This window comes from Lygodium microphyllum, chromosome 1 (genome assembly GCF_053477565.2).
Source record: "Lygodium microphyllum isolate KBCC chromosome 1, Lygodium_microphyllum_v1.1.10, whole genome shotgun sequence".
NCBI classification, from domain to species: Eukaryota; Viridiplantae; Streptophyta; class Polypodiopsida; order Schizaeales; family Lygodiaceae; genus Lygodium; species Lygodium microphyllum.
Genome location: NC_141135.1, coordinates 110,413,511 through 110,485,599, shown reverse-complemented (window position 1 = coordinate 110,485,599; position 72,089 = coordinate 110,413,511). Strand labels below are relative to the sequence as shown.

The following is a 72,089-nucleotide window of genomic DNA, read 5'->3' as shown; positions in this document are numbered from 1 at the left end:
GAGGGATATTAAGCGTCAGTTTAACAGCCCCCTATACCCTACCCTAAAATGGTTCGGGTGAGCGGATGAGTAGAACCATCCAGGAGTGTGTACGCAATATGCTTAGCCATGCAGGAGTACCACTGAGCTTTTGGGCTGAGGCAGTTAATATAGCTGTGCATGTCTTCAATAGATCACCTTCCAATGGCTTGGATTTCTAGGTTGCAGAGGAGGTATGGGCTGGGAAACCTCCATCTTAAGCGCATCTACGTATCTTTGGATGTGAGGCATTCTATCATGTGCCCAAGGACAAGCGAACTAAGTTGGATCCTAAGAGTGTCAAATGCATTTTCCTTGGCTATGGAGATGTAGGAAAGATGGGTTACTGCCTCTGGGATTCACAGGCGTGGAAAGTCATCTGTAACCATGATGTAGTCTTCCATGAAGACAATATGCATAGACAGCCTGAGAAAGTGGTAGAGATACGTATGGTTATATTCCAAGAGGAGCCACGTGCTCCTGCACAGCCAATTGGATAGCTTGCAGTAGTAGTTGGTACACATGGCGAGGGTGTTGGACAGGCAACAGAGCCTGTCTACTAGAGATAGACCTCCACCTGATAGATTTGAGCCCTCGATGCATTATGTCTTGGTTACAGATGTAGGAGAGTCTCTCACCTATGATGAGGCTATGAGCAGGGGTGACAGTCACTCTTGGGAGAGGGCTATGCAATCTGAGATATGGACTCCCTACATAAGAGTATGACTTGGGATTTGGTTTCCTTGCCTACTAGCAAGAAGACTTTGCCACATGCAAATGGGTGTACAAGCTGAAAAGTACCCATAGACACTCAAAGCCGGCTTATATAAGGCAAGACTTGTTGCTAAGGGTTTTAAACAGGAGCATGGATTTGACTTTGATGAGTCTTTTCTCTGATGGTCAAGATGACCACCCTACGCTTGGTTTTGGCCTTAGTTGCGCAGCTTAACTTGGACATGTATCAGATGGACGTCAAGATTGCATTCTTGCATGGGGATTTGCATGATAAGATTTAAATGGAACAGCCTAAGGGCTTTGTAGAACCTGGCAAGGAGCACCTAGTGTGTAAGTTGAAGAAAAGTCTTTATGGCTTGAAGCACGTGCCTAGGAAATAATATCATAAATTTGATGCCTTTATGCAGTCACAAGGCTACAACAGGAGTGCTATGGATCCATGTCTTTATGCGAAGAAAGCTCGTGATGGCTCGTTGCTTATTTTGGTACTTTATGTGGATGATATGCTGATAGCAAGGAAAGCTCATGATGAGTTGGATGTTCTTAAATCTCAGATGAGGAAGAGCTTTTAGATGAGGGATTTGGGACAGGTCTCTCCACATTCTTGGTATGCGCATTAAGCGCGATAGGCATCAAGGACTACTCTACGTCTCATAGAGGGAGTACATTCATAAAGTCCTTAAGTGTTTACGCATGCAGGACGTGAAGCTTATTATGTGAAGGTTTCACAAGCTGATTGTCTGCAAACATATGAGTAGAGGGCTAAAATGGCAAAGATCCCTTATGCATCAACCACGAGCAGTTTGATGTATGCCATGATAGCCACTCGTCTAGATATTGCCTTTACAGTTGAAGTTGTGGCACACTATATGGCTACGTCGTGAAGGGTATCATGAGATACCTGAAAGGCACAGCAGATATGTGTATTTACTATGGTAGCCAGGATACTGAAGTTGTGGGGTACACAGACTCCGACTATGCAGGAGATGTAGATAGTAGGAAGTCCACTTATGGCTATGTATTCACCTATGCTAGAGCTGGTGTCCCTTGGATGTCCAAGGTTCAAAAGTATATGGCTCTCTCTACCACTGAGGCTGAGTATGTTGCAACCACTGACGCTTGGAGGCCATATAGTTGGGCCATTTGGTTCTTGACCTTGGGATTGATTTTGTACCTATGCTGCATTCATATTCTATGAGTGCTATTCAGCTAGCCAAGAATTGGGTCTTCCATGCGAAGACGAAACACATTGAGGTGAGGTATCATTTCATACGTGGGGTCGTAGAGGACAAGTCTGTTGACCTCGTCAAGATCTCCATTGACAAAAATCCTGCATATGTGCTCATGAAAAGCCTGACTACTGAGCGCTTTGCCTTCCTCAGGAGATTGATGGACGTTGGATGAGATGACATTTTTCCTCATCCTGTTGTACATGTGGATATTGTACTATCTTTTCTTTTTTGTTTCACTCCTCATTGGGGAAGATTTACCTTTAAGTGGGAGGTTGTTAGGGGTAAAGGTGCCTCTGCCTAGTCTACTAATGCACACTCCAGGTGGCAGGCACCCGTCACCATCACTTTATTCTTTATTCTTTTAGTGACAGTTTGGTGACAATTTGAATAAAGGAAGGCCCGGTCACACATTGTGATTGTTGGAGTTCCCATTTGGTCTCTCTCTCTTTCTTGCTCTCGATCTCCCACCATAGCTCTTCCAAGTAAGCTTTGATCCTTCTCACCCTTTAGTTTTATTACGAAAAGTATTCTTTCGACAATTCCATCTCAAGGTCTTTTATATACCGAGAATTAGTATTTGTGATTATCCATCAAAGGTTTCGTTAGATCAATACAAATCATAAATATTAAGTCTTTTAGGGACGCAGTACCTTCCTTGTACTCTCCTTGGCACATCTCGTACAAACCCAAATTACCCCTTGAAATTTGTAATTAAGAATTTCTTTGAAATATTATATGCAGTGTTGCCAATTCATGGGATGATGGCCTACTAGCTACCTTTATTACTAAAATATAGTACTTGGGGATGCATGACGAGTACTTGGTTGATGGTATTTGCAGCTTTGTTTGTAATGCTAGTACTTGTCATTTCGTTTGTAGTGATTGTGTCTGTATGTTATTGGTAACTCATACCTCCGCGACCTTCATACATTTCTTCTTTGGGGCCATGATCTTTAATCGTGAGATTGTAAAGGGGGTTTTGGCAAGGGAGCTTGGGGTTATCGCAATTGGATTGATGGGAATTTGATTGATAGGGGATGGCGATCACTAGGAATTTAGAAAAATCGAGAAGAGTCTTGGTGCCATGAGGAAGTGGGGTAGAAGGGATAGAGGAATCGATTCCAAGAGCCTTCAAAGTATCCTTCTTGTCTTCATGAGGAGAATTTCCATCCTTGTGCTTCTCTTGCCCTACTCTTGAGGAGAGCCTCTCCTCTCATGCTCGGGCTCTCTTTCAATGGCTCCTCATGCCTCATATTTGTAACTAAATTGAAGAAGAAGGGTTGTGGCCAAGAATAGGAGCTCCTTGTGGGGGTATCATGGCAAATCAGCAATCTTTAGGGTCTAGAGGCTGCCAGAGATGCCATGATTGATTCGCCTAGCTCTCGAATGATCTTGCTTCAATCTAAGCCTCTCGTCGAGTTGAGAAGAGGGGGAGATTGCTGGAGTTCTCTATTGTGATTGAGGAGGATAATTCAAGCTTTTTCTCGTGGATTGAGGATCTCCAAATTTGGCAGAAATCATGTGCATCATGTGCCTTTTTTTGGGGGGGGGGGAGGGGCAGCGGCCTGCTTGTTGTCATTTTCCTCTTAATCTTCTTCTTTTTTATAAAGCTTTTAGCTTTAAAGCTTAAGCTTTTAAACTTGCCTTGCTTTGCTAAGTTTTAAATGGGTTTGGTCAATTATGACTTATGGCCTATGAGTTGCATTCGTGTGGTGACTTCCGTGAAGGATGGCTACAATCCCTCAATCAACCTAGGAAAGTGTCGGATTACGAACTTTGGACTATTTTGCTCAAGACTTCCTCTATTTAATGGTCTAGAATTCTTCGAATCTAATTGTGAGAAGTTGAGAAGATTGAAAATAAAGTTGGAATATCGCAATAGTTCACTTGTTCCATCCTTAGATGTGCCCACCTCCACCTCCACTTCCACCACCACCACCCTCTCTCTCTCTTTTTACATATAAGTAACTCATTCTCTTCGTCTCTCTCTCTCTCTCTCTCTCTCTCTCTCTTTCTCTCCTTTGGCACAGCACACATATTCTCCTCTCTCTCTCTCTCTCTCTCTCTCTCTCTCTCTCTCTCTCCATTCCCTCTCTCTCTCTTTGAAAAAGCCTCATTCACTTCTCTCTCTCTCTCTCTCTCTCTCTCTCTCTCTCTCTCTCTCTCTCTCTCTCTCTCTCTCTCTAATTACCCCACCTATCTCACCATCATCACCACCTCTCATTCTCTCTCTAATTACTCCACCTATCTCACCATCATCACCACCTCTCATTCTCTCTCTCTCTCTCTCTCTCTCTCTCTCTCTCTCTCTCTCTCTCTCTCTCTCTCTCTCAACTTGTTATGAAAATTATTTATTTAAAACTTATTTGCCTATGTACAATTTAACTAAAAAGCCACATTTTGATTATAATTTCAACTTTATAAAGCTTTTTAAAATCTTTGATAATGTCTTTATTTTTTCAAATACACAATGCAAAGACAATAGCCATTCTATGTTATGTTAATTGTTAGTTTTCTATGTTAAGAGATAAAAATTTCCCAAAAGACAAGACTTATTTTTGTTCATAATGTCCAAATATTTCAATATAGTTCATTCACAAGTCTCAACCTACTATGTCTCACATTAAAACATATCATAAATACACACATAATATAATATTCTTAGCCGGTAATTATATATTATCCCTACTCTCTCATCAAACATTATTTTAAACCTTTTCTCTCTCCTCTTCTCTCTCATAAAAAAAGTTGTTTATCTCTTTGAGACACACACACACACACACACACACACACAAAGAGTTGCAAGAGATAAACATAGTGAGAAATGAAGATAAGGGCCATGCACAAACATACACACATATATACATAGAGAAAGAGGCACATAAACATATGCACTACTTAATTTATTGATTAGTTAATAAATAAATTAGTTATAATTTTTAGTTAATTACTATATATATATATATATATATATATAAAGAGAGAGAGAAGGGGTTGTTGGCAACCCCTAATTGGTCACAAATATAGAGGAGATTGTTTTGATAGGTACTAAAACAATGGATGCCATTGATAAATTGGTTGAGTTTAATGCTTGCTTTACATCCCGATTCGCCCAATGGATAACACTTCAAATGGTAGAAAAAGAGAACAAGGAAAAGCCTTAGGCTACCATAGATTATGAGACATCCCTTCAAAGCAATTAGACATTGATGCATAGCAAGGTATTATTGGAAGAAGATGCATACTTAATAGCCAATTTGAAGTGGAAAACCTTCCCAATGTGACAAATAACATTTGGGAAGCATTCATACCACAAATCCTTGAGGGCAAAAGAGTCAAGTACCACTAAGCAGATTTCAATAATCATTTGGTAGAAGCTTTTCAAATAATAGGGACGAAAAATGGTGGATATTTTGATCAACAAAATAGCGAGTACTTTAATGAAAGGGAGCTAGAGACAAAATAGTGGGCAATATTCGTCACCATTGTTGTGTGGAATGGAAAGTAGGACAAAAAAATGTTGGCTTGATTGAAGTGACCACATTGCATTGACCATCATACATGATTAGATGTGCTTTACACTCGCTTTGCATAAAGCACTACTTGAAAATGCTTCTAAAGTGTTTCGAGGATATATGTCTTTCGGGTGAAAGGGAGTGATGGATAGAAGGTTGGACTCGAGAGCTATGGTGGGAGAGCAAGAGTAAGAAAGGGAGAGACTAGAAATGGGAACTCCAACAATCACAATGTGTGACCGGGCCTTCCTTTATTCAAACTATCACTAAAAGAATAAAGAATAAAGTGATGGTGACGGGCGCCCGCCACCTACAGTGTGTAGTGGCGGTGATTATCAGTGTAGTAATACACGGGCAGCTAGGTAGAGGCACCTTTACCCCCAACAACATCCCACTTAAAGGTGAATCTGCCCTAGTGAGGAGTGAAAAGAAAAAGAAAAAAGACAGTACAACATGTACACATGTACAACAGGATGAGGAAAGACGTCATCTCATCCCACGCCCATCAACCTCCTGAGGAAGTCAAAGCGCTCTGTAGAGAGGCTTTTCGTGAGCAGATCTGCAGGATTCTGGTCAGTCGAGATCTTGACAAGATCAACAGACTTGTCCTCAACAACCCCATGTATGAAGTGATACCTCACCTCAATGTGTTTCGTCTTCGCATGGAAGACCGGATTCTTAGCTAACTAAATAGCACTCATAGAATCCGAATGCAGTGTAGGGATAGCATCAATACTAAGGTCAGCAACTAAATGACCCAACCAAATGGCCTCTTTGTAAGCCTTAGTGATTGCAACATACTTGGCCTCTGTAGTAGAAAGGGCTGTGCATTTCTGCACCCTGGACATCCAAGAAACAGCACCTCCAGCATAGGTGAATACATAGCCGGAAGTGGACTTCCTACTATTTGCATGTCTTGCATAATCAGAGTCAGTGTACCCCACGACTCCTGTTTCCTGGCTGCCATAGCATATGCACATATCTGCAGTGCCCTTCAGGTACCTCATGATACCCTTCGTGGCATCCCAATGCTTCTTGCTAGGTGTAGCCATATAGTGTGCCACAACACCAACTGTAAAGGCAATATCTGGACGAGTGGCTATCATGGCATACATAAGATTGCCCACTGCGGATGCATAGGGAACCTTGGCCATCTCGGCCCTCTGCTCATTTGTCTGCGGACAATCAGCCTGTGATACCTTCACATAAGAAGGCAATGGACAGCCAATAGACTATACGTCCTGCATGCGGAAGCGCTCAAGGACTTTATGAATGTACTCTCTCTATGACAAGTAGACAAGTCCCTGATGCCTGTCACGTCTAATGCGCATACCAAGTATGTGAGCACCCTGTCCCAGATCTTTCATCTCAAAGCTCTTCTTGAGCTGAGCCTTAAGAGCATCTAGCTCATCATGAGCTTTCCCTGCTACTAGCAGCATATCATCCACATAGAGTACCAAAATCAATAAAGAACCATCACGAGCTTTCTTTGTGTAAAGGCACGGATCCATAGCACTCCGGCTATAGCCCTGTGACTGCATAAAGGCATCAAACTTATGATACCACTCCCTAGGTTCCTGTTTCAATCCATAAAGACTTTTCTTCAATTTGCACACTAGGTGTTGCCTGCCAGGTTCTGCAAAGCCCTTAGGCTGCTCTATATAAATCTCATCATGCAAGTCCCCATGTAAGAAAGCCATCTTGACATCCATCTGGTATAAATCCAAGTCAAGCTGAGCAACCAAAGCCAAGACTAAGCGTAGGGTTGTCATCTTAACCACAGGAGAAAAGATCTCATCAAAGTCCACACCATGCTCCTGCTTAAAACCCTTTGCTACCAATCTAGCCTTGTATGCCAGCTTGGGGTGTCTAGGGGTACTTTTTAGCTTGTACACCCACTTGCATGGCAAAGCCTTCGTGCCCGTAGGCAAGGAAACCAAATCCCAAGTGTCATTCTTATACAGGGAGTCTATCTCAAACTGCATAGCCCTCTCCCAGGAGTGAGTGTCACCCCTACGCATAGCCTCATCATAGGTGAAAGGCTCTCCTGCATCTGTAACCAAGACATAATGCATCGAGGGCTGAAATCTATCAGGTGGACGTCTGTCTCTAGTAGAGCTCAAGCCAAGGCAAGACAGAGTGCCAATGACATAAGTCCAACACAATACATCAATAGTACATCCCGAACATGTAGGCAGTAGAGCATCCGTATGTAGAATCCATAAGCATATAAGACATCAAGTACATCCCAAGATACAACTCTGGCAAGCCAATAAATAGCTCAAGTAAGCTCCGAGAATCCAAGGTCAAGCCAAGACCAAGCTACAGTAGCAATAGGCTCCAAACAATGTAACTAGCATGTAGTAATGGCATAGGCGAAGCATGTCAAGACCGGTCAGACATAAGCAACATACATGCCACAAGTACATCCAAGACGGAGCATCCAAATGCTTTGCAAAGCGAGCTCAAGCTCAACCAATGATCCTGAATCAAAACCAAGCTCTATGTCGAGCCCCAAGTGTCAATACATCACCATATATGTCCGAAACATAGCCCGAAAAGCATAGGCATAAGTATACATGAGTAAAATGACTTCAGCCCAACTGTGTATAGCAGTGATTTACTGTTTAAAACTGAGAATTTCAGCACTAAAATCAGCTCCAAATGGTTGCCAAACAATAGGCATACATTCCCCTAACATCTGGGCATCAAACGGGACCAACCAGGCATCAAATGACAATGCCAAACAAGCTGTAGCATCAAATGTCGTTGTAACACTATCATAAACTGCCTGTGGACTGTTATGACAATCCCAAAACAGTGTTAAATTAGTCCAAATGCTATGCCAACACATCAACCATCAAAACCAAGCATCAAAGCATGTTTATATGCCCGAAATGGAGCCTTTCCAAGTGCCAATGGAGGGGGAGAGTTGCTATTGTGACTATCAATGCTGAAGACACATATGGGAGGGCTTCGTGATTCCACCAATTGTAAATGCTGGTCCTGGGGCTGTAGAAAATGGTGGCCAAGCTTCGGAGGGGTCCGGTTAAAGCCAAGGAAGGCCTCAAACAAGCTCCAGCAAGTCTTATTCAAAGGCAAGTGAGATATGAAGCAAGGGAGCTTTAATGGTGGCTGCCCCAATCTTGTTTACAGCTTGTGAGACATGAGAACTGAAGTAAACCCCTGAAAAAAATGATCAAATACCTCTGATGTAATGCCCTAAAGGTGTCCAACAATGCCGGGAAGGTGCTCGGGAAGCCAGGGAGTGACAGGAGCTCAAAGGAGTCGGATATGGCTGCCAGGAAGGAGACCCAATGCAAGTAGGGAGTCGATGGGATGCTGAGAATGCCACGAACCAAGCTCAAGAGTCGAAAAGCAAAGCTCTAATACCAGTTGAAAGGGAGTGATGGATCGAAGATTGGAGTCGAGAGCTATGGCGGGAGAGCAAGAGCAAGAAGGGGAGAGACTAGAAATGGGAACTCCAACAGTCACAATGTGTGACCGGGCCTTCCTTTATTCAAACTGTCACTAAAAGAATAAAGAATAAAGTGACGATGACGGGTGCCCGCCACCTGCAATGTGCAGTGGCAGTGACTATCAGTATAGTAATACACGGGCGGCTAGGTAGAGGTGCCTTTACCCCAAACATCGGGGACTTACATACTATTGGCAATGTGATGTACAATTCTTTTAAGGAGGCTTGCATTGCAAAAATGCATATTAGAGAGCAATGATGAGTGTGCTCCATGCTTATAATAAGTTGTCCCTGTGCAAATTGGTGCTTAGCTCCCTACTTTGTTTACTATAATTTTGGTCTTTTGTGAGTATGCTCAACCTAGTCAACATTGGGAAATGTTTATTATACCAATGGTAGAGGATATATTTTATAAATTACAACTAGAACACGTGAATATATATTCTACAGTTCTACAATAGGAGGCACTTAATAGGCCCTTATTACATCTTCAAGATCTTTTACACTAGCATGGATGAAGATTGTCTAGCTTTGATGGTTTTCTAGAACCGCATTAACAACTACATACTAATTCTCTTCTATAAGATGAATATGCATGTGATACACTAGAGTAACATAAAGTATATGTTTCTATGGAGGCAATGTTGAAAGACAGACAAAGAATTGCATATTACAGTTGTGGATTCCCTTAGTGTAAACGCTAGGGATATATTCTTTCAGGGTGGGTCTAGAAAGATACTTCCTTAAATTATAAGTTTCTACTTGTTAAGTTGCACAATGATCTATAGCATTAGCAATAACATAATCTAGCATTGCTACCTTGCTTTTACCAAGTGGTCATACAACTCAATCAAGGTTTAATATTCTTGTTTAAAGTGACATTGCTTAATTATTGAGATAATTGAGCCTGATTTTGTGGAATGAGGCTCCCATGACACATTGATATGTGTTTAAATCAATTGACATAACTTTGAAGGATATTATAAGTCATGATAATCCATTTGGTTGAAATGTCACTTTACATGGAGGTGATCTAAACAAATTTCACCATTCACAATGAAGGACTTCCATGAGGATATTGTTAATGCGACACTATGCCACTCTCATTTGTGGTAGTATGTTAGGGTGTTAAGGTTATTTGGGAATATACAAATGTTAATGGTTGGTGATACGATGGATAATGGGTTCATTATTTGGATTCAACGGATAGGGATGGAGTGGGCATTATAAAAAATTGCAATAAGTTACATAATCCATCTAGGATGGTGTTAAGAAGACATTTATTGAAACCTTTGTCAATATGTGTACAATGAAGTATTCATTGTGAGTGCTACGAAGGTGGCTGCTTTGAATCATCATGCATTACAATTGATGCTTAGAGAGGTAATTTAGTACTACAGTGTGGATTCGGTTGTAGAGATGGATGATCAGTCATTTTGGTACTCTATAGAGTACTTAGATATGCCAGATCTTGGAGGTGGATTTCTTTCTCATCTATTATTATTAAATATGAATGCACCTATTCTTCTCCTTAGAAACTTAAATCTAGGAAAGGTTCGTGTAATGGTATGTGGTTGATATGCAAGTCTTTCAACAAAAAGTAATAAATGTTAAGGTGTAATGGTATGTGGCTAATATGTAAGGCTTTCAACAGAAAAGTGATAGCTACTGATATAATAATAGGAAGGGATGGAGTAGCCCAGGAGTTGCAAGGTTTGGTCATCCATGATATTGAAATTGTAGTCCACTGCCACCAATCAAGAGAGCCAAAGGCCATGCAATGGATGGCATTGAGGAGGGAGGACGAGATAGACACAAAAGGCCAATGGAAATAGCCTCAATTGCTAGCACTTTTGCTCTCCCCTCCCCCCTCTCTCTTTGCGGAGAAGTAAAGCCTTGAAATGTAGATAATGTTAAGCACCTATCAATAAATGCCTTGCCTAGATTAGTGCCAAGAAAAAGAAAAAAGAGAGAGGAGAGCTATTCTCACTTTAATGTGTGGAGAGAGAGAGAGAGAGAGAGAGAGAGAGAGAGAGAGAGAGAGAGAGAGAGAGAGAGAGAGAGAGAGAGAGAGAGAGAGGATCTAAATGAGCTGGCTGAAAAGAAAAAGAGAAGAGAAAGCTTAGAAAGCATTGTATGGATGCCATGTAGGTTTGGTTTTAGGTTTGTAAAATGTCATCATATGTGTGTGTGTGTGTGTGTGTGTGTGTGTGTGTGTGTGTTAATGCTATATTATCTTGGTTGCAAGTTTGAAAAGCCTCGAACATCTAGAGGGCTTCTTAAACCTATCCTTTTTCCAAACCTTCGTTTTTTAATTAAACCCTCTCCCTCTCCCTTTCCCTCCCTCTCTCTCTCTCTCTCTCTCTCTCTCTCTCTCTCTCTCTCTCTCTCTCTCTCTCTCTTCCCTCTCCATTTCTTAATTAAATCAAACTTTTCACAAATCTCTTCCTCCCCCTTTTTAAATCAAAAGTTTATTAGTCCCTCCCTCCCTCTTTTGGTTAAAATAAACCTTTTAAACTTTCCTCCTTTTTTCTATTTTTAAATTAAATATTGTTAAATAATTTAATTTATTTATTTTCACATACTTTGAGAGAGAAAAAATATAAATTTTAAGAGAGAAAATAAAAAAAAATGCAAGAGAAAGAGAGAGAGAGAGAATATGAACATGAAGAGAGAATTATAGAGAGAGAAAATATAAAATTTAAAAGAGTGAGAGAAAAGAAAAACATTTAAAGATAAAAGAAGAGAGAGAATAATAAAAAAGAAAGAGAGAGAGAGAGAGAATAACTAAAATAAAAGGTAGACAAAGAAGGGGGAAGGGAGAGAGAGAAGAAGATGAAAAAGAGAGAATTTGAGAGGAAAGATAAATTTTAAGAGAGAGAATTAAAAAAGAAAAAAGACAAGAGAGAGAAGGATATAGGGAGGAGAGAGGGGGGAGAAGAAAAGGGGGAAAGAGAAGAAAAGACAAAGAAAGAAAGAAAAAGAAGAGAGAATAGAAGAGAGAGAGAGAGAATTATATAGAGAGGAAATGTAAAATTAGAGAGAGAGAGAGAGAGAGAGAGAGAGAGAGAGAGAGAGAGAGAGAGAGAGAGAGAGAGAGAGAGAGAGAGTTTGTGTGTGTGTGTGTGAAGAGAATAAGAAAAAAAGGGAAAAAGAGGAGAGGAAGAGAGAAGGAAAAGGGAGAAGAGAAGGGGAAAGAAGAGAGAGAGAGAGAGAGAGAAGAGAAGAAGAAAAAAAGGGAAAAAGAGGAGAGGGAGAGAGAAGGAAAAGGGAGGAGAGGAGGAAGAAGAAAAGAGAGAGAAAGAGAGAGAGAGGAGAGAGGGGGGAAGAAAAGGGGGGAGAGAAGAAGAATAAAAATAATAAGAAGAGAGAATATGAACATAGAGATAAATAAAATTTAAAAGTGAGAATGAAGAGAGAGAAGAAGAAGAAGAAAAAAAGGAAAGAAGAGGAGACGGAGATAGAAGGAAAAAAGAGGAGAGAGGAAGGAGAGAAAAAGGGGGGGAGAGACGAAAAGTGAGGAGAGAAGAAAATGAGAGTGTGTGTGTGTGCGTGAGAGAGAGGAAGAAGAATAAGAAGAAGAGAGTGAGAGAGAGAATTATAGACAAGAAATATAAAATTTCTAAAATATTTGTTCTCGTAATTCACTCTTCGGGAATGAGTTTATTAGAGAATACCTATTTCACCCTCCAACAATGGAGTTGGATTGATATTTAATATTTGCAATAAATATGTTCATGATTTGTTTTGCACATAGCAGTTCACTAACTTGTAAATATTTGTGGATTTAGTAGTTCACTAACATGTAATGAAGTAATATTAAGCTATATATTTACGGAGATTGTGATGCAATTGCTTGTAAGGGTTTATTGTAAAAGAGAGGGAGAGAGAAAAGGAAAAAAAAAGAGAGAACAAAGAGAGATAGAGAGAGAGAAGAATAAAAAGAGAGAGAGAGAGAGAGAGAGAGAGAGAGAGAGAGAGAGAGAGAGTATAAACTAAAATAAAAGGCATACAAAGAGGGGGGAAGGGAGAGAGAGAGAGAGAGTATAAACTAAAATAAAAGGCATACAAAGAGGAGAGAGAGAGAGAGAGAGAGAGAGAGAGAGTGAGAGAGAGAGAGAGAGAGGATAAAAAAAAGAAAATAGAGAAGGCTGCTTGAATCTACCACTTTTTCAAACCTCCCTTTTTAAATTAAAGCACACACTCTCTCACCTTTAATCACTCCCTTTCTTTTCCCTTTGTTTTTTAATTAAACTCCTCTCTCTCTCTCTCTCTCTCTTTCAAATAAATTAAACTTTTTGATTTAAACTTCCCTCCTTATTTTTCTCCTCTCTTTTAAATTTAAACTTTTCTACTTTTTATTTATATATTTTAATTAAATATTTTTAAGAGTTTTTAAAATTAAAATTATTTTGATATAGTTTTTTACATACTTTGAAAGAGAGAGAGAGAGAGAGAGAGAGAGAGAGAGAGAGAGAGAGAGAGGAAGGGAGAGAAGAAGAGGGGAAAAATAGAGAGAGAATTATAGAGGAAGGATAAAATTTAAGAGAGAGAAAAAAGAAAAAAAGAGGAGAGAGAGAGCAAAGAAAAAGAGATGACAAAGGGGGGAAAGAGAGAGAGAGAGAGAGAGAGAGAGAGAGAGAGAGAGAGAGAGAGAGAAAATAAACTAAAATAAAAGGTAGAATAAGGGGAGAAAAAGGGAGAATGAAGAAGAGAGAGAGAGAGAGAAGGAAGAATAGAGAGAGGAAAGTTAAAATTTAAAAGAGAGTAAAAAAAGATGAGAGAGAGAGAAGAAAAAGAGAGGAGAGAGGGGAGAAGAAAAGGAGAGAGACCAAAATAAGAAGAAGAGAAAGAACATGAACATAAAGAGAATTATACAAAAAGAAAAAATAAGATTTAAAAGAGAGAGAGAGAGAGAGAGAGAAAAGAAAAGAAATTTAAAGAGAGAATGAAAAGAGAGCGAAGAAAAGGGAGAGAGAAAGAAAAGAGAAGAGAAAGGAGGGGTGAAGAAAAGGGGAGAGAGAGAGAGAGAGAGAGAGAGTGAGAGAAGAATAGAGAGAATTATAGAGAGGAAATATAACATTTAAAAGAGAGGGAGAGAGAGAAGAAGAAAATTTAAAGAGATTGAAAAGAGAGAGAGAAGAAGAAAAAAAAAGTGAAAAAAGAGAAGGAAAGGAGAGGAGAGAGGGGGGACAAAAGAAAAGGAAAGAGAGAGAAAAAGGAAGAAATAGATGAGAGAAAATAAACTAAAATGAAAAGCAGAGAGAGAGAGAGAGAGAGAGAGAGAGAGAGAGAGAGAGAGAATACAAATTTGACATGGGATGGATTGACACCATATAAACACATAGAGTTAGTGATGTGTTATAGATATAAATAGGTGAAAAATACTTAGCCAAAAAGTTTAAATTTGAAGGGTGTTTTGGGAAATTTTCGTGGAAAGATTAAGCCGGAACAGAGGTGATCATCCAGGTCGTGGAACAGTCGTCAGTCTACCAATCCTCGCTGGAAAGTCTGAGCTATGGCTGCCTGGAGGCTCTTCATTCACAGACGTCATGCAGCACAACAGCTCGCCTTTCTCCTTCAAGGTCCTCCCTCACAACCATTTCGGCACGTCTTTTTTGTTATCGTCTAATTGAACTGGTTAACTTTACATTTCAATCTTGTTGCATCGTGCTTCGGAAAGGTTCATCGCACCTCAGAGAGATGATGGCGGTGGGGGCCCCTGCTCATATGCCTGTGAAAATGCATGCATCATATGCTGATTCTGCACCATACCGGTATGTCATCCTATTGAAGTTGATACTATCATGTTATTGCATGTGCTAAGGGTTTTTAGATTCAATCTCTATTGTTTCTAGATGCGTGACAAGTTCGTGCCAAGTACCGAAAACCGAAAACCAAGGAGCAGGTGCAATGTTGTCTTTATCTTCCTTAATGACCCGAGTGCATCCGTAATTTGAGCAGCCTTCTTCCTGATATATGTTGCATATCTGTAGGAAAAGACTTGCTTCATTTACCACCTTTTATGCACTTACCTAAGTCACTGTTCCTCATCTATCAAGTCATATATGTAGGAGAAGACTTACTGTATACAAAACACAAGCATTATGTACACTTCCGATGCACACATTGCACGATAGGAATACATGTTCATGGCTTACATGGATGACACGTCTATCCTCATAAATAAGCAATCACACACTAACTGCTCAGTGCACAAGAAATCACACATCGTGTGCACATGCCCCACTCATCTTTGCATATGTATATGTTAATGTACTTGTACAGTGGTGGAAAACCCCAAGTGGATATAATATTTACAAACTTTATGACAGGAATAGAGAAAAGTGCAATCTAGTCTCATATTTGGAGACCGCGAGTTGAGAAAATGCTTACAGCATCAAGGATTGCATTTGTAAATCATCTTACAAGAATGTGAAAATAATCATTCCCTTCAATATGTGAGAACTTCTGTAGTGGAGGGTAGATGAGGCGAGAGCTAGAGGGCATCTGATGTGATTAGCACCTTAATAAGAAGTTCACATTACATTCAATTAAAAGAAACTTGAGAAGTTTTAGTAGGACAAACGTCCCAAAAAGTTCCATATAAAGGGATCAAACTGTGAAGATATGCTAGGGTTTGCAGAGAAATTATTAAGAGTGTGTGAACATAACTAACACAATGAACTCAGACAAGAATGCAAACCTTAAAGAGAGGGAGAAGAAGTATTGATGAATGAATGAATGCTGAAATGAGATGAATGAAGAAGGTATAGATGTGGGTTCTCAAAGAGCGGAGCTGTCCAACTACCATTGGCTCTCATGGGAGTAGGCTGTGGGAGAGTGCCAGAGAGTCATCCTTTGTGTATGAATCCCGAGGGCAGCAAAACCACCAATGAAGTTGTTGATGCAGAGGACTAGAGACGAGGGTGAAGAATGTGGTAGGTGAGGGCTAGTCAGTGCAGAAGATGATGTCAAGGAGCAGCTGGCAGGAAAAACACAGCTAGTTGGAGAGTGTCTGATATTAGACAATTGCTGCAGATGATGTAGACAAAGCTGGACAGCAGCCTAGAATCAAAACACATGTTCTAGATGCTGATGAATGGCTGGCGACAGCTGTAGAAGGCGATGGAGAAGGCTGAGAATTGAAATGCTGCAGGTAGGAGACATCCAAAGGGTAGGGTGGCAATAGTAATATGTGGCAGCAGCACTGGCAGCAGTAGGCTGAGCTGGGTGGTAGCAATGGTAGGCTGGATGTCACATTGGACAGCTGGGCAGCTGTCTCCTATTGGTGAGGAAAAAGGGTGGCAGCATTGTGCAGCAGCTTTTGTGGTTGGAGAAGTGTGATGATGATCAAGATGATGACCTTCAAGACTTACACAAGAATTGCAAAGAGGGATGAAAGTGGTGGTGTGCACATTGTGTCCCTATCTATAGAACATACTAGAGCAAGAAAAGTCTTACGTGTTGCAAAAAAAAAAAGCAGTAGTGCCTTTTTGGGTAACCCCACTCTTAGGCCCAAAAAAGGTAATTGAAGAGAGTGAAGGGATAGGCTAGCCTTGGCCCAAAAGGTCTGATCCTTAAGAGACCAAGGCGGCCAAGTGTCTAGCTCTGGACTAGCAAAGGACCTATTGGGATTGTAGAGGCGGTGGATGTCTTTTTTTGATTTACGCAAGAGGTCATTCCAATGAAATTAAGGCATTAGATCAAAGGCGTCACAATGGATTACCTATTGGCTTGCAATGATTGCAAAGGCAATGAATACTCTTGTGGGACTTGGGTTAAAAACAAAGAAAAGGGTTTGTTTGACTTGGCCAAATAGTTCATATACATAGCCACAATCAAGGGTGCTGATAAAGAGCTATGAAAAAAAAGGGTGAGATGAGTGTAATTGCCACATCATATGTGAGAGTTGCTTGTAATTCTAGGTGAGCAACGAGCGTGTTAAGCTAAAAAAGGTGCATTTTACATCAAATCTTAATTAGCCCATGATGCTAGCTGTGCAACTCGTGACCTGCTGACAACATGATGTGAAGTGGCAGCCGAACTATGTGTGGGCTGCCACTCTTCTATTCATCTACCTATTATCCCTTTGATTATCACCCTTTTGCTCGTCTGCTTAATGATTGCTCATTGCAGTGATTGGTCGCTTAGCATTGTAATCTACCACAATTGTGTAGTGTCATATGTGAATTCGTGTCTAGTTCTGCACAGCTTTATCTTGTGTTGACTTTGCATATGCCACGTGCCTTGCATGTTGACTCCTTAGGCCTTGAGCTGTTCGCCCTTTTTCTAGACCTGTTTACCTTGGCATCATCTTTCCGAGTCCCCTTGGCAACATCTTCTTGAGCTTCTACCTCTTGTATTGGTGTCAGGGTAGGCGATTTGATGGTTGGTCATGGTGGTGTGAGGTTGAGGCCAAAAGGCCAACATCAAGTAGGGGATCAAGACACTAGAAACATACCTTTTGTGGGTTATGAAAGAACAGGTGGGATAAACAAAGTAAGAGTACATTTTTTGAGAGAGCTTGGCCATTAGGTACTCTTTTGTGAGAATCTCAGCCAAGAGAAGAAGTAATTTCTTCAACAAAGGATTACAGAGTAGGATGCAATTTCATCACAAAAGGAGAGGATCACAACTAGTGGTAGTAGATTCACATTCATTTAGCACGGCCTTGGCAATGTTGTTGTATTTAGTAGGCTAAGTTCAGCTAGGCTATTATCCTTTGCAGCTTCTACCGCTAGCAACCTAGGTGATGGCTATCTTTTAGGTGGAGAATTTCTCATCAAGATGGACCATGAGAGTTCGAGACGTTTTCTTAAGTAACCAAATATTTTTGAAAAGCATATTCGATGGGCTAATTATTTAGCTCAATTTAGCTTTTAAATACTGCATATTCTTGGGAAACCAAAACAAGGTAGTTGATGCCTTGTCAAGAAGACCTCAGATTCATACAGTGTTCATGATTCATCATATAGATTTCACTAGTATGAGGGATATGTATGCTTTTGATAAAGATTTTAAAATCATATAGGAGAGTTTACAACTTCGTAAAAGGGTAAATTCTTGTATTATCAAAAATGGATTTTTTAAAATGAAGAATAAGTTATGTGTTACTAAAGATTTCAGGCCTAAAGTAATGGAAGAATGTCATGTGGCTGCTTACATGGCTCAGCATGATATTTTGGCCACAACCAAGGTAACTTAAAATATATTTCTTTTGGCCTTTGACGAGACATTGAAAAATTTATCAAAGAATGTCTTGTGTGCCAAAAGATTAAGTTTGATTGCCAAAAGCTTGCAGGGCTTTTGCAACCATTACCAATTTTGAGTCAACCTTGGGAAAGCATTGCTATGTATTTTATTTTTGGCTTACTAAAATCAGCAAATAATAATGATGGCATATGGACTATTATTGATAAGTTTAGTAAATATGCTTATTTCATTCCAATCCAGGAGATTATTAAGTCTCAACACATAGTTAGAATATTTATACAACAAATCTTTAAGTATCATGGATTATCACAATCCATCGTGGATGATAGAGATTCACAAATTACTAGTTTCTTTTGGTGAGCTCTTTTTGAAAATTTAGGTACAAGGTTTACTTGTTTTTTCTTCCTATCATCCTCAAACATACGGTGAAAGTGAGATAGCCAATCTCACAATATTGAATATGTTGAAGTGCTATTGCCATGAAGCCAACCAACAATGGAAAAAGTATTTATCTTTGGTAGAATATGCCTATAATAACACAATTCACACTTTAAAGGCAAAGTAACATTTGAGATCATATATGAAAAACCACTCTTATTTTCAAAACAAAGGAGATATTTCATGTTGATGAGTTTGTGCGTGATATGGTTACAACTTTTGCCCAAGTTAGATGAGCTATCCAAAGATCTTAAGAAAAACAAAAGGAAGCAACAGATAAGTATGGAAGGCACTTGATTTTACAAAAGAAGATTGGGTGTGGCTGAAATTTAACAAAGCTCGTTTAGGAAGCTCCAATAAGCCTTTATTCCAAGTCACTAAGCTTGCAACAAGAAATTATGAGTTATTTCAAGTTACTGAAAAAATTAATGATATTTGTTACAGGTTACAACTTTCAGAGCATTGAAGAATTCACAAAGATTTTTATATCCATCTTTTAAAGCCTTATGAAGGACCTTCACCATTTCACGAATGGTTCCAATTATGTCAATGTTTGGAGGCTTTAAAAATTAGAAGAGCAGTACATAATCGAGAAATATTTTTTTATATGATTAGAAAATAAGAAAGAAATATTTTTAGAAAATTTTCTTTGAAATGTAAAAATTTCTCTCATTTAGATTCTAAATTGATGCCATAAGAGTATTTTAAAGACTATGTAGAGCTACTTATAGCTCATGAAGAAGCTATAGGATCAGAAATACTTCAAGCAACGTCTTAAGAATAAGATAGATTTCAAGAGAGAGGGATGTAACAAACCTTTTGTATATTAATTGTTACGAAGACATATTGTGTTGAATGATTCCAAATTAATTTGATGCTCTTGTAGTTTAAAAGGTGATTTGTATTATTTGAGTATTTCAAAATATAATCAAATGTTTATCTTTCTATTTAAGAGGGATCAACGGTTAGAATACCCTATAATTATACTTGGGTCGTCATTGGCGAGATATCCAAGAGAAATTAAAAGTCTAGTTGAGCAGTGAGACTGATCAGAAAGCCAGTTGACTAAGACTTTTACACTCAGATAGTCATATTGACTAGAAGCTTATACAAAGAGTGGTTTCAAAAAGTGAAACCAGATGCTCATGATTAAAGAAACAAACCATGAATCGGTTAACCCCTATATAATGAAGCTCTTCAGAAGCTAAATTTGGCGAGTTTTAAAATTTAGGAGGTTACTATTTTTGGAAGTTGTTCGAATGGAAATTTTGTTTGTGTCAAAGGCTTTGGAACTTTGCAAGAAACAATTTTGTCTTTAGCAGTTATATCAAATTCTTAACCATTTGAGAGATTTTTAGAGTAGAAGGTTTGGAAGCTTCTTTCTCTAGAAAAGTGACATGTGGCATCTAGAATATAACATGTGTCATTTTGAAGAGACAATCATTTTCAGCAAACACTTGTCATTTGTAGCTTCTGCTTTCCACTTTTGAGTACCCAAGCCTCACAGCTATATATTGAAAGTCTCTCTCTTTATTTGGAATAAGCTCTCATGCTGAAATTTCAGCCACATGCTTTCTACTCTCCTATCTATCTCTCATCCAAGGAGCACTTTCTACTTAGCTTGATCTAATCCAATCACTAAAGAAGAAAATTAGCTTGTTGCTTAGAGTTTGCAGAAGTTAGGGTTTCAAAATTGTAATATTCAGAATTGTAGCTAATCAACTCTTTTGTATATGGTTCAGGCACTTGGTTTTGTTTCAATAAATTCATGTAAAGGGGGAGGGACCGGTTCCCACTTTTCTCTCTCTCTCTCTCTCTCTCTCTCTCTCTCTCTCCTAATTTTCATGGTGATTGATCGAGTTGATTAAGTTCAAAGCATTGTCATTCTCACGTTATTTCCTGTGCTTACATGGCCTTCAAGCCATACACTCAAGTGTACCTAGGATATTCATCAATAAATGTGATAAAATCAAGATAATGCCCAAGAGCATGGATTCGCATGGGACCACATATATCACTATATATAAGCTTAATTTTCGAATAGCATGCACTGCACTATTCTTTCAAAGGCAAATTGATGCATTTTTCCACGAGTGTAACCCTCACAAGTATGGAAATGCAGAGTATCCCAAGTAGTTAAATCCTAGAGATTCTTCGCCACAAGGAGTTTTCAAATCATGAAACTCTAGTAGAGTAATTTGTACCATCCAATTTGTCTTCCCCGTTGAGGATGCCAAGAACAACATTGTTATTCTTTGCCATTGCGGGATAAAAATTAAATGAAAGGTGTAAACAAAACTTCCAACATGGAAGAGGTGTAAAGCGAACAAAATTGTCTTTGGGAGGCTGTAAACAAAGCTTCCAACGTAGAAGAGATGTAAAATGAACAAAGTTCTCTTTGGGATCCTAGTGCAAACAAGTACACTTGTTGTATCAAAACTATCAAGTGCTGAATCACAGTTGCATAGCCAAACAATGGTTATCAAAGCCTTGATTTCGGTGCCCAAAAGCTGATTATCAATGTTGGTGATGAATCTCAAGATTTCGGCACAAATTGGAGTCTATGTCAATGAAAGCCTCAAATTTCTTTTCAATGAAATTGTGCAATGTTGGTGATTTTGTTGAAGATGCACACAAAGTATCTTGAATTGGGCAAAAGCCCCAAATTTTGAGTCTTGAGATGCATATGGAGAGCCTGAATATGTTGGACGGTCTGAGATGGGCTGAGAGTAATGGGCAGGTTTGGATGACACTTGGACAAGTGGCTGAGTGGTGGGGTGGCGTTGGAGAGCACCCTGGAAATTGGTGAATTTGGTAGGCAATGTTGGAGAAGCAGGCTCCATAAGCAAGCTGCAAAACAGGCAGGGTAGGCTGCACAAGTGCTGGTGGTGCACAAGATAGGCATTGCAGGATAGCAAAGTGGGTGCTGTAGGAGGTGGTGTTGTAGGAGGCGGCATTGTTGGGTTAGACACAAAGCACAATAGATGAGTGGCAGCTCTTCAAAGGCGGTGCAGGTGTAGTGAGGCATAGGACAGTTGTTGGCGGTGGCTTGTAGAGTAGTTGGCAGTACCAATTGAGCTGGCAGCACATGCAGAAAAGACATGCATACATGTTCTAGCTGGTAGCTCCTCTTCCTTGACTAAGAACTTTAGGTGAGTGGCACTAGCTGAGTGGTGACGAGACAGTACTCGCAACACATGACCATGAGCAAGAGTGGGCAATAGTTCATTGCAAGTATTGGAATGAGTGAATGAAAGTACAATAGGTCTAAAGTAAGTTAGACCTATACCTAACTCAACTAGAGTTAAACTGACTCTAGAGATAGTGACACAACTTCTATGTTGTGTCCACATGACATGCTTAAACATTGGGCACTACCCAGAATTGGCAAATCGAACGAGTGGAAGGCTGTACAATTTCATCTTTAAGAACAATTTTGAAACATTTATGTTACCTCTAAATGTAGCAAGACTATCGCATACCTCTTTTGTTGTTTTGGTAAGGTCAGGATGATGGAGTAGATTGTCGAAGAGGCCGAGCTTGACAATGGCTAGTGTGCTCTTGTTCTTTTCAGGCTAATCTTGATGAAGCTAGGGATTCTCTTGAACATTTTCCGATTCTTCAATGGATAGGACCTTCCACATGGCTTTCCGCACGAGGATGAGCTGAATCTTTGTCTTCCATATTGAGAACCCAACACCAGAAAACTTCTTGATGGTCATGCCATATCTCGACATGCTGATGGTGGATGCCATTTTGGTAATGCAACCAAGTGGTAATGTTGCACATACATGCACACACGCACACACACACACAAGCACAAAGAGAGAGAGAGAGAGAGAGAGAGAGAGAGAGAGAGAGAGAGAGAGAGAGAGAGAGAGAGAGAGAGAGTTCATGGCTCCATGGGCAAAGCTGGTTTTACAGCTGGTGTGCTCGCTACTGAGATGATGTTGGGGTAGACCTGTCAGAGGCACTTCACAACTGTTCCAACAGTCTGCAGTAGTTTGCGGAGGTGGCATCCAATGTTGGTGGCCAGGAGGAGTAGGATGCATTCATGCAGGTGGCAGCAGCCAGCTAGTGGTGCTGGTGGGCATGGACAGTAGGCAGAGGCAGCAGTGTGACTGGCTGAGGCAGTGTAGGCTGTGGCATTGATCAGCTGGATAGTGCACAGGATAGCTGTTACCCACCCACATATGCATGGACACATGATGTACGCATGGGCACACATGCAAACACCACACACATGAAATCATAAATTGATTATTTGTTGGATTTGATCATATGATTCAATCATATGTATTTAGATATGAGAGAGAGAGAGAGAGAGAGAGCACAGAGCATGAGTTCCCTTTGCATGCCAGGTCTACAGTTACTAGTAGGTGCTGCCCTGCAGCTTCGGTGCTTGCATGCCATCCCTGTAGGGACGCCCTTCAGCCTCGTGCTCGTGTCTTGCTGCTCTTACCAGTTTTGACGTTCATGTAGACTGTCTCAACAGCTTGCCCCTCTGTTTCTGTAGGCTGCAAGGAACCACCCTGCCTGTATTGGCAGCCGTCGCAGTGTGCAGCTTGTTCCTCTACTGCTGTGCTTGGTGTGTATAGGGGCTAGGCAACACAAGAAAGAGAATAGAGGGAGAATGAGTTGCCAACAACTCTTTTTCTTTGATGACGGTCTTGAAGATTGATGACATGGATTAGATTGCTGAAGCCTTGGGTCCAAACATAGATGTGGAAGAAGATGTAGCAGAAGAAAACATGATGCCTTGCACTGATGAGAGAGATCCACTCCCCCCCCCGCCCAACGTTTAGTTCTTTGTCAAGTGTAGTTGCTGCTCCTAGTAGGCTTCTGACGCGAGTGATTCTTTGCCTTACTCATATGCTCGTACACAAGTGAATCCTAGGTGTTGTGAAATACTGATTGAGAATGTTGATTGAGTAAGCTAAGTTTGGCCTAGTATGAATTAACCAAAGATGTTTCCCTACAACAGACCTATAGATATGTGCATCGAAGGGCTGATCTTGGGTATCCTTCGATAAGTTGACAGTAGGATCAAGAGGCATGGTCATTGGCTGTGTCTGATCTGTAGTGAACTGTTCCACAAGCTGAAGTATGTACTTTTGCTATGACACAAAAATACAATCCCCAAAACGAACTACCTCCATCCCCAAGAAGTAAGATGACAAAACGAGGTTTGTTATCTCAAATGTAACACTAAGCTTTGCCTTGATTTTTGCTATGGCAGTAGAATTTGAGCCTGTGAGGAGTAAGTCATCAACATACAGTAAGATGCAGCTGACTCCCCTCTGCAATAGATCGAACATATAAGTTCGGGTCACAAGGGGTAGAATGGTATTCTTGAGTCTGTAAGAACTCATTCATCCCATGGAACCAAGATTGTGGTGCTTGCTTCAGTCCATAAAGAGCTTTCTGCAAGTGAAATACCTTATTCCTCGGGTTCGTAGAAGGAAATCCTAGTGGCTATGCCACATAGACTTTCTCCTCTAGATAACCATTCAGGAAGGCGCTCGACATCCATCTGATGCATTAGCCAACCGTGGTGAGCGGCTAGCACGAGTAATAACCAAAAAGATGTCAACCGTGTAGTAGGTGCGAAGGTCTCTTCATAATCAATACCATGCTTAAACCTTTGCACGACAAGGCAAGCCTTGTACCTATCTAAAGTCCCATCAACCTTTAGCTTGGTCCTAAAAATCCACTTCGTCCTGATGACTTTATTGTGGCTTAGACGAATTACCAATGTCCAAGTCTCATTTCGGTCAATACTCTCTAACTTCTTCTCCAGGGCCTCTCGCCATTGAGGAGGTGAAGAGTCTCCTGCCATGTATTCGTCTTAGAATGCGCTATGTAATTAGCTGTAAACAATGATGCAAATGATGCTTGAGGTGTAAGGCAGGTAGATCGTCTAGGTTCCTCCGAAGTAAAATCCGATGATAAGATCCCTGAATCCTACATGGGTTGCTGGTACTAGTGAGGTAACTGGTCTCACGGAGGGGGCGTGGGAGTTGAAGAATCCGTATGTAGATCAGGAGCAAGTAGTAGACAAGGCTTAGTAGACACGATCTCCAATGATGTGGAAGGAGGAATCTGATCGGAATCTGGTGTAGAGTACTTCATGATATCCCTCTCGTCAAAGATGATGCCTCTCCTAACAATCACCTTGTTCGTCGAGGATCAAACAAACAGTAAGCTTTCGCTTCAAAGGAATATCCAACAAAGATAAGGAGATCAGCTCAAGAAGTGAGTTTTCCTATTTTATCATTAGGCGCGTGTTTGTATGCATGATACTCGAAGACTCTGAAGTGGGATATAACAGGCTGAGAGCCAATGAATACCTTGTACGGGGTCTTCTGATGAAGAGTTGTAGTTGGGTACCGGTCGCGAGTACCGGTTGAGGATATACACTGCAGTGTTAGCAGCCTCAACCCAAAGGTGCTCGGGGAGCTCTGTTGCGAAGAGTAGTGTGTGTGCCATTTCCATGAGTATTTGGTTTCTATGCTCTATAACCCCATTTTGAGAGAGAGAGTTGGTAGATGTGAGCTGGTGAGAGATGCCATGCTACTGTAGAAACTCAAAAACTCATGGGAGATGAACTCACTACCGCTATCACTCCTCATGCAACCAACACAACGACCCGTCTGGTTATGAACCGGTAGCACCTAAGCAGAGAAATATGCGAAAGCATTGGACTTATGCTTGAGGAAGTACACCCACGTGTATCTCAAATGATCATTCACTATCAATAAGTACAACGCGCCGCTCAAGGCAGCAGTGAATGTTGATCCACAAAGATCAAGGTGAATCAATCTAGGAGGTGTCTTAGCTCTATGTGTAGATTGTTGAGGGAATGGGGTACGATACTGCTTCTCGAGCTAACATGATTTAGAGACATCTCAAGCTAGCTTAAGGCGAGGAAGGCCCTTAGCCATCTCACGGTGGCGAGACAACTCATAGAGAGAGTCATAACCAAGATTTCCTAGGTGGAAATGCCAAAGACGCTCATTGTTCATAGGCTCTTGAGATGTGGCTAATGCTTGAAAGTTATGGAATACAGAGCCCTCGATTATCGGCTTGGTAAGAAAATGGGTCATGTGGTATAGGCCATTAGGCTGTGCCTCACTACGAGCAATCACCAAACTAGTCTGAGAGTTAACGACCTCGACTATGATTGCTGTAAAGAAAATTGCTTGCTTCAACAGGCAAAGCTGTTGAATAGATAACAAGTTCACCCCAAGTTGAGGGACATAGTATACATTGTGCAACGAAGCTAGATCCGGACCCTTGTTAGTGGCAAAATTGATGCAGCCTTGAGCGTGAATCTTGACCGAGGAGTTGTTTCCTATGCGGACCCGCTCAACCGTAGGGGCTCAAGTACGGAAGATATTTTCTATAGGAGTGATGTGATGTGTAGCTCCACTGTCCACAATGCAAACAGGTGGTGATGAGCTCGACTGTGACGAGTGGGCCTTTGCGGTAACCTTATCGGGTGTCGAGTTGATGTGGACGAGACTTGCATCGGATGTCTCTATAGAGACGATATGGACCTCTATAGACCAATCAGATAAGCCCTCTGGAGTTGAGAACATCGTCGCGACTAAGATGGTTGACCGGTGGTATTGTGAGTCTGATCTTTCCACTGCCCCTTGCCATCACCTTACCTTCCCTGATGGGGGTTACTGAGGAGCAGAGGTTTGTGACTTGGGTTTTGGTGCTATGTCTCTTGTCTTTAACACTCGTCGTCAAAATGGCCAGTCTTTTGACAATGTTGACAATACCTATTCTTCTTAGGTACATTCAGTCACTCGGGTTTGAGTTGGTAGTTTCTTTGTGATTCCCCTGCTCGATTTCGATTTCGATTTGAAGTTTGATATTGTTGACCATTTTCTTACTGCCGCTTCTGAGAATGAGCAACAAGAGCACCCTCTGAGGGATTATTGATCTGAAACTGATCGAACAACCATGCATAATGCAGTAGCTTACACTCAGATTCATAGAATGCGGGTAAATTAGATAGAGAAACCACTTGTTGTACAAAATTTAAGTATTTATGTGGCGACTTGTTAAGAAACAATGTGACTTGATCATCAGAGGTTGTAGTGGAAAATTTGGTAGGGAGACGCCGATACTCAGCCAACTTGGCTTCAAGTAATCTCGGTTAGAGATTTTAAAGTTGTGGAGCCCATGGTCAAGATTTATTTGACGGGTCCTATTCTGAGCTACATAGTGGTTAGTCAAGTGTGCCTATCACTCTGATGCTAAATCAAAATGCTGAAGCTGAGAATGAAACTCAGGCAATAAGCCCTACATCCGCTCGACAATAGCGGAGGCATTCCTAGCCTTCCATAAGTGGATAACCTTGTATGGAATAAGTGTGGGATCGGATTGGGGTTCCAACCCTTGTATAAGATTCTATAGGTTTTTTGAGTTAAGGATATGTCTCATCAAGTTCGATCAAGTTGTAAAGTTTGACCCATTAAAATGAGTCTTGTCATTAAATGCATGCTTGGCAGAAGATGAGGTAGAACCATCAGGTGTCGGGAATGTGGGGTAAGATGGATGTGGATGATAAGGGTGGTGGTGGAGGTGTTTGATAAGGAGGGGGAAGAGGTGGATAGACAGAAATAGATTGTGAGTGTCCAAAGAGTGCCAATTGGTGCGGAGGCACTGGAACATGAATGTTTTCATAAGGTAATGGTGGAGATGGAGGCATTGGGACATGTAAGTCCTGTCTAAATGTCGAGTGGAACACAACATAATGACCAAAGGGTCCATTAGGTAATGCCATGGAGGCAAACTGTGGCACCAACTGATTCACACTCGAGAGACACAAGGGGGAATACCCAGGCTGCAATGATCCTGAAAGCGTGTGGGGAAAAAGTGAAACATTACTTGGTTGAGGAAGAGATGAGGTCCTAACGGTTGTGCCTAAGTTTAAAGAACCCCCTGGTGTGGTGAATGAAACATGTGTGATCTTATATGAGATGCAACATGCAATGTGCTTAATGGAGGCTGAAAGGATGTTGTAGCGGAATAAGAGGGTGGGATGGAAGGTAGATTAAATAGATTTGTGATTGGTGTAGATGTGGAAAATAATGTGGGTTCCTTTTGTCCATTGAATGTATTAAATTGAAATGATGATGATGAAGATGCACCTATTTCATTGCGACCTTTGAAAACAAAATTGTTTGAAGGAAAGGAAGGGGAAGGATGTTAGAGTGCAGCGATGCAGAAGCGTAGGACTGAGAGAGAGAGAATGCAGAGAGAGAAGAGAGAGAAAGAGACAGTGGAAGATGAAGATCTGCTGTATAAAGTGTGCTGAATACAAAGATATACAGATATATACATGGGCGCAGTGCGCTGGACTGCGTGTCTCCACCTCGACGATGCAACCTGCTGTTCACCTCGAAGTCTGCTGCAGTCTGCACTGTCTCCTGTCTGAAATCTGCGAACAGAGACGGAATTTGCGCATGCCACCGGTCTGTAATTTGTGAGCAGAGAAGTGTAGGAGACTGTGGAAATCCTCGGCTATTTATAGCCAGAAAAACAGGGCGCAAACAGGACAGGTTAAATGCAGCCGATTGGGCTGCAGGCAGTCGGACTGCCACGTGGCAGTCCAACGGGGCAGCCGACTGCACAGTCCGACTGGACTGTGCAGTCCCGTACCCGTACAGGCGCTGATCTCTAACACCCCCTCTCAGAGCCTGGGCGGGGCAGAAGCCTGAGGGATTTGGAATGTCTCCGAAGTAGAGCCTGGGGAAGTGCCTTCGTAAACAAATCTGCAAGATTGTCCTCCGTCTTGTAGTACTCCACAGTGATGGTCTCATCCAGAAGCTTTTCTTGGATGAAGTGGTACTGGATCTCTATGTGCTTCGTCAAGGCATGAAAAACAGGGTTCCGTGCCAAGGCAATGCAACTCTCATTGTCACATTGTAGCAATGTAGGACGAGTCTGGGGGCACCCAAGCTCCTCCAATAATTGCCGAAGCCACATAACCTCACATGTAGTGGAAGACGCGGCCCGATACTCCGCCTCAGTAGACAAAAGGGCTACCGTGGGCTGCTTCTTGCTATTCCATGAGATAACACCTGTACCCAAGGTAAAACAGTAACCTGTAGTAGACCGTTTGTGGTCCACATCACCGGCCCAATCCGAGTCGCTCCAACCTGCAAGTACAAGATCTGACCCATCTATCCCTGCGGGATAATGAATCCCTAAATCAGACGTCCCCCTCAAATACCGAAGTATCCTCTGAGCAGCCTGCCAATGCACCGTCTTAGGTTCACTCATGAACCCTGCCAAGAGCCCAACAACAAAACAAAGATCAACCTGAGTGTTGAGAAGCCAAATCAAGGATCCAATCAACTGACGATAGCGGGAAGCATTCGCCATAGGAGAAGCTGAATGGGAAGTGGCCTTCCAGTTCGGATCCATAGGAGTAGAAAGGGGTCGACAATCCTCCATCGCAAAAGAAACCAAGAGCTCCTGGACATATCTTTGCTGAGAGATGAAGATCCCCTCTGAGACTGATAAATCTCATGGCCCAAAAAGAAATGGAGTAGACCCAAGTCCGTCATCTCGAACGTCCGATGTAAAGCTGACTTCGTCTCTTGGACCTGCTGTGCATGATCACCTGTGACAATCAAGTCATCAATATACAACACAAAAAGCACACAACCATCCTCGGAAGTGTGAACATAAAGTTGCGGATCGGCCATAGAACGCCGATATCCCAACTGAGACTGAAGGAACGAATCAATCTTTTCGTTCCATGCACGCGGAGCCTGCTTGAGGCCATACAAGGCCTTCTTCAACCTGTAGACTTTCCCATCTGAAGATCCAAAGCCAGGAGGCTGCTCAACATAGATCTCCTTCTTTAAATCACCATTGAGGAAGGCTGACTTCACATCCAACTGGTAAACAGGCCATCGCCTATGGCCAGCCAAGGCAAGAACAGCTCTAATGGTTGCCATACGAGCAGTGGGGGCAAAAGTATCATGATAATGAATCCCTGGGCGCTGTGCAAAACCTTTAGCAATAAGGCAAGTCTTGTGCTTATCCAAAGAATCAATGCTAAGGTATTTGGTCTTGAAAACCCACTTGATGCCAATCACCTTCTTATTCGGGGGGCGGGGCACGAGTGACCAAGTGCCATTCCTCTCAATAGCCTCCAACTCGGCTTCCATAGCTTTCTTCCATGGCGCAGACTGTAAAGCCTCCTTCACGGAGGTGGGCTCTCGATCCTGCATAACACTGGTCATCAAACAATAGTTAGAGCAAACAAGCTCCGTAGAATGTGCCTGGTGCCGCCGTGACCGCTGCAGACCATCCTGTGGTCCCCACTTCTCAGGAACCCCCTCGATCCCTGAATCACGTAGTGTGTCACGGGCCCATCGAGGAGGAGGCCGAACCTCCCCTCGTCTCTCTCCATCAGCTGAAGACTCTGGAATATCCACTGGTGGTAACTCCTCAGGGGTGACCGGTGGAACAATAGACTCTGTGTCAGAAACAGAATCATAATCAAAAGGCACGGGCTCCAATGGAACTGTGGCAGGAGTCCAACTCTCCCCTGGATCTCCAAGAACGGGATGCTCCTCACCCGTTGATATAGCCGGAACCTTCACAAACCGCACATCTCAACTAGTATACACATCCCGCTTGACGGGATCATACAATCGATAGCCTTGGGACTGGGAGCTGTAGCCAACAAATACCTGTCTTCGGGAAGCTGCTTCAAATTTATCACGGTGAGCCTTGGGAATGTGAACATAGGCATCACACCCAAAGACCCTAGAGTAAGAAACATCGGGCTTAGTCCCAAAGTAGGCCTCAAAAGGGGTCATCCCATCAACGGCCGAAGTGGGGGATCGATTAAGGATGTGGACGGCAGTAGCCACAGTCTCGGTCTACAGAACCTGAGGGGCCTGGTGCTCCATCATGGTGCGCGCCATCTCGATCACACTGCGGTTTTTCCTTTCAAGAATGCCATTTTCTTGAGGAGTGTTGGTATTGGCAAACTGCTGGTGAATACCTTTATCTGCACAAAACTGAGCAAACTCATTAGAAACAAATTCACCACCCTTGTCGGATCGCAAGGTCTTCAATTTCCGGCCCGATCGGTTCTCCTCAAAGAGAAGCCAATCCTTGAAGTGGGAGAAAGATTTTGACTTTAATGCCAAGAAATAGGCCCATGTCATCCTGCTATAGTCATCTACGATCAACATGAAGTATGAGCTCCCACGCAAGGACTCATTCCTCATAGGGCCACATAGATCCGTAGATACAAGCTCCATCGGTGAAGTAGACTGCCGCGAAGCTGTGTGGGGAATGGCATCCCTATGCTGCTTCCCACGAATGCAGGAAACACATGGTTGCTGGCTCACCACTATATCCGGCAACCCTCGAACAAGCTGTCCACGTGACGCCCTCCGAAGATAATCATAGTTGAGGTGACCAAACTGAGCATGCCATAACTCTGACTGTGTCTGAGAGGTAAGAAGAAGAGTAGAGAGGGCGGTGGAAGACTTCAATTTATAGATGCCGTTCTCCTCATATCCGGATGATAGAACCTCCTCGATCCACGATCAAGGACTTGCACCATAGTACTGTCAAACTCCACCAAAAGTCCAAGGGAGCAAATCTTATGAACTGACAGGAGATGATACCCTAAGCCTGGTACATGCAAAACCTCTGAGGTATGGGTACCACCTCGGCCATCTGGAATAAGCTGCATCTTACCCCGTCTTGCAATAGATACTGAAGAGCTATCTCTAATGAGAATCTGCCCACGCGAAGGTCGCAACTGGGCAACACCATCTGATGAAGGAGTCGTGTGCCGGGAGGCACCACTATCAACGATCCACTCTCGAGCCTGGGGAGCCGTCATCGCAGCATTAGAAGCATTCGGTGAAGAGTCCTCTATGACAGCTAGATGAAGAAATGCAGCTGATGAGGGTGCAGCCACCGCTCCAGAATCCTTTGTATCCTTCTTGTTGGTGTCCTTCTTATATTTGTCAGGGCAATCCTTCTTCCAATGGCCAATCTTTCCACAAATATGACGTGGATTCTTTGTCCTTGTCCTTCTTTGACTTGTTATCCCCCTTCTTCTCCTTTTGGTCCTTCCCTTCTTCTGAGAGGCTTGACCTGTCAGCGCCTCCGACTTGGAAGCATTCTGTCCCTTTAATTGTTCCTCTTGGTCCAAGACCATAGGAACCAACTCTTCCCACCGAATAGTAGACTCCCGCCCCGAAGCAGTAAGGGCGGAGTAGAATGTACCGAATCGTGGCGGCAACTGGGTCAATAGTGTGATCGCCATGTCTTCGGAGGAAATCGGCTTCCCCGCATTCTGAACCTGCATCTGAAGCTGCCTTAGCTTGTTGATGTGCTCCCGCAGCGAAGAAGACTTGTTTACGGACAGGGTCCGCATCTGTACCTCAAAAGAAACCCGTTTCATAAGGCTCATCTGATTGTACATCTGATCAAGCTCCAGCCATATCTCCCGAGCCATCATCAAGTGCTCGATGTGAGCGATCACGGCTGTAGTACAAGATAGAAAAAGAAAGGAACGAATCTTGGCATTCAGTTTGTCCCAATGAGACTGAGCCTTGGCCAACTCCGCACGAGCATCGGAAGAGAGTTTGGATTCATCTCTTACCGAGGGCCGATCGATCTCCTCCTGTACAAGCTCCGCCAAATCATAGGACTCAAGGATGGCCAACATCATGACGCGCCAGATGCAGTAGTTGTCGCCATCGAGCTTCTGATTTGCGGGAAGAGCCGGTAAGACAGGCACCTTCCGGTCCATAATCGACTGGAACTCCAAGTCAATCGTTGTAGACATCTTCACCTGTAATGCCTTCACAAACGCAAAAGCAGCCCCCTCTGACTGTGAAAACTCAGCCTGCTAAGGCTCTTCCGCGTCCTGAAACTTCTTCACCCGCCGGAGGCGATGAAAAAGCAAAACTTGCACTTGAATGCTGAAAACTCAAACTTCCTCCGCGTCAAACAGCAGTAAACAGCAGCAAATCCACCACCTGGACTCCTTTTCTGTGCGCCCATACTCGCTTCAGCCTTGTTCCAAGGCGCAGCCTTCCTGTCTGCCCTCAAACGCTGAAAACACAAATTTGTGTCGCGATAGAAATTCCTCTTCAGGTTGGTTCTGCGCTTAGTCAGCCCTTTAACACTGCTCTGATACCATGTCAGAGTGCAGCGATGCGGAAGCGTAGGACTGAGAGAGAGAGAACGCAGAGAGAGAAGAGAGAGAAAGAGACAGTGGAAGATGAAGATCTGCTGTATAAAGTGTGCTGAATACAAAGATATACAGATATATACACGGGCGCAGTGCGCTGGACTGCGTGTCTCCACCTCGACGATGAAACCTGCTGTTCACCTCGAAGTCCGCTGCAGTCTGCACTGTCTCCTGTCTGAAATCTGCAAACAGAGACGGAATCTGCGCGTGCCACCGGTCTGTAATCTGCGAGCAGAGAAGTGTAGGAGACTGTGGAAATCCTCGGCTATTTATAGCCAGAAAAACAGGGCGCAAACAGGACAGGTCGGCTGCATTAAATGCAGCCGACTGGGCTGCAGGCAGTCGGACTGCCACGTGGCAGTCCGACTGTGCAGCCGACTGCACCACAGTCCGACTGGACTGTGCAGTCCCGTACCCGTACAGGCGCTGATCTCTAACAAAGGAGTACTCACAATTTCTTGTTTCAACTGCCTACGTAGGCTTGAGTTCATAAATAAATATTTGTCTTCCTCATTACTTATAAATAAAAAATTGTAGCACCGAAGAGAATAAATATGAAAGCAATGGAGTGTACTCTGTGCTAGTTCCACTTATAGATGGCTAGTCCTAAGTGAAGATTCTACCCTTCGTGCATGGTTAGTAGATCGGTGCACGGAATCTAAAGGGTGAAATTCAGACTTACTTTCTATTTGTTGCTGCTGGGCTCTATGCATAAAAATGAGATCGTACTCAGTTGCAGTGATCTTGTAAGATCATGGAACTCCGTGGTAGTCCAATATCTGTCGAGCCATGTCGGGAGCTTGTGAAGCAAGTTGTGAGGCCCACTCCGATGCATTCCTCAATGGATTTAGTTCGGATGTGAGAAGTGGTGCGGAAGTAGTGTTCGAAGTTATATGCCCTTTCGTTGTTCCTGCTTCTTGTGTAGAGCTTTTAGACATAGTACGGTGGGAAGTTTCGGAAATAAGGGAAACGGAAATGGGAAAAATTCGAGTTTCGGTTAAATTTTGGAAACGGGGAAATGGCGTTCCGGGTTGTAGACTAAAATAAATGCAGTATTATATGGGTATGTAAATATATCAATGCCTACAACAACATGTATCCAAATTTTATACAAAACTTTTGAGTCCATGTCATATGATTGAAATCATGATTCATTACACATGTCACAACTTACGAGTGAAGAAGAGTCAATACTCAATGGTTGAAACTTAAGATAGCTTAACACAATTAAGACTTAATTTTCAAAACTTAAGGCAACAAATGAATTATAATTTATGACTCACGAATCATCTATGATCTAAAGAGCAATGAAAACTGTTGAGATTGACATCAAGAACAATGGAACAAGAATCAAGATGCATAATAAGTGAAATCAAGATACAATGATACATGTAACTATGTCATGTGAATAATCAGTTAAAACTCCAAAGTCTAGTGAGCATTGAGCATTTTGTACTAGTCTCTAGAATCTAGTAACTACTGAGTAATAAGTATCAACATCAATGAACAGCTGGCAATTGTAGTTTGGACATCAAGGCCAGATGTCTTTGTTGGGAACGCATGCCAAGTGGTCTTTCACGCGTGTTACGCTCCCTGATTTCTCTAATCTAGAATAGTTGCACCGCCACTTCTTTGATCTGCCGAAGCCCTCGTATCCCTTGATTGGAGTGACATGTCTCCAATATGGATCCGGCGCCATGATTAGCCTTTAGGTAATGGGAGGAAGACAAAGAAGACAAAGAAGAAGAAGAAGAAGAAGAAGAAGAAGAAGAAGAACGGGAGCTAGAGTGCCCCGAAACGGACCGCAGGACTTCGAAACGCCGGTCATCCGTTTCCATTTCGGTCTGATATGGCCGGTCAGCCTCGAAACGTTGTTTCGGGGTACAATGCTTTTTCTCTCAGAGAACTTGGCTTTGATACCATGTGAAGAAAATACCCTAACACAAAAACACAAATAACTCTGTACGACAAAGCACAGACTGATAGAAAAACACAGTTAGGGTAAGGGTAACTTAGAGACAATGAGCACAGAGAATGAATGAAGTGATATGACAATTGAATATACAATGCTCACGTAGCAAACACACTATTTAATGAATGAATACTGAACCTCAAACTCCAGTATCTCAAGAATCAAGGGAGGGGTAATGAGTTGGAGAGTGTCGTACTCCGAGTGGATCCTCAATTGTAGCAAGGCAGCCTCTGAGTGTCAAACAATAGTAAAAGCAGCCTGTGTGGCTAGACTTGATGCAGACGATAGTCTAGAGAGAGAGTGTGCTGTAAACGCAAGCTGAGGAGACAAAATCTGCAAACGCAGGCTGAGCTGATGATGGCAACTGCTGAAGGAGAGAGAAAACTGCAAAACACAGCAGGGAGGATAGAGAAAACAGCAGTGACAGCTGAGAGGAGAGAGAAAACTGGCAGGGTGGCAGTTGGGGCCTGCAAATGCAGTAGTATGTTGACGTGGTAGGCTGCATGACAGCTGGATGAGTGGATAGCAATAGTCGCCTGGCTGGAAACAGCAGCAAAATGATGATGGAGGGCTAGAAACAAGTGCCAGATGAGTGAAGACTGCAATGGATAGCTTGGACTGCGATTTCCTTTGCGAACGAGATGTGGGCAGCAAGTTGAAAACACATGAAACCCGCAAAAACGAGATTAAGGCTGAATGGAGGGCAGCATAGCTATTTATAGGAAGTTTGGGCCCTCTCAAGTGGGTTTGTGCTTATGGGATACAGAGACTCTCTAGGAATGCATTTCTTTTAAATGAACAAGGTTTCTTCCTTAATTAAGCATGTTTTAGGGCTGTTTAAGTGAAGCTAATGCATTTTTAGTTCAACAATTTCATGGCACAATGTCCAAACCAAAAGCACGACTTGATACATTAGCTACCATGGACAAGGATCAAAATATGGCTCCGTTTTGCCCAACAACAATAGATTCTTTAGCCCACTCAGCCTAGAGCCAAGCAACCACCTACTTCTTTAGACTTGGAAACACAGTGTTGGATGGAAGGTTGACGCAATAAAGGAAAAGCAAAGGAGATTTCCATGTCCACAGCTCCTATTGATTCTTCTTTGCCTTTACAGGACCCCCTCTGCATTTATTCATGTCGTTGGGATAAGTCCTCTGAAAGTCTATTGCTCTTATCCACCACCCCCCAAATAGGAACTGCAACAACAACAATCGAGCCAGTCATTACTGCACTTGTGACCCTTGAGCTTAGCTCACCTTTGATGCTACTAGCAGAGTCATCACTCCATGGGACCACAAGTATCCAAGCCCCCTTGCCCACCCCTACGGATGTGCCCTCTTCCTGGTTGGTTGAATATCAACAACCCAATCCCTTTGTAGTACTAGGAGACTTTTTTGAAGATTGTTTATTGGAGACATTGGCAGCAAAGGCTGAAGCCCACACAATAAAATTTTGTCAAAACTCTTGATCTAGTTCTGATGTGCTTTTTACACTCCTGTACTATCCACTGAACTTGTTGTATCTGGTCTGTGCATGATGGCCTACAACGACCTTGCGTCTTGTAACCTTGTACTTTTTTCATAATTAATACAATTACCTATGTGTGTGTGAGAGAGAGAGAGAGAGAGAGAGAGAGAGAGAGAGAGAGAGAGGTATTTACATCTCCAAAAAGATAGTGGCCTATGACCATGCCATCTCAACTCGAGAACAACAATGAAAAACATCTAAATATGTTGATACTTCCAATCCTAAGGATTGCAAGTGTCGGCTTCCATCATGTACAAAATGATCTCTTGATGAACCCTCAAATGGCTTGTAGTATCCCAGCTTGATGAATAAGACCCTCCAAAAACACTACTCTCCTTGCATCAAGATTGTTTGTCATGGGGTGGTCCAAGACAATGAGTCCATTTAGAGGAGATACTCATATTTGATGGCAAGCAATGATAGCTTGAATTTGCTGAAGGTAAGGATGTTGGGCACGATGACTTGGTGGTGGGTGCGGTGCTCTACAAAGTGTGGCTGCCTGGTTTGCTATGACCCCTAAACTTGTGGATGGTGTGGTGGTGCTGCTGTAATGGTAATGCCTAGTATGCTAGCTCTAGAGCTAGTGCTGAAAAAATTTGTAAGAATCCGCTGGCTCACTGGCTCTACCTTAGTCTTTGTTCTACTTCTCAAAAGTTTCTCTATGTGTTCGAAGCACCAATAATACTCTCCTAGAAAAGGCAATGAAATCAGCTAGAGCTCCAATAAGAACAATCTTAGGCATCTTTGATCGTGGTCCTCCATCACCTTGCAAAGAGGCCCAAACCCCTCCTAAATAGGCAATTAAATCTCCCTATGAACTTATAATGTACAGTATCTCTACAGATAAAGTGCTCCTCAGATGACTCCTCTTGGTGGCATAAGTGGCAAAATGCGTGCATTCTTAGATGTGTGTACACTGTCTTGTCTCAATCCCAAATTGGTGTGATGATGTTTGTAGCTGTCCAATAGCACTATGTACCTCATGGGAGAGGCGGACATCCATATAGGCTGGTTTGACAATTAATCCCTTCGCCAAAATGTGTAAGAATTGACATTGATATTGTGCCATCTTTGTGCCAAGGGCTCTGATGGGTGCAGTCGTGTACAATTTGTATCAATCTTCACAATATCTGATCTTATAACTCGATTCCGCTCACTATGAGTGAGATCTAAGTATGGGCAATCCAAGCTGTAGTGTAATGGTTGGTGGAAATGCATCTATCTGTAATTCATGTGTCCTAATAAAGCATGACTGCATCTCTGCATACCAACAATGAGAGAGAGAGAGAGAGAGAGAGAGAGAGAGAGAGAGAGAGAGAGAGAGATGATTTGCATGCCTATGCTAGGCAAACATGGATGAATCGATTAAGATACTCCCTTCCAGCCTACCTATGCACATGCACACAATCAATATGAGTTGAAATTCAATGTGCCTAATCTAACATACCAAGTTGTAGGTAACTTAGTGTTATAGCGTGTGCTTTATGATGAGCCTGAATAAGCTGTAGCTTTGCATGCAATCTTTCATAAAAATTCAACATTTTTCCTACTGAATCTGGGAAAGAATGTAAGCTCCCATAATCCATTGCCTACTTCTAGATCAAGATAGTAATCTTTGTAGATCCTTTATGGGAGAATGTGAACTGCTATTTCCTAATTTTTGTAGATTCCGTGTGTTAAATCATCGGCAGTTCCATATTTTGGACAATGTGAAGTTTAATTATGCAAATAATTCAAATGAAGGTTCAAGTGAAATTAAAAATCTGGATTATTCTTCCACAGGGATAACTGCAGCTGGTCGAGGCAGGAAGGCCAAATGTTTAGTTCAGACAGTATGTCCTTTGTCTCAGCTCTGACGCAATCTTCGAGAGTGAAGACATATGTGAAAGTTTGGATGCTACATCTGTTCTGAAATTCTTTTCGTTGGGCAGGTGCTAGCACTTTCGGATACGAAAGAGGAGGTGTATAAAGCATTAGATGAATGTGTAGCTTTTGAGACTGCATTCCCTGTTAAATCTGTCAGAAAGGCTTTGTGCAGATTAAAGTACAGGGAGGAGTGGACAAAACTTATTCAGGCAAGTCTAAGATATTGATTGCATCCATTAACTTTGTTGGTGTGTAGATCGCTGATGTAGGATTTTGAGGTGCTCATGTTCTCTGTCTGAACAGGTATCTAAGTGGATGTTAAGTAAAGGGCAAGGCAAAACACTTGCCACTTATGACCTTATGATTACGGCATATAACATGCTTGATAGGATGGAAGACATTGACATTTTATGGGAAAAGCTCATAGCCTCAAATTCTAGGTCGCTGCCCAAGGTTATGTTTGCCCACATGATGCACATTTATAGAAGGCGTGGCATGCTGCAAAAAGTGATAAAGGTAATATGGAAAATTTACTGATTTTGATCTCAATATTTTTATTTACATGGTCTATAGAGAGATTGAAGGAAAGCTTTGTTAATGTCCTCGAACATCTATGTGCTTGGTACGTGCATGGAACATGGTATTCTTAGCTAGACATACTGCACTCTGGCCATCACAACCAAGCATTGGAGTACGTGAAGAAAGACCGAAATCCTTGACCAAACGGTCAAGCCAAATAGCTTCCTTAGAAGCTTCTGTGGCTGAAATATATTCAGCCTCTGTGTAGTACTTAGTGCCACAATTTTCCGCAATCTTGAACACCAAGAGATAGCTCCACCAGCCAAAGTAAAAACATAAACATTGGTAGATTTTCTAGTGTCAAGATCTCCTGCCATGTTTGAATAACAAAATCCTTGCAACTCTAGTGTACCCTTTTCATAGCATATATACTTTTCTTGTATACCTTTCAAGTATCTGAAGATACATTTCATTGCTTCCCAAAGTGGCTTGCCAGGGTTAGACATAAATCTGCTGACAACTCCCATTGCATGAGCAATGTTAGGGTGAGTTGCAACCATGGCATACATCAAAGATCCACAAGTTGATGTATAAGGTATACCCTTCACAGTACTAGCAGCTGCATCATCCTTAGGGCAATCAGATTTACTAAGGTTTGTATGTGGCGGTAAAGGCACACCAAGAGGCTTAGCATCAGCCATATTAAACCTGTGAAGTACTTTGCTGATGTACTTGTCATGTGAGAGAAACAACAAATGCTGCCCTCTATCTCTTTTAATGCGCATGCCCAAAATGTGTTCAGCTGCCCCTAAATCTGTCATGGAGAAGGTTGAACTCAACTGCCTTTTAAGAGCATTCAAAGTACTCTTATGCAGTCCTGCAATCAGCATGCCATCCACATATAAAACCAGCACAATAAGGCTTCCATCATCAGCCTTTTTAGTGTATAAGCAGTGTTCTGCATGACTGCGTTTAAATCCATGGCTGAGCATAAAGGTATCAAATTTTTTGTACCATTGTCTAGGGGCTTGTTTCAGCCCATATAAGCTGCCTTTCAGCTTACAAACCAAATGCTCTTTTCCTGGAATAACAAATCCTTCTGGTTGCTTCGTGTACATCTCTTCATCCAAGTCACCATGAAGAAAAGCAGTCTTTATATCCATCAGATCCAACTCTAAATTCAAGAATGTAGTGAGAGCAAACAAAAAACGGAGCGTAGTCATCTTCACCACTGGTGAAAAGACCTCTTGGAAGTCTATGCCTTCCTTTTGTGTATAGCCCTTAGCAACCAGCCGTGCCTTGTACTTGGGCTTCCCATCAATACATTTCACTTTGTAAACCCATTTATTTGGAATAGCTTTCCTATCCTTGGGCAAAGGTACAAGCTCCCATGTGTTATTTGCATATAGAGACTTCATCTCTTCTTGCATAGCAAACTCCCACTTTCTCTTGTTTTCACATGACCGTGCCTCTTTAAATGTTAGAGGCTCACCCTCATCAGTCAGGAAAATGTAATCCAAAGATGGTTGAAACCTCTGTGGTTGCCTTTTGACATGTGTAGACCTTCTTACCTAATGATCTGTGTTATCATGCAGTGGGCCTACATCCTAAGGAATGTGCACACCATCACTAGGTGGTTGATTTTCAGCATTTTCTTGCTGCTGTAATCTGTTTTCAGCATGTTCTTCTTGCTGTCCTATTTCATCCTATGTATCTATTTGCTGTCCGTGATCTTTTGGCTGTGGCACAATAGGTTGCTGCTCATTTTCAGCTTCAAAAGGGACATAATTTTCAGCTAATGGCTGCTGAATGGTTGGCTGTTCATGCTAAAATTTGACATTCTTTTTGTCAAGATCACCATGTGTAGCATTTTTCAGCAACTTTGCCTCATTAAATACTATGTCTCGGTTGCGTACTATCTTCTTGCTTAAGGAAGCTAAACTCTATAACCCATCTCTCCCTCATCTCCATATTCCATGAAGATGCCCTTGATGGATTTCATGTCTAGTTTGGTCCTCTGTTCTATAGGTACATGCAAAAAGGCATCACAACCAAAGATACGCAAATGGTTATATGAAGTAGGTTTGCCAGACCAAACCTCTTCCAGGAATGGCATTTTCCAATGCACAATTGGGAGAGCGATTGCATACATGAACTGCAGTTTTAAGAGCCTCTCCCCAAAACTGCTACGGGAGATTAGCTGTGGACAACATGGATCTAACTCTCTCACAAAGTTTGCGATTAAATCTTTCAGTCACGCCATTTGATGCAGGATTATAAGGTTTGTCAACTCCCTCTTAATGCCATGCGTCTCACAAAATTTGTTAAATTTATTTGAGACATACTCACCTCCATTATCTGTTCTTATGGCTTTCAACTTAAGCCCTTTCTGTGTGGTAACAAAAGCATGGAACTTTTTAAAAGCATTCAACACTTCCTTTTTGCTCTTTAGTACATACATCCATGACTTTCTATTGAAATCATCAATGAAAGTAACATAGTACCGTACACCCCCATACGAATTAACATGCATAGTGCACACATCAGAGTATACTAAGTCAAGAGCATTAGACTTCTTAACGACACCAGAGTAATAAGGAGACTTCACTTGTTTTCCATATAAGCAATCATTACAAAATTCGAGACCAGAGTCTTTTACATTAAATCTACCTAAAGAGGAGAGAACTTGAAAGCCTTTCTAGCTTATATGACCAAGTATTTTGTGCCAAAGCTCCATGTGTGAATGGACTTCAGGCACGGCCAAGAACTTGCCAGGTAATGCTTTACAATGCAAGTAATATAAAGTCCCCCTTTTGCTGCCTTTAACAATCAACATAGAGCCCTTATGGACCTTCGAAGATCCACCACCAAAGGTAGTAAAATACCCTTTAGCATCAAGCTGCCCAACTGATAGTAGACTTTTCTTTATGCCAGGTACAAATTTGACATCCTGTAAAATTAGCTCTTGGCCATTTTCAAGAGCTAAGTGAATGGTGCCAATACCCTCTATGTCACATGTATAGTTATTACCCAAGTAAACCATGCCTAGGCAACGTGCAATGTATTTAAAAAATCACTCCAAAGGGGGGGTAACATGAAAAGAGGCACCGCTGTCCGCTATCCATGATTGTGACAGCCCATCATGAGCTGAAAGTAAGGCATCAATTACCTCCTTTTTGGTGATGTGCATATCACCTGCTGCTACCATAATGTCAGCATTACTACATGAGGCTACAACAAGTATCTCTTCAGTGTCAGAAAACTCTTCAATCACCACACTGGATGCAACATTTGCCTTTGCAACTTCTTTTGAGGAAGAGTTGTCATCATCTTTCTTATCATCCTTCTTTTTCTTACCCTGCTGTTTCTTTCTTTCTTGCTCTTTCTTGAAGTATCGGCAATCGGGCTTTATACCGTCAAAAGTCAAAGCAGGATTGTTGCTAAGTGACACAACCAAAGATTCCTATCTGTCAGGCAAAGTCATCAATAAGAAAATAGCTTTCAATTTATCGTCGAAAGCCGCCAAACCAAAGTCCTGCAACTGACTCAAAACCCCTATGAAAGCACTCAAATGCTCAGATGCTGGCTTAGGCTCATCCAATTCCATGTTCACAAGTTTACGCATAAGGTGCACTTGATTCACAGGAGTTGTATTTTCATAAGTGTCCTTAAGCTTTTTCCATATAGCATAACCTATATCAAGACGCTTGATGTTTGTAAGTACATCATTAGACACTGCCGTCTTAATGTATGCAATGGCCTTCTTATTAAGTCTAGCCCAATCCACATTTGTCATAGCTGTAGGCCTAGTCTCCAAGAGAGCATCTTCACAGTCCTTGAGAAACAAAATGCCTTGCATCCTATCCTTTCACAAGTCAAAGCTAGTGCCATCAAACCTCTTGATTTCAAAGAGGGATTTAGTGCCAGTGCTGCTAGAAGCATTTGCAGCCATTTTTCAGCAATAAACCAGAAATTCAATGCTGCAATTTATGACAGCAAAAAATGAGCTGAATATTCAGCTGATTTCAGCCCAATTTTTGAGCAAATAATAGCAAGATTCAGTTCAAGTACATGTACAGCAGTAGAACGAATGACTTTTAGCAGTATGACTGCAATTTCAACATACAGTAAATGCATATGCCATTGCTAGGTAACTCCCACTTCAGCAATATTACCCAAAATACATCTACACCAATCCCAGATCTGCAAATGATCACTAAGACTGTTGCAACATGAATAGTCAGCAATACATCAACTCAATGGGAGCTGTCCAACATGTGTACTGCATACATATGTGCCCGTATCAACTTCTGATACACAAAACACCAAGAAATCTCTGCAATTTCTCCAAAAATTGCACAAGCGGGAGATAAAAATTCTCAAACCACTCTGCTTATGGCAACAAGATTGCTTCAGCAATATTCCCAAAATGCATTTCACACATCGACTTTGCCAAAATCCACAGATTTCAGCAAAAGTCCCAAAATTTCACTGACTGATCTGCCTTGATTGCATTAATACATGTTTCCAAAAGCATAAAACATGCAAAATTTCTCAAAATTTTTCAAAAGCCCCAAATTTCATGGGTCCAATTGTGCACCAATGTCAGCCAATCTGACTCAGCTGAACAAAATTTCACCAATACAGCAAAAGCCCCAAATTTTATGGGTCCAATGTTGAGAAATTTCACTCAAATGATCAAAATTTCAGTAAATTTGGCGAAATCCACAATTCAAACGCATACAATGTCTGTAATTTCTGACGCATATGCCTCAATTTTGCACGACCAGCACTCAATCTGAAAAGCCCCATATTTCTGGGCATAAATATGCAGAAATTTGAACTCTGTGCTTATGCGCGTGAACCCCCGTTAGGCCAAGGGGAAATTCAAGGAGAATTTTGGAGAAAAAAACGAATTTGTGACCTTAAAGAGAAGTGACGTGACAAGGTTCGTTGACTTGCTAGTCACGTCCTGTCTCACGCCTGTCCTTCGGTCTGTCACGCAGGTTACGCCCGTCTGCTAGCCAATCAGTCATGCAGATTGTGCCAGCCGTCTGTGAGCGCATCAATCATGCAAGTTGCACTTGTAGGTTGGCTTGTCAGTCATGCAGGTTGCGCATGTCTGTCGGTTTCAATGTCGACCTGTTCCGTTAGCTGATTTGGCTGGCGCCTGCTTAGCTGCTTGGTACTCGTCTCCTGTGTGACATTGTAGTCGACTGTCGTTAGCACGACTTGCTCGCGAGCTACTTGCACTGTCAACTGCCCTTGGTTTCGGGAAACGTGCAGGATCTTAAGCTCTGATACCAGTTTGAAGGAGAGAGTGCGCAGTGAAGAGAGTGCGCAGTGAAGTGCGAGATCAAGGTGTGAGCTGCAGAGCAGAGCTGAGAGTTAGGGAGTGAACGCAGAGATACGTGTACTAGTTCGTGATGGTACACAAAGAATAAAATAATGTATTTATATGTTAGGATACAAGGTACAATAAGGGTGTGTTCACACTTGTAAGACTATTTACACAGAGACGCAGGGACTTTACACCCAACAATCATGCCTAGCTCCATCTCGTTAGGATCCGTGGCTATAGTATGTCATACATCTCTGATGAGAGAGTACATGGGTAGCATTTAGGCTGGACCCTTAGCTGTGTCATATGCTACTTTTGTTGTCGGTGGATCTCCATCATTTCTTTGTGGTGTAGTCTCGATGTTTGGTACCCTTGCACCCTTGATAGCCATGTAGCTCTAATCTCTGCTTTGCGGATTGTCATCCCTCTTTGTGTAGGTGCATTCTGTGTGGTTGCTGTGTGGAAAAAATCGGTGAGTTGTGATTGTTTACCCCCTTTCTATAGGGTGCCCGATTGGAGTAATGCTGCACAGAACCCAAGTTTGCATTCTGTGCATGTATGGTACGTTTCTAACAATACTATACCATATGTTCATTTCGTACGGTACCATATGGTTTGTGTGCATTCAATTGTACAAAAAAAAATCGACCACTTAAAATGTCCATTGGTGCATTTTTTTGAAAATTTGCCCAATTTTTGGGGCTTTTGCACACTCAAACTCCTCTTCTTTCACACTCCTTTCATACTCCCTCCTCTTCTCTTCTCCCTCACCTCAGCCCTTATAAAGGGCAGCTTTCTCTCCCCATCTCACCACACAAATGAGCCTTCATCTTCATCAATCTTCCTCTCTTGAGCTCAACTTTCAAGCCGCTATCTTCTTCAATCACCTCTCCCTCTTCCTCTCCCTCTCCCTCTCCCTCTTCCTCTCCCTTTCCCTTGCCTTCTCTTCCTGCTATCCCTATCTCTCTCCCTCTTGCTATCCCTCTTCCTCTTCCTCTCCCTCTCCCTATCCTTTTCTCACCTTTTGTTTCTCTCCTCTTTTCATTCCTCTCCCTCTCCCTCTCTCTTCCTCTTCCTGTCTCTCACTTTCAAATTTTATTCAAACATATTACATCCTCTCCCTCTCTCTCTTCCTTTCCCAAATCTCTCTTCCTCTCCCTCTCCTTCTTTCTCCTCATTCTTCTCCACAACCCCTAGGCCTCTTCATGATCTATCGTTAACTTGCATATTTTATATGTATGTAGGATGATTTTATACATAATTTTCTATGTATTTTTAAAGGTGAAAGTATGAAACAATGTATTTTATTAAATTTTTTTAATGTGCATTCCATATTGTACATATTCGCGTATTGAACGTATTGTACTAAACGTATAAAATCACCCTGGATGAACCTCTAGATCTCAAGTAGGAACTAGCCCAAGCATTGCTGGTTTGGAGACTTCATGGCTAGTCTTAGGGAGATGTCACCTCTGAAAAGTGTGGTGTCCAGAGTCCCCTGTGAATAGGACAATGGGGAGGACTTTCTATGGACTTGGTCATGCAGCCTTGTGTAATGCAAGAACTGTCATTCAAACTCATATAAGGTTGGCAATAATTGCAATCAAATGATGTGCTGCATAAAGTGGAAATATTTATAAGGCAGCTTGTTTAAAAAGAATGTAACATGATCACCCTTTGACTTCACGGAGTCACAAACTCGGTGAGTAACTGTCTACATTCAGCCAACTTCACTTTCATATCATCCCCTTTCTTAGTAGAAAACTCGTAACCTCATAATCGAGATTGATACGTTAGGTTCGATCTCTCTCTATGTAGTGGTTAAGGAGATGATCTAACAATTGGATGCCAGGGGAAAGTGTTGTAACTTAGAGTGGAACTTATGAAGTAACCCCTACATTAACTTGACATTGGTTGTAGCATTGCGAGCTCTTCATTGATAAATGTGGTTAGGGTGGACCAGTTGAGAGTCTAGCATAGGCTCTAAACCAACTACTAGGTCTCAAAGACCCTAAGACCTTGAGACTCAAGCACTTGTTGCATAAGGTTAGATCAAGTGGTAAAATTTGATTTGTTGAAATGAGTCTTATCTGCGAAAGCATTCTTGGCCATAACAACAGGAGTAGTAGTATTGAGGGAGAAATAATGTTGGTAGGATGGCTAAGGTGGGTAGGGTGGGGGAGTGGAGCATACTTGGGAATGAATCCTAGAGTGCCCACCATGCATATGGGATATATGCACATTGGATCCAAAAGTGGGTATAGGTTGATTGGGCATGGGTATGGGCATGGTAGTTGCATGAGTAGCCCGAGGAGAGGGATAGTGACTCTATAGGTAGAGGATGGAAGTCCCTATGTAGGAGTGACTTATGGAGTGTGTGATGTTGCATCATAAGCATGATAGATATCCCTACGTCTAAGAGACTGGTGGAAAAGGTGGTGAAGTGCCAAGGGGAGTGAGGGGAATACCCATCACAAGCATCCTAGGGTAAAAGGGAGGCACCAAACAGTGGGCGACAGCTTGGAGGAAGGCGCCAGTGCACTGCAAGGGCTGATGGAGAGGTGGCAGCAGACTTGAAGGCTGGACAGCCATGTAGAGGTAGACTGATGGCTGAAATCTGCACTCAAGGGTGTGAAACTTGCACAGATGGGAATGAGGCTAAATGGGGGCAGCTTGTCTATTTATAGATGTTGAAGAGTCTCCCAAAGAATTAGGATTTTTGGGGGACAATTGAAACTCTCTTCGACCGCTCTCATTTTTAGGGTTTTTTTATTAATTAAGTGTGTTTTAGGGCTGTTTTAAGAATCTAATTAGTTGAAAAGCGTGTTTTAGCTCAATATCCCCTCTCAGGCCCAAAACAGAGCTGAAAGGTTAGGCCAACCACTTTGATTTTTACTTACCTTAAGGCATCCCACCCCAAAACAACCAGGGCACCGGATAAAGGGTACATGTCGACTGACTAGTGGCCTATCAAGACTACAAAGGTGATGGTTATCTTACCAAGGGAGTCCAAGTAGTCACCCCAGAGAGGACAAGGCATCGGACAAAGGGTGTATGTTGACTGCCCAGTGGCCTACCGAGCCCTACAAAGGCGGATGGAACCACATTGAACGTTATAAATAACAAAGGTGAGTTAAATTTTATGGGATGCGACTGATTGAGTAATAGTGACCCAGAAGACGGGAGTAGGAAGGGTACATCCAACACATCACAAAACAATACAAGCTTACCCATCCACTCAAGGGTGACGATGACGAGGGAGTATGGTGGTGTGGTGTCAATAGTGACTGGTGGAAACAACTTAGGATCCGCTCAAGTGGTGCTTTGCACAATGAGATTCAAAGTATGCTACATGTTGAAGAATGCTGATGCAGCAGGTGCCACTTGGACAGTGTCTCTTGTGGGGAAATTGTTTACTTGCCCAAGCGCCCTAGTACAGAGATGATGAAATCATGCAATACAAAGGGGAAGGTACAACAGGGGGGAGAAGCCAATGTCGAAGACAAAGTGCTGAAGCCTGTAGAATACCAAGAAGGGTAGAAACCCCCTCTCAACCTGGATGTAGATGTCGAAGAAGAAAGAGGAGCCTAATGTCGGTCTTTGTGTGGTGCTAAGAACATAAGGAATGGAAGAAGATGAAGTGGATGAAGCACCCTCTTGGAAGAGCAAAGAAGAAGTCACCACCATGATGAGAGATGCTGCACAATCCGCCTCGAGAGGGGAAACCTCCATGCTGGAAGAAAAGCAAGCATACCTAGGATGATGAAACCATGAAAGGAACGATGCACATCCCCACGTCTCTAGCCCAAGTAGGACCAAAGCAATTTGCAAGTTAGCCCTACACTAAAAGACGAAACCTTGCAAAAGAGATGAGAATCTACAAACATAGAGGTCAACGTGTCAAAAGATGACGTATCAACGAGACAGTAGGGTTTGCGAGGAGGTGAGGGTAGTGGAGAGGCTGGAGAGAAGAGGTGACAGACTTAATGAATCAGCCGTAAGGAATGAATGAGAGAGTGGCCTATAAATAGGCACAGCCAGTCTAGGATGGCGCCCCTTTTTGGGGTTGCAAATCCTAAAGGCAAACCCTAAACGCAAAACGCAGAGACACAAAACACGCAAACTGCGGGTAAAGTGTTTTTCAACACCCCCTCTCAGGCCCAAAAAGGGGAACAAGAGAAGAGTGAGGTGGAGATGTAATGCTATATGTTGAAGAATGCTCATGTAGTAGGTGCAACTTGGACAGTGTTGCTTGTGGGGAAACTGTTCACTTGCCCAAGCGCCCTAGTACATAGATGATGAAATCATGCAATGCATAGGAGGAATGTCGGACTTTGTGTAGTGCCGAGAACCATGAGGATATGCCCATACTTGATCTCAGGAGGTGGCTCCATGCTGACCAAGGGACGAAGGCAAGAAGAAAAGGAGGAAGAAGATGTAGAGGATCTTGAAGATCCATGATTTCCACCGGAAAGTGAACCTGCAGTAAAGAACAGCAGATAGAGTGAATTGGAGAATCCGAAACTCAACCTTGGGAAAGAAGCCACTAGCTTCGTGCATCCATGTTGAAAGGAATATGAAGGCCTTGTCACCAAGTCGCGACTGAACCTTCGAGGTCCCGATCTAGGTGGTGCCTGAAGATCCTGGATTTCAGTAGAAGAGATAACTGGTTGAAGACAGCCACCCCAAGAAAGTAGAGGATGGGTGAAGAACTTCATGTGGAGTAGGTTTCCCCTCTGAGGTGGGAGGTGAAGGCCCCCCCGCTGAAGTCGAAGAAGTAGATGCCCCTACTGAGGGCAAAGAAATAACATCCCCCTCTAAAGTAGATAGGAAATCCAAAAACTCATGGATCACGGACTCCGAAATGTCTAATGACGAAGGAAGTGCCGTTGGTCGTGCCGAAGAAGGTATCTGGGGTGCTGAAGAGCTCCAAGAGGTAGCCTCTCGAACCGGAGTAGTCGAGGGTGGGGAAGGGTAGGGCTTAGAATGAGCAAGAGGTGGACAATAGTCGCTATCTCTCATTGGAGCAGGCTGGGTAGCCGAAGAAGAGAAAGAGTCGAGTAGCCATTGTCTCTCGAAGGAGCAGACTGCAGATCTGTAGGTTATGGAAGCCACTGTACCTGAAAATAAGTGGGAGAAGATTGCCGTTGGCATTGCGACGGATCTCCAGGAGGTCGTAGCGCCAATCGATCCTCCATGTGTTCGAAAGGACTTTGTGCGCATTGGATGCATCTTATTGCCTTGAGCATAGTACTCTGATAGCCGATGCAGAACGATCTTTGTGGCCCAGAAAGGAGAGGTGGCACAAGGAGTGCCTAGTGGAAGATGTATATATTTTGGGTGGATGGGGAGCAAAGGTCAAAGTCGGCAAGCATCGGTGGTGTGTTCGGTGATGCCATAGTAGGAACACCCAATAGTTTGGTCATCTGTTGGTAAAGAAGCCATGGATACCAGTGTGCCTTGTTGAAGAAGGAAGAGGTCAGCCACCACGAACCACGAACCGCAATGTCCGCCTCAAGGGGTGTGAGGGCAGTGTGAAGCACGAGCCGCAATGTTTGCCTCAAGGGGTGAGAGGATAGTGGAAGGGTTGAAAGTGAGCTGCCAGTGGGAGGAGGATGTGACTAGCAATAAGAGATTGCAATCGGTAGAAAAACGCAGGTGAGGAGAAAGAAAGACTAAAAACGCAAGCAGCAGGTGAGAGAGAGACTAAAAACGTAGGTAGGACAGTCTTAAGAGAGAGAAATACTAAAAAAGTAGGCAGGACAGCCTGCAGGAGAGAGAAACACTAAAAACGCAAGAAAGAAACAGCAGCAGCAGTCAGTATGCTGAAATCAGCTCCGAACAGTGTGTGATAGGTTGGAAACAGGCGCCAGATTGTTCTAGAAAGCAATGGCCAGCTTGGACCGTGATGTCCTCCACGTCCAAGGTGTGGGCAGAAGTTGAAATACCTGAAATATGCAAAAATGAGATTGTTTTCTGAATGGAGAGTGATCAGCAACATTCACTTTGCTGCAAACAGCTGCAAACTGCGGGTGGAAGGTTGGAAACAGGTGCTAGACTGTAGGTGACAACAAGGGACAGCTGAGACTGCGATGTCCTCCACGAAAGGGGTGTGGGCAGCAAGCTAAAAACACCTGAAACCTGAAAAAACGAGATTTTGATGCAGTGGAAGAAGAGAAGTGGATGTCGAACTTGCCACCGGTCTTTGCCTTCACTGGAGTGGAAGATCTTCGCTGCTAGGTGAGCAGATCCAGCTCTGATACCATTTCAAAAGATGACGTACCAGCGAGACAGTAGGGTTTGCGGGGAGGAACACGGGGTAAACTTGGCAAAACATGGAGAGGAGAAGAGAAGAGAGAAGAGAAGAGAAGAGAGAAGAAACTCTGATGAATGGAATGATGAAGTTCTGAATTATTGAGTGAATGTGATACAAGGGAACAAGGGTGCCGTAGCATAAGGACGATGATGAAGACAGCCACAAACCACGAACCGCAATGTCCTCTTGAAGGGGTGTGAGGGTAGTGGAGAGGCTGGAAAGAAGAGGTGACAGTCGGACTGAATGAATCAGCCGTAAGGAATGAATGAGAGAGTGGCCTATAAATAGGCACAGCCAGTCTAGGATGGCGCCCCTTTTTGGGGCTGCAAACCCTAAACACAAAACACAGATACGCAAAAAACACAAACTGCGGGTGAAGGGTTTCTCAACACAATGGTGAGATACTTCAAAGCAAAACATAATAGAGAGAAAATCTAACTGAAAAGACAATGCAATGAATGTGTATTGTGTGAGTAAATGCAGCGGAAGACTTAAAAATGGAAAAGCTAAGGACAATGAATCCTATGGGCCCAACTCTAAGAGTGGGAAAAATGGATGCTAGACTGACCTAGGATATTCTTAAGGACCTAGAGACATGCTAGTTGAAGAAGGTGTCTATCATCGCGCATGTCCAGTAGCAGGGCTCTGCTAAGGAAACGCATGAAGAAATGAAATAGAAGCTGTAGATGTATCTAAATTCTGTCTGCTTCGTGAGCCCCCTCTATTAAAGTTCACATACACAAAGCCATCCGGATCCTGCACCTCAAAAGAAGAAACATGCGAGGGTTTTGATTCATTCAACTCAAAAGGGTTGTACGAACCTGACATTGGACCTAGTTGAAATGATGAGGATGGATTGCCAGACGCTCCAAATGCTGTATGTCCTCCATGATCGGAGAGGTGGCTAGTCTCACCAAGCGGTCCGAATGTGGCAGCAAAGCTTGTAGGAGGGGTGTAAATATGACTGCACTTGTTGCGATAGTACTTCTCAAAGTCCTCTTTTGTCATGTTAGTGAAATCTGGACTAGTAGTAAAAGAAGGTGAAGGTGAAAGTGGAGTGTTGTCCTCCTCATCTATTCCATAATGGCATCTCAGGGCCTCCAGTGATGGAGAAGCTTGATAGAACATCATAGGAATTGGAGAAGGTGTTTGGGACATTGTGATTCGGTTATGAGTCGTATTGTGTGCCTCGCACAAAGACTAGCTCTCCACAATATCCGCAAGATATGCTTTACAAGAGCATCAGTTTTGATACCATGTGAAGAAAATTGCTATGGTTTGCACTGAGGAAACACAGAGTGTACGACCACGACAGAAACACAAAGAGACAGACATAGACATAGAAAGCAAAACTCAAACCCTAAATGCAAAACTCAAAACTCAAACGCAAAACTCAAAACTCAAACACAAATAGAAGAAGGGAGAGAAGAATACAACTCCAAAGTGAATGAATATTGCAAATGAATGTAAGAGTGTACAGATACTCAAGTACTCAAGGGTAGAGCAGTGTGTCGGAGTGACGTCTATCGGAGATGGATCCTAAGTCTGTGGCCACCAGTCGGAGTGTATAGTTTGCAAAACGATGATGCCAGAAGATCGTGGAGCACGAAATGCAAGTAGGAGAAGCTGTGGAGATGGAAGGCGGCCCCCAGATGAGTGTAAATGTAAATTGTGGATGTCACCTGGATGAGGAGAAGCACGAGCACCTGTCGCTTGGAGGAAGAGACACCAAATGCAAGCAGTTGGAGTGTGTAGGAACTGTCGCTAAATTGGTCTTGAACCAAATGCAAGCTGCAGAAGGTGATGAAGATGCTGGTGATGGTTGGAAGATGCCTGACGCAGCTTGGAGGAACGCGCTAGGGCATTGCAAGGGCTGATGAAGAGGTGGCAGCAGACTCGAAGGCTGGACAGCCACGTAGAGGTAGATTGATGGTTGAAATTTGCACTCAAGGGTGTGAAACCTACACAGATAGGAATGAGGCTGAATGGGGGTAGCCAGTCTATTTATAGATGTTGAAGGGTGCCCCAAAGAATTAGGGTTTTTGGGGGACCATTGAAACTCTCTGGACTGCTCCCCTTTTTAGGGTTTTCATTAATTAAGTGTGTTTTGGGGCTGTTTTAAGAATGCTAATGTTTTAGCTCAACAAAGTTAACATATTCAAACTTTTCATGATTTGGATCTTGCACACCAAAAGAAGAAATAGGAAGGCTTCTGATTGAATGTGACTCAAAAGAGTTATATGAACTTGATACTGGGCTTTGTTGCATGAAGAAGATGGGTTACTAGTTGTTTTGATTATAGCAAGTCCTCCTTGAGTAGGGAGGCGGCTAGCCTCACCCACTGATTCTATTTGATGCACATGGCTCCCAAGAGTGTAGTGGGAATATTTGATGCACAAGGATTCACTAAACTCCTCTGTTATGAGCCCTACATCTGTACAAGAAGAAGAAAATGATGATGCATTGTCTTCCTTGTGGAGTCCATAATGTCTCTTCAAGGCCTCTAGTGACGGAGGAGCTTGAAAAGACACTGTGGGATCCCAAGAGGAAGAAGTCTCAGGAATTGTGAATTGGTTATGTGTCACTCGTGTATCTTGCCCAAACCAAGCTCTCCACGATAATGGTAGGATACTCTTTTGAAGAGCACCAACTTTGATACCATGTGAAGTGATGCTAGGGTTTGCACTAGGAAAACATAGAATGTATTAACACTACTAAACCACAAGAACTCAAACAAGAATGCAATGAATGAAAAAACACAAACAAAGAAGAAAGAGAATTGTGAAGTGAATGAATCAATCAATGCTGTAAATGAAAGAGAGAATATACAGAATGCTCAAAGGTACAACAATGGGAGTAGTCGGAGAGTGACATCTTTCACCCTAGGTTTTTCCTATTCTGAGAAGCGTCGTAATTGTTGGACTGTACCAGAAGGCCAAGAACACTTCTCTCTACGTGTACATGAATGCTAGGCTTGGAAACTTTTGGCATCAAGAGACATACTCACCTGCTGAGAGTTGGTAATTCATGACTCAAAAAAATCAGAGAACTGTTTTCTTGATTGACATGTGTGAGAAAAGAGGCTTGTTAGCATTATATTCAGCATTTTCATCTCCCACTTACAAGCCCTATCGCTGAGCCAGTGAGTGTGTTAGAAACATTGTGCATTTCTAGAATTTGTGACACTTTCTTGTGGAGCCATTTTGCACCTTAGCTAGGCCTATTGTTACAACCCTGAGCAATTTTGTCAAACTGGTACTGTACATTGTCTCTGTATATAAACCCTAGCCCTAATGTATCAAGGTATAACGCTATATCTATGTATCAGTTGTGGTGTAAAGAGATAAGTGTACAAGATTCCATGATAGACAATGCAATTGAACAATGATAAGCTTGAGGGATCAAAATTACTAGCAAAGACGGAATTTATTCATAAAATTCCATATTTGGAAAAAGCATCCCTATTTTGAGCTTAAAAATGCATTATAAGCTGATTAGCTCTTTAAAACAGTCCCAAAGCATATAAATTACCTAAAGTGTCTATTCGATATGCATTTTTCTATAAATAGACAGGCTGCCCACCATTCAACCCATCCCTTTTTCTTGCAAATCATCACTTCTCTGCAGATTTCAGCCATCAGCCTTCACCTATCAGCTCTCCAGCCCTTGCCAACTGCAGCCACGTTCACTCCAGCCCCTAGCGCACAGTTTCCAGCTGATGCCCTACTGCCAAGAGGTGCTAGACAGCTGCATTTCCAGCCTTCAGGCCATTGCCAGCTGGTGACATCATCACCACACCTTTACTGCCTATGTTTTCAAGCTGTGCAGGCCGCCCTGCATCAGCACTCTCTTCCTCTGCTGTCACCCAGTTTTTATCAGCCTCCAATGGGTGGTACACTGCTGTGTTTATCAGATTCAGCCTCCAGATTGCTGCCTTTTGGTTTCCATCCTGCTGCTCTTTCATATTCAGCTTCATCTCAGGTTTGACTAGTGGTTACATACCTCAAGATGTGCTTCCAGTGTAAGCCTCCCAGATTCACTGATTCAAGTAGGAGCTGAAAACAGTTCCGTAAAGTTATTTTGAGCAATAGGCAGAAGAGGATGTCATTGGAGTTGGGTGAGGGGGCAAGGGGGGCCACTAAGATTACAACCTCCGAGAGTAAAACAAATAATTTTTACAAGCTGCATCCAGCTGGCGGTGAAGCTCCCTGAGTGAGCAGGGACCAGCTGTATGTTCAACTTGTGCAGTTGATGACAAGAGATATCAAATACATACGATGCTTCCCTTTTCTAATCACAGAAATTTTATGTTTCAATTTCATATAGTAGCTTTTTGAAGCTCTTGATTTTGAGAATATACAAGCACAGTATATACACTTATACCTTTGGCTTCTGCTGTTATCCTACTTGGTATCAACTTAGATGTGAGTATTTCTCATAGAACAAGTTTTGTCATTGCAGGTATTTGAACAGATAGAAGCATATGGAATGAATCCTGATAAAGATACATTATCTCTAGTTGGACAGGCATATGAAAGTTTGGGAATGCTTGAGAAGAAAGAACAGCTCACCAAAAAGTATATGTCACATCCAAAGGCAAAAGAAAAAAGGAAAAAGAGCAGTATACCGAGTTTGAAAGTCAAAGCTTCCAATGCAGGTTGGAAAAAGAGAATTGTTGTGTATTCTAAGTACACATGAAAGATACTGTGTAATGTTATTCTGATTTTCTGTGATATCTGAGGGTGGATGTGCTCTTAACGATTCAGATACTCTACAAAAATGTGGTAGTGTGGAACCCTGGTTTTCTGTATTCTCTCTGAGGCTAGATGTGCTCAATAGGTAAAGAAGGTTGAGTTCTTAGATACAACATAACATCTTTAATGGTCACAAAACTTTCAATAAAACATGGAATTTAGATTTTCCAAACCTAACCTATCTATGAAGGATGGTATATGTGTGGTCATTTTTTAAAACTCTATGGACTTGATTATTGTTCCTGAAAACTCAAATGCTAGGTTGATGTATGTGTGACTGGGTATAATGTTAATGTGTCTGCTAGGTGAGTCAGGGGTGTCTGTCATTGACTATGCAAAAAGTGTTCCAATATTAAATATGGACGGTGATGGGGACAAGAGTGCAGCAGATAACTTGATCAAAGGTTTGGGATCTTGCTTAACAGAAAAATTGCTGGTTTTGTTTCATGATTGCTGCCTCTGGCCTTAATTGCTTGATGTTCAATATTTTTAAGTTGTTGATAATTTGTTATAGCAGATGAGTTTTACGATCCAGAAGATCATGAAACACTGAGCGTGAAAAAGCATGAAGACAACGATGTTATAGAAAGAGCTTCGACTAATCTTTCAATGGATACTCATAAAAAGGGTTAGGGGGCCAAGTTTTCGTTGTCTTGAAAATTAATTTGAATGGTCATGTGCACTAAACTTTACAAACAAACTTTAATAGATTCCCTTGACATGAAAGTTGCAAGTTGTAATTGGGTTAGGTCCTGTCTTTGGTGCTTATTTATCTTTCAATTGCTAGTTTATGGGTCTAGTTTCATGATGTTCCAGGTCATTAAGTTGCTGATGATTTTGCTGTGTCAGAGGAAAGCCATGATGATTGCAAGGATGCTAATGTTATAACGAGTCTAAATGAACATGAAGAGGACAATGAGAAAGGAAGAGCCTCAACTAATCTGGCAAAGGAAACTGCTAGAACTGGTTAGAGAAATTGATTTCAATGTTTGTATCAATTTTGATTTCAGAAGCTTTATTTGCATTTACAGAATCATGGTGTAATACATGTGGCTAGGCTTGGGGTAGCTTATATGTGCATATTTATAATTGATGATATTACCTCTGGTTATACTTAAAATACTAATAGAACTTGAGTACTTGCTGGTTCCTTTTGACCTGCATGGGTAGTGAATATAATAATGAACAAAGTAAAGAAAAACAGAGTTTCTGACAAAGCCTGAACTTCTTTTGCATGCAGTCTTAAGTTTTATTAATCCTCTAGTGTTTCTAGTGTCCTTAGTGTTGGAAAAGTCTCTTCTTGATGTTGTGATGCATGAGCATAATATTCTGAACTAAACCTGAACTAATCACTAATTTTCTTGTTAGATATTACTGCTGATTGTGCAAAAAGCATTTCACAGTCAATGCTGATCAATAGCATGAGGGACAATCAAGGGAAGATAGCAGTAGTTTCAACAATCAAACCGAACAAGTTTTCAGAATCTGGTTGATTTGAATCTCTCACCTTTTAAGATTTCCCCCCCTTTTTTTTTACACGTGTCAGATCTATTGACAAAAAACTACATGGCATGTGAGTGAATTTTGAAGGTAGGTGTTTAGATGGTTATCAAGAGAGGAGGGAAGAAGACAACACTCCAGAAACGCCAATGAGAAGGCCTGGTCAGTCATAAGGTTTATAGAGAATTAAGGGTTTGTTTCCCGTGACTAAACCTGAATTAATCACAAATTTTCTTCTTGTGGTTTACCAGATATTACTGCTGATTGTGCAGAAAGCATTTCATGCTTAAAAATGATTGACAGTATGGGAGACAATCAAGGGGAAACATTAGTTTCAACAATCAAACCATGCAAGTTTTCAGAATCTGTCAAATTGAACCTGTCTCACTTCTTAGGCTTTCTTTTTCTTTTCTTCACACATGCATCAGATTTACTGACAAGAAACTATATGGCATGTCAGTGGATTACGATAGAAGGGCTTCAGATGGTTATCAAGAGAGGAGAGAACAAGAAAAATCTCCCAAAAGGCTGATGAGAAGGCCTGGTCAGTCATAAGCTTTATAGAGAAGTAAGAGTTGGTTTACTTAACTAAATCTGAACTAATTACTAGCTGTGGTTTACCAGATAGTACTGTTGATTGTGCAAAAAGCATTTCATGCTCAAAATTGATTGACAGAACGGGAAACAAAGGCAAGACATAAGTTTCATCAACCAAACCAAGCAAGTTTTCAGAATCTGGTCAAATTAAACCTATCTCACCACTTATGCTTTCGTTTTCTTTTGTTACACACAATCTATTGAAAAAATACTATATGGCATGTCAGTGGATTGCCAAGGTAGAAGGGCTTCAGGGGGTTATCAAGAGAGGAGGAAAGAAGAAAAGGCTCCAGAAAAGCTGGCAAAAAGCCCTGGTCAGTCATAAGCTTTATAGAGAATTAAGAGTTCTGATTCACTCCCTGTTTTCTTCCCCCACTCCCTTTTGATTATATATTATTCACACAGCTTTATAAAATCCATTTTCTGAACATCTTGTTCCTTTCTCTGGAGATGCTGTTGAAGAAATTTGATAATATCTATTTTAAATTGATCAATCACATTTCTTACAGCAGAAGATCATATGCTACTCTCTGCGAGGGCATCTATACCACCAAAATCAGGGGCTAACAGTGACAGGGATGATGAGAAGTTTATCAATTATGTAATTGCAACAATGTGAGTCCTCTTCCTAGGTATGTCATGATCACACTTGAAATTCAAGTCTCCTGGTCAGTGGGTATATGCTTGTTCTATGGTCCTTACTTGAAGACAAAGGATAGCCATCAACTCCTGCAATGTAACACTCCAATTGAATAGCCTTGCCACTGTGAGTGCGCTTGCCTCTTTACTCTTTTCTCGGATGATATTTAACCTCGTCGAACATTCTGAATGTTGAAACTTTTTTTCTTGAAAATTGCAAAAGCACTCCATTCACTCTTAAAAACCTGTCTTGTCAGATAGTGCAAGTGGAGCTCAATCATCACACAAGCTGAAGCTGGTGATGCAGGATCATAACTGGAATGGTTACTTAAAGAAATATTTTTAGTCAACCACCAGGAAGGCCACGTTTATAGTATACAGGCATGAAGTTTGGTTTGCATGTATCTTTGGATAGTGCAGTTGGACAGAGGCCATGGTATGCCTTTCAGCCTTGGCTGTTTTAGAATCATACTGGGCATAGCCAGAGCAGCATAGGATGGTATCCTTTATTGTACAGTACAACTTTTGGTCTCAAGAAGTTAAGGTGAGGATTTTTTGATCGTTTCTTTAAATTCTTAAGTTTGTTTTTGCAACACAAGTTTCAGCTGCAAGAAGATGAGGTAGATCTTGAGTAGGTGTTTCACTGGTATCCTTTATTGTGCATTGGATACAAATGCAGCAAAAGGTAAGCAAATCTCAGTCATGCTCCATCCTTCTGAAAGCTGCAAATTCTGCTTGAAGTCCTATATTGATTGCTGGTAAAATAACACAATCACAGTACCTGGAATCTTGGTGAGCAGTGGAAATGTTTTGCTACTATGTGATATTTTCTGGAAATGGTGCATTGAAGATCTTTGGACCTGTTTGTAGAAGTGAGCTGTTTGCAGAAGTCAAGCAACAACCCAAATTGTGAATGAAAAGATCAATGTGTAGCACAATTAAAACGATTTAGTTCTCTGATAAATTGATTGCCACCAGGCAAAACTTTTTGATAAATGTGCCTTCAGACTGATAAAAGAGCAACATGAATCTTGAACGAGCACTCAAGCGGTCCACTGATAGACTGATTGCTTTTTGTACCTTTGGATTACATTTTGCAAAACAACACTGTATGTGTGGGTTGTTTGATTTGTTTATTTGTGTTTTACAATAAGATCTTACAGTATTCTGTTCATGCATGATTGCTAGGTATGAGGAACAAGACACATGAAAGAATTAAAATTTAAGGTTTAGTGCATTTCAGTTACCTGTACCATTGCATGCCTGAGATGATGTTAGAAAGGATCTGTGTATATAACACCTTTTGTAATCTTATTAGTAGGGCCTGATTGGGAAAGGCACTACAAGAAATGCTAGCTGACAGAGAGCATAAGCAAGATTAGCAAAGAAGCAGCTAGATTCTCTTAATAATTACAAGAAGCTAACAATAAAAAGAAACACAGCACGCACTGTTTTCTCAGTTCCAATAATCTCTTCTGCTAGTAACATACATGCACATTGCTCCATTTGTTCGTGCAGATTTACATCCAACAGTCCTTCCTTGCATTCATTAGGATGCAGTCTGGTTCATTATTCAACCTATTTGTACAATTGGAATGATGTGAGCTGAAAGAAATGCGATTTAAACCATGTCCTGGTGGTGATTTTGTACTACAGATTCTAGATCCGCCTTGCAAAAGGCCATGGCTGGTGCCAGAAGTTCATGCATTCAGCACAGATTGTCACTCATCTGTTCCACCTGGTCAGGTAGCTATGTCAGTTTGGTACAATTTCAAGCAGATGCAGAAGTTGGCAACTGCAGATAGCGTAGAGTATCAGCCTCCTTGCCGACATGGCAAAGAAGTCCCATCATTTCACCCGTGGATGAAAGTATGGGCCCACATCATGGATGCATCCTGGTCTTGGATCTTTTTGTCCTCTTGAAGCAAATTGTAACTAAAAACTTTGTTTTTCAGAGGAGGACAAATTCTACTAATAAGACTCCTTAAAAGAATATCCCAAGCCAAAATGTAGAATACAGAGCAGCTCTGTATAGGATATCTATATAAAGAAATATGTAACAAGGGGAGTTTATTACAAAGCCTAAATGAATAACTAGTTGGGAGGTTTGAGAAAAACATCTCCTCGTACTCTCCAAATTGCCTTGTATTCCTCCCATCTCCCATGGAGTGTGTGCATTCTCTGTCTCTAGATCTTGGACAGTCTCTCTATAGTAGATATGCCCAAAAAAGCAATAGCCTAACTACACCACACTATATGCTAGCTATGAGCTCCCATTTATCACAATGTTCCTAGTCCACACTAACTATAAGAAATTTGGCACGAATGTCTTGCTCACAAGTGCTTGAAAGGAGATGGGTATGTCATCCTTGTACATCCTCATATCCACAACTTGGGCCTTTGTCTATGACCTAAAAGAACCATCCCTTGCCTAGTAATCATACGGTTTGCAATGCCATGAAACACTATCCTAAGGGCTCTCCTCCAAGCCCGCGAGCTTTTGGGCAATCCCATATGCAACGCCTCTATCTCATCATACTCTCCATATCTAGCACAAGGAGAGTTTTTGCTATAGCCTAATCCAATTGCTGGACTTGTGTGCTAGTAACCAAAAAAAGAGAGATTCTTTGCTATAGCCTAGTCCAATTGCTAGACTTGTGCGTGCTAGTAATCAAAGAAAGAGATTTTGTCATTTGAAGTTGTCCTCCAATCTCCTCTACAAGTTTGCCAAGAAATGTTGTGCTATACCTTGAGCAGCCCAATGCTTAGTTGCAATTGGCACCACTAATCTTGCTCATCAAGATGCTTCTCTCTAGCTTGTTAGTATACCCAAAGAAGGGCACATCGTATGGTGTCTTTGCAAATGGGTCCCTCCATGTGTCAAAGGTATATAGACCAAGAATGTTGATTTGTCTCTCTTTTCCCTTTATGTCTTAGAGGTGTCTAATAGGGTGTTAATACAACTCTCTTACTCTCTCTCTTTTTTTTTCCGGTAATAATTCTCTCTCTCTCTCTCTCTCTCTCTCTCTCTCTCTCTCTCTCTCTCTCTCGTATGTGAGTAGATATATATATTGTTATATACTTAGTCAACATAACATCGCTAAAAAAACCAAGCTTCCATTGACATATGTGGTAGTCAACTCAAATAATGATGGAATTCAAAAAATGTCATAAACATCATCATGAACAAAATAAAAGTATAAGCATCACACTTTAATTTAGCAAGTCACAATATAAAACTTAGGAAGCAAAGCAAGATGTAAAGGGGCCAACAAAGTGGTACTTATCCAAAAGCAAAACATGCCTTGCTTTGATTTTGTGACAAATTTTCATGAAAGCTACATCTTTTCTAGTCACTTAAACATTCTCACATACTACATATAAGTTTGATATGAGTCATATAATCAAGCCATATAAACTTTGTTATATTTTGGTTTTTAAATCTCCAAAGCAATGCATGCTTGAGTCTCTCTTTTGTAAACACTTCATTTATAGCAAGGTCTACTTCATGATAGTGTAAAACACCTCAAGTCCTTTAAGTATTATATGGTATCTATAGTTCAATTATTAGAACAAATATAAGTCACTTTGAATAAAAACTCTAGTGGAAACTATCGGATGTTATTCTACTACCATATTGATAACTAGGTTTTAATGCCCATTGTCATGGTTGAAGCAAGTAGTGACTAACAACATGGCAATAACAATCTACAAAAGCAACTAGTTTTTAATGCAAACTAATTGATTTTGATTTGCTTTGCTTTGCCAATGACCTTGACAATAGTCTTGAGATAGATGATGAACACAAAATGGTTGAGGATGGACATAAACTCAATGGTTCACGAGGATTCTCACACCATAGGGAATGGGCAAGGTAAGTCGACTGTTTTTGATATTGGTCTATACATGCAAGTATGCATGTATGAGAGAGAGAGAGAGAGAGAGAGAGAGAGTTTCACCAACTCCAAGGTAGGGCCATGATATAAAGCCTTTAAGAACAATGTATGTCCAAAATCTTCATTGAAGAAGATTTTGGAGGCAATGTAAGCTACATAGAGAAGAGTTTGCCTAGACTATTTAAGCACTCCTAGGAAGAAAACCATATGGTAGAGTTTGCCTAGTCTATATAAGTAGTCCTAGGCAAGAAAACTGAGGCATGTAATACATGCAAATGTCTTTTAAGGGTTGGACAAGAAGTTGGTTCATAACTAGATTTTTAATTTGAAAAAATAAGTTCAAATCTATGCCTATAAATACAATTATAGGTGTGATTAGCAATGACAAGTGACTTTTATGCTAGGTCCCTAGCTATATTGATCTTATCAAATTTTGTGTCTAAACCACCTAAAAATAATAATATGTATGCTTTTGAAGTGATTTTCCCCCTAACTTAAGATCATAATGTGTATCACAGATACCCTAAGTTAAAATAGACGGTTGAGTTGCATTAATATGCATAGCATGTGAGCAATGTAAATACACTTCAATGATCTATTTTGGAAGAGTATTAGTTATCTTATTACTAGATCATTGTAATGTTACTTGTGCAGCTCGACATTGAATGTATATGTTTATCACATTGAGGCAAACTAATTGAGACATTGCTTTTGGTAGGTATATGTGAATCTAGTATGCTTTCACACAACATTAGTGATTTCTATGAAGAAAGTTTCAAAGCAACTATATTTGGTTCATCTTCTAGTATTGTGAGTTGAATCATGTTCATTAAAATCAGGAGGCATTGGTCAATCGAGAAGGCTATGTCCCCCATCTTCCACTCCATTGCATGTAGAAGAATAAAGGGAGCACTAATTAGACTCAAATAAAAATTTCCAATAAAAGAGCTACAATTGCATTTGAGAAAGTAATTGTAAATGATTTTGTTCGATGTGAAATCAATGGCAGGCTCACTCCCATGCAAATTGTCATTATTTTATTTTGGAGTTGAGTCTCACTTGAAGTCCAATATACATGTACTAAAGAGGCCGGTCAAAGGATCACAAGAGTGGGTTGGATACCCAAAGAGGGTAGAAACTCTAGAGGCCATCTATAAAAGAGGTGGAAAAGAATGAAACAAGCCATTCATGTGTGTGAAAAAAAGCTATTCATGTGTAAAAGAATTGGAAAAGAATGAAACAAGTTGTTCATGTATGTGAAAACTTGTGGTCTCCTTATACTGTCTTATCCTTTTATACTATTGTGAGATGGAAGAGAAGAGAGTGAGCATGAGAGTGAAGGACTTAAAGGAGAAAAGCTCTTGCAATGCCTCTTCTCTAATTCTTTTCTTTCATGGTGAGAGGTGAGGTTGAGAGTGTGTGTGAGAGAAGAGTTGAGAGGGAGCAAAGGATGCATTGAGAAGCTTGTTTTGTTCTAATTCCATCCTTAATCTTCTTATTTCCCTCTCTACATCGCGTGTGAAGGTGAACGAGAGGACATGGAGAAATCAAAGAGCAATGCATGGATCGTGGAATGTGTGAAGTAATGGAGTGAGACATGATTTCCATGTATGAAGAGGGGCCATGTTAGAAGTGGAGAATTCACATGTGAGGAAGGGCTTCAACTTGTGTCAGGGAAAGGAGAAATCCTTGCAAGGAAAGGGTAATGGGTTAGTCTCTTTTTAAAAAATATTATTAATTATAATTTAATTATTTAAAAATAGTAAATTAATTGACAACAAAAGTTTATTATTTTATTTAATGAGGGGAACTTGAACTTTAACCACGCCCTTACCTTTTTTTTGTGTGGTTATATGATTTCTCCTTGCTAGTATTAGGATTTGACATGCAACCATATTTTCATAAGACATTCTCTTTTGGACCTTGCCATTCCCAATGGCATGGAAAATTTGAACATTGTCATCACAACACATTTATAATTTTTAAGTTTCACAAATCATACCTATAGTGATTATGCATAAATTTGTGACGTAAATAGCACATATAATAATAGCAATTGAAAGTGCTAAGTGTATAGTGCACTGTGCATCAATTCATTGACAAAAACAAACTTTCATTAAGTTTCTACTGGACTATGACATATGTTATGAATCAAAGTAATGGAGACATTCAATTTGATCATAGACATGGCCAATTCAATCATAGATAGAGTACTAACTCCAATAAAATGCATAAAGAGATCAACTAGCAAAAGCCCAAAATGGTATTTGCATACAAGGTCAAAAAGCATAAAAGAAACATCTAAGAAAGCATAAACAACTTCCTCAAGTTGTCTTCAAAAGCATCAAATCTCTTGTTCTTCATGCTCTTCCAAGTATCATAACATTCACTCCATGGCAATTGTTTTGGATTTGAAACTTTTGGGGTATTCATGCCCACAAACATAAACAAACTCAAAGTACCAAGTGATAACCGATTTTGAAACTTATTCTTGATCTTATTCATCTTGGAGTATCCTCTCTCACATGCAACTGAAGAGAGAGGCAAGACCAATAATGCTCTCCATAGCTTCATAGTTGATGGGAATGATTGCTCCCATTCATCATGATGATTGCAACACTCTTGCCAAGTTGAGGGCATGCCTCTACCCTTAAAATAATTAGCAATGGAGTGCTATTATCATGCTCAGAGTATCTATCAAACTCAAGGTCACTAACAACTCCTTTATGACGGTCCATTAGCTAGCAAAGTAGACATGAAACAAGTGCATTGCACAATAAGTAAGCATATTTTGTAAATCCAAGAAAGTAGTAAAAGAAAAAATTACAATACTGTAAGAACTATAGCATCTCAACCTTCCTTCAATCATCACATAAATTATAAATCTTACAGGCTCATCTTATTGCTCTACATTCAAGCTCAAAACTTGTCTATATTTGTAGAAACTCGGATGAAACCGTTTCTAAGAGTTCTTTGTTCCAAAATTCTTCCATGAATATGCATCCTAATTTACCATTTTGTCCTAGTTTACTAAGGGTATTGAATTTTAGCCACCTATGCATGGAAACTTTAAACCAATATTATTAATACTATCGTGTGTTTCCTCTTAAAAGTAGCTCTTAAACATTTGGGAGGTGGGCTAAATAACGCCACATTAGATGAATAGCTAAAGGTTTGGGAGATTAGTTGAATAAAGAAAAATTTAATTATTAATATCACAATCCGCCTCAAAAAGTGGGTTGAATTTTTGGCCTAGCACTATAAGATATAGGCCTTATACCGACGTTAAAAGCGACGAAAATGTAAATAAAGAAATTTGTCCCCATCCTCGCAAAAAGCGTCAGTATTGGCGATGCCATAGAACAGTCGGTATTAGTGTCGTTATCAGCGTCACTATTTGCATTGGTATCAGCGTCGCAAATAACGGCGCTGATAATGACACTTTGCGATGCTAATAACGATGCCAATAACGATGCGTGCAAGTAAATTTGTGACGCTAATAGCGACGGTAACATGGAATTTGTTTTTCTTGTGGCACAGCAGCAAGTTGCCCTACCACACATAGCAATATGTGCTTTATTTGGGTAATAAAAAATAGTTTCTGCACTACGTACAATGCTCATGTAAATAAAGATAAAGTGTACTTAAATCATAACATTGATACATGAAATAAATACATGATCGCATAATGAAAGCGACTGGTACAATCATGGCAAGATATCACTACTACATAGAAAATGTCTACACAGATTAGGTGACCAAAAAAGAAGGGTGTGTGAGCTCCAAGGATCCAAGGGCGAGCTATAGATCCTCGCCATGCAAAAGCTCGTCCTGCCGCAAAGGAGCATCGAACGGACTTTGCAAAAAAAGAAACAACTACACATTAGTCCACCATACAATAATGCATTCTAATTAAACATGGTAACTATGGACAAGAAAGATGAGTGACTTACAGGACCGCCTCGTCTATACAATCGGTCGATCAATGCAGTGAGATCGTGCCGCTCTACATATCGAGTCTCAAGGCCAGTCAGATCGTGATTTGTAATGGAATGCTGCAAAGGAAACAAAATACTAACTGTTAGAAACACGATTGTTAGTACAAAGGATATTGCAAAAAAGTAAGCAAGCAAAACAAAAGAAAAACTAACAAAGTCCTTCAGATATGTCCTGTGGCCGCCACTCCCAAGATGATGGACCAGTCAGGCCTCTAGTCGTGCCCTCGCCGCCTTGCGCTGCTGACTCCAACGTCCTGGAGAATCTGTAGCCTCCTCCCTCAATCGGCGCCAGTCGTCCACATCTAGCCACTCGGGCTTTGCAGCCCCACTCTTAAGTGCCTTGCATACGTCCGATTGTCTGTGACATATATGCACGCATGCACTCTATCATTGAGCCCGTAGAAAACCTATGTGCTGTGGATGGTACCAGAAACTCCTCATGCGCAAGGATGCTACTATGAAGTCCTTGCTCCCCTCCGGTATGTTTTTCCAATGATCCAAGACGTTGTGCCGAAAAACTTGTTGGCACAACTCTCTCATGCGAGCCATCACCCTCTTCCCCTCATCATTCATGATGATGGCTCCTGACCTATCATATACAAGATAGGTATACCCCTTTGGGATATGCCTAAGATGGGTCCTCTTCCACCTGCAACCATGCTCGTGCATTTCCAAGAGACCCTTGTACATCTGGTGTATCGACCGGGGTAGTATCTACCGGAGTAGCACCCATAGGGGTGCCACTTGCAGACAGCTGAGCAAAAGCCGGAGTAACTGGAGTAGACGTCCCCATAGGTGTGACAAATCCCGAAGGTGATGCAACTCCAATAGAAGGATGAGACGGAGACACCTCGTTTGTGCCTCCGTAGCAACCACTTGAGTCACGCTCTCTGGAACTGCCAACGAGAGCGAGGAGTAGCACATGTATCCTGAGCTGACCGCAGGCTCATTGTACTTGTATCTCTGCAGCATCCCCCTAATCCTGAAGCATTCCCTCCGTTTGGCCCAAGTCTGGAGCGTTGACCTCGTCTGATCGAAGCTGAAGCATCTGATCGCGCCGAAGTAGATCTAATAGAGCGGCCTGACGATGTCCGAGACAGCTCCTGGTCCGCCATGTCTTTGAATCTTGCCATTTGATCTAGAGACATGCACATGAAGATATCCTACAACTCCTCATTACTCATCCCTCGACTCATCTTGATTGCAACTCCTCATCGCTCTGGAAATAGGTCCAGCAATCTCCACTTCATCTATAAGATGCATAAGAAGGTGGATTTGTATCGTGAGCATGCTGGTAGGCAGGCATTTCTCAAAGAGATAGACCATCTCCACTACTCCTCGCCTTGCGGATTCAATAGAGGACGTCTTAATCTCCTTCTGTGAGATCCATTGCACTAAATTCGACAACCTGTAAATGATCCCGCGTATTTCTGGAGTAAGGTCTCTGCGACCGCGATCGGTAGTACAAACTACCACAAATGAGAAAGCATTATGAACAATGTCTACACTCCAAATAGCAAAATGCGCAGGCCACTTACAATCCATTCGTAGTACAAACTTGCCATATCTTATGCCAATCATGGGATTTTAGCCCTGATAATTGGTCGTCTTTAGAAAACGTAGACCTGAGAGAACGCATCATACCCGTTGGGATAGACTTGACTATTTCCTTCACAATGCGCTCTTCTTTAGTGGACAAAACCCAAGGAACGTGAGGTAGCTGCATGCGACCATCAACACTCGACTGCGGCCAAAGCACCTCCATCTTGCTTACCTCCTTTAAATCCATTCATGCCCCTATAGTGTCTCTCTTTCCTGTGATGTGGTCCCATAGCAAGTTGCCCACGTTCTTGAAAATATGCATGGGATCCAACAAGTGGTTGATTTGTAAGTGGGTCAAATATGGCAACTCGTAGAAAACTGAGAACCGTCGCATTCCATTTGGATGTGACTCTGCGTGGACCATTTTCAGCTCGTACCAGCTTTGGGCATTCATACTTGTTGGAGGTCGTCCAAGAAAACCTTCCCTGAGTTCATGACCCTCTGGCAAGAATGCGGCGTGTCCTTGATATACCATCTTCTTTATGGTTCGTGACCTTCGGGAGTCTAACTGTGGCCTGCACAATGGACATGCATGATAACCTGAGGTAACCAGACCTGTCCTAATACCTTTATCTAGTGAATACAAACTTGAACAAGCTATGATAGATATTACCAATGAGAATGGAAGCCTATTTACCTGAGCACTCTCCGAATCCCAGAAAGTCATGCATCGTCCATATAAGAATGGCTCGAATATTGGCGGACTGTTGACCCGGACTGTTGACCATCACGCTTGCTCATATCTTGCACGGTGACCCCCTCCTCCCACAAAATCTTAAGCTCATCGACTAATGGACGAAGATACACATCTATATTTTTGACTTTGTAGCGGCTGAGGATGAGTGAGCTAAGGATGAGATGTCCTTTCTTCGTAGAAAGCCATGGAGGGATATTGTAGTTGACAAGGACTATAGGCCACACACTGTAAGAAGTTGAGCGTAGACCGAATGGGTTCACGCCATTCATTGCAAGATCGAGCTGAAGATTCCTTGGCTCTCGAGCAAAGCCTAGGAAGGTAGAGTCAATGTGGCTCCATGTGCGTGAATCTACTGATATTCATTGAACTCCATCTGTAGACGTATTCTGCGCATGCCACGTTGTCAATCTCGCCATGCCAGACATACGAAACATGTGGTTTATACGGGGGATAAGCGAAAAGTGTCTAAGAACTTTTTGAGGGATGGTTTGCCCTTGCAAGTCCTGTCGATATCTGTGAGAATCACACTTTGGACATGTCTCCATAGTCTCATATTCTCCTCGAAACAGTATGCAATTGTTGATACATGCATGGATGCTGTTGTAGTCCATGCCAAGCTTTCGTAAAACATGTCGTGCATTATCACGAGACTTAGGCATGGTATTTGCAAGTGGTAATATTTGATATTTCAGTAACCTGAGAAAAATCATAAAACACCTTGACAAAGCACAAATGTTTTTAATGATAGTGCCGAAAAGAAGTCAACGAAGCATATGTACAAGGTATCTAATCAACTCGGTCACACTTGCATCGCTCCATCCGTATTTTGCTTGCACACTTAGGAGTGCAAGCAGTGTCTTCAAGCGAGATACTCGACACCCATCATATAATAGTATGGATGCTTCCTCTCTAAGCGGATTAGAAGTCTTGACATCCATGGGAATCAATGCATCGATCATTGCCTCCATCTCAAGCTCCAAGATTATAGGTAAGCCTCAAAGGCTGTCTGTCTCCTCTGGTATTGACAGTATAGATTGGGTAGTACCTTCCAAGTGGTGGATTGACTTAGGCACTCCATCCATTGCACACCCACAAAATCTTCTAATTAGCCGCAAAGGGTGCACTCCTCCTTGGGACGAGACGTCACCTCCCTGGATAGAAAATTTTGCCAGTCACACCCAATCTTTTTGTATATGGTATTCAATTAGCTTGCGAGTACAATGCATGATTGATATTAACTTTTCTTACCGTTTGCTGAAAATCCAAGATCGCCTGATCAATGATCTCAGATTGAAACTTGTCGAAGCGTCGTACGTGTTCTAAAGACAATCGACGTTTTCGTCGAATTGCCAGCTTGCATTGAGAGCAAGGACATGGGATATGCTGATTAAGATACGCTTGCAATCTTGAACATCAAGACCTTCATCGTTTTCTGTTTTGTCTACGTTACAACAAACAATTTGTTTTTGTTATCATTCTTTTTTTCTTTCTTAAATTGTTTGAGAAGGGATTTCTTCTCTTGTAACTTAACAAAAATTAACATATATAAAGTCTCAACCCACCCACCCACAAATTAACGTATGTCGGAGTGTTTCTCGTCTCGTGGTGTTGCACCGGACCTCACCACCACTCTCTCTTTGTTTTTTATCCATTCATTATCTCCTCTCCTTCCATCTCTCTCTCTTTTTCTCTTTCTTTATTATGCTGTATGTTTATTCCCTCTCTCTCGTTCCTTCTTCTTTTTTCTCTTCTTCCCCCTCTCTCATTTTCTTTAACAAAACATATCTCTCTCTCAACAACAGCAACAACAACAACAACAACAACAACTACTACTACAACAAACAAGAAAAGAAAAGAAAACTACTATTACTACCACTACTACAACAACAACAAATAAGAAAGCTAGACAACAATAAACAAGAAAACAAAAAAAACCATTACAACAACAACAAAAAAGAAAAAAAGAAAAAAAAGAAAACCACCACTACTACAACCACGACTACGACGACTATGATTATGACCAATACTACGACTACGACTACGACCATGACCACAGCCATGGCCACGACGATGACTACCACTACCACTACCACTACCACTATAATAAAAAAGAAAAGAAGAATAAAAAACAACAACAACAACTACTATTGTTACTACTACTACAATAACCACGACCACGACTACGACTACCACTATAATAAACAAGAAAATAAGAAAAAAAAAAACAACAACAACAACTACGACTACTACAACAACAATAAACAAGAAAAGAAGAAAAAACTACTACTACTACTACTACAACAACAAATAAAAACAAGAAAACTAAACAACAATAAACAAGAAAAGAAAAAAAACTACTACTACTACTACTACTATAACAATAACCAAGAAAACAACAACCTCTCCCTCCTCTCTCTCCCTCTCCCTCTCTTTCTCTCTTTCCCTATTATGTTTAATGTTTTTTCTCTCTTTTTCTCTCTTTTTCTCTCTCATCTCCCTCTATTTCTCTCTTTTCCTATTATGTTTAAATTTTTTTTTCTTTTCTCTCCCTCTCTCATTTCTTTTTCTCTTTCTCTCCGTCCCTCTCCCTCTCCCTCTCTTTCTCCCTTTCCCTATTATGTTTAATGTTTTTTCTCTCTTCCTCTCCCTCTCTCATTTCCTTTTCTCTCTTCCTCTCCCTCTCTTTCTCCCTTTCCCTATTATGTTTAATGTTTCCCTCTCTTTCCTTTCCCTCTTCCTCTCCCTCCCTCTCTCATTTCCTCTCCCTCCCTCTCCCTCTCCCTCTCCCTCTCCCTCTTCCTCTCTCTTTTCCTATTATGTTTAATGTTTTCCTCTCTCTCTCTCCCTCTCCCTCTCCCTCTCCCTCTCTCTCTCATTTTCTCTCCCTCCCTCTCCCTCTTCCTCTCCCTCTCTCATTTCCTCTTCCTCCCTCCCCCTCTCCCTCTCCTTCTCTCTCATTTCCTCTCCCTCTCTCAATACACATGAATTTTAGAAAAAACAAGTAAAAGGGAAAGAGAAAACAAAAAAACAAAGCAAGAAGGAACAATGCACTCACCGTAAAGGCTCGAAGAAGAGTTTGGCAGCTCCTCTTCGCGACGGCGGCTCCTCTTCGCCCTCCATACACTTCCTCCTCTTCTTCGCGAACGGCGACGGTGGCGGTGAGAAGCTTTCCTTCTCCCTCTTTCTCTCTTTCTCTCCCTCTCCCTCTCAAATGCAAGATGTTCGCTCTCCCTTTCGCTCTCTCTTTCGTGTATGCCGGCATTTTTTTCGTCTGAGTACCGTCACTATTTGCGTCTATGATGCTAATAGTGACGCAAATAGCGATGCTGCTATTTTGCGTCGAAAATCGCCGTCGCTATACCTCCATGTCCTTGTAGTGTAGTTTACTTTTTGGGGCTAGTTTACTACCAAATTAGTCCTAGTTTGCTTTGGTTGTGCCAATAAATGTGCACTAAATTTTCAACCATTGATCCCAACTCTCATATATATTACATGCATGTGTGATATAATGTCGAGGGATAACAATGTTGATGTAGTGGTTGATCACCTTCTTAACATCCTTGGTGTAGCTAAAGAGGGCTGCATAGGCAACTTGGGGGGAGGCCACATGGACAAGGACCTTGATTGACTTCTTGAGGTTGGGGCAGATGACCTTGCGCAACTGTGGACCTAGTGATAAAGCTATGGTCATGTATGTTAGATGCACAAAACTTGCAAGCATTAAGTGGTGCTACTTCACAGGTGACCAACATAAGTTACATGTTGGTCGGGAGAATTATGATTGTAAACTATTATCATGTTACCAATACTCAAGCACATGTCCTTTCTTTCTTTTCCATGATTAAACTAGATGTTCTTGGTCTTCTTCTACCATCACACGAATTGTGTTTAAAGTGATGGAGGTGTTGAAACCAACATGGTATTAGATCCCCAAAGTGGCAGCCTAATCGCTTGGGTATGTTGTGTCCAT

The 72,089-nt window shown here is 41.7% G+C and overlaps 1 protein-coding gene across 7 annotated transcripts; it reads left to right on the top strand.

The window, feature by feature from the left end:
• The first annotated feature begins 14,374 nt into the window (after positions 1 to 14,374).
• Positions 14,375 to 58,491, top strand: LOC148041542 (uncharacterized). Of its 7 annotated transcripts, none has more exons than XM_087680663.1 (18): positions 14,375 to 14,563; positions 14,662 to 14,755; positions 14,837 to 14,886; positions 38,177 to 38,226; positions 38,326 to 38,469; positions 38,564 to 38,776; positions 54,898 to 55,093; positions 55,496 to 55,594; positions 55,708 to 55,818; positions 56,040 to 56,156; positions 56,559 to 56,678; positions 56,781 to 56,852; positions 56,963 to 57,040; positions 57,151 to 57,234; positions 57,315 to 57,380; positions 57,515 to 57,601; positions 57,797 to 58,053; positions 58,184 to 58,491. In XM_087680663.1, the coding sequence occupies exons 1-17, from the start codon at positions 14,497 to 14,499 to the stop codon at positions 57,904 to 57,906; spliced, it is 1,758 nt and encodes a 585-aa protein (XP_087536789.1). In that variant the 5' UTR covers positions 14,375 to 14,496; the 3' UTR covers positions 57,907 to 58,053; positions 58,184 to 58,491. The 7 variants fall into 7 exon arrangements, with proteins under 7 accessions (XP_087536789.1, XP_087536785.1, XP_087536780.1 ...); XM_087680659.1 differs by having other exon boundaries at positions 14,376 to 14,563; positions 56,942 to 57,040; positions 58,188 to 58,491; XM_087680654.1 differs by having other exon boundaries at positions 14,376 to 14,563; positions 56,942 to 57,040.
• The last annotated feature ends 13,598 nt before the right edge of the window (positions 58,492 to 72,089 follow it).

Bases quoted from the DNA above. Each gene is read 5' to 3' on its own strand.
- LOC148041542 (XM_087680659.1), top strand. From the start codon at position 14,497: ATGGCTGCCTGGAGGCTCTTCATTCACAGACGTCATGCAGCACAACAG. The intron at 14,564-14,661 runs GTCCTCCCTCAC...TGCTTCGGAAAG, and splicing joins GCTCGCCTTTCTCCTTCAAG to GTTCATCGCACCTCAGAGAG. The intron at 56,157-56,558 runs GTTAGAGAAATT...TTTTCTTGTTAG, and splicing joins AAAGGAAACTGCTAGAACTG to ATATTACTGCTGATTGTGCA.